At 36.2% G+C, this 72,089-nt stretch overlaps 1 protein-coding gene and 1 pseudogene across 2 annotated transcripts; both read right to left on the bottom strand.

Moving 5' to 3' along the window:
• Window positions 1-157: 157 nt before the first annotated feature.
• On the bottom strand, window positions 158-1,015 carry LOC137959483 (AUGMIN subunit 8-like; annotated as a pseudogene).
• A 38,219-nt stretch (window positions 1,016-39,234) lies between these two features.
• LOC137958924 (oligouridylate-binding protein 1-like) lies at window positions 39,235-45,070 on the bottom strand. 2 transcript variants are annotated; one of them, XM_068806136.1, is made up of 12 exons: window positions 44,812-45,070; window positions 43,628-43,689; window positions 43,250-43,352; window positions 42,704-42,780; window positions 42,542-42,603; window positions 42,346-42,433; window positions 42,109-42,184; window positions 41,983-42,013; window positions 41,041-41,160; window positions 40,821-40,906; window positions 40,092-40,265; window positions 39,235-39,777 (listed from the first exon to the last, which is right to left on the bottom strand). In XM_068806136.1, exons 1-12 carry the CDS (start codon window positions 44,911-44,913, stop codon window positions 39,493-39,495), a joined length of 1,266 nt encoding a protein of 421 aa, XP_068662237.1. In that variant the 5' UTR covers window positions 44,914-45,070; the 3' UTR covers window positions 39,235-39,492. The 2 variants fall into 2 exon arrangements, with proteins under 2 accessions (XP_068662237.1, XP_068662239.1); XM_068806138.1 differs by having other exon boundaries at window positions 40,821-40,903.
• Window positions 45,071-72,089: the final 27,019 nt, after the last annotated feature.

Below are 72,089 nucleotides of genomic sequence, written 5' to 3'. Positions count from 1 at the left end.
ATGAGCTTGTCCTCGAGCTTGAAGGTAGAGTATGCCTGCCGAAATGTATCCTCCCCTTGTCCACTCCGTGAATCATAGGTTCCACCTGAAAAAAAAAACAATATTTTTTTTTTTGCCCACTTACATTCCAGTCAGGTCAAGAGAAACAAAATAATTCTCATGTACATGCTTGATTTCTCTGGCCGGTAAACAAGCATCTGGTGGCTGTGATAGATAGATCCCATGAAGCATAGCTTGTTTTGAGTTGAATAAGGTGAGTTCTTAGGCTACTTTCCTCTACCTACATTGCTGTTGTTGAAGCTAATAGGTCTCCACATTGGTCGAGCATGACTCTCTCAAGAGCTGCTACGGTAGCAAGGTCCGACACCAGAGAATTCATCTCTTCTACCCTTGACAGTAAATGATACATGGCTTGCATAACATCAACAGCTGAACTAATTGAATCCTTCACCATCTGTACATCTGCCCTCGCCCCATCAGTGACACGAAGGTGGAGAGTCCATGGTTCCCATACGGCACTAGCCCCAGCCAAAGGCATTGAATGCTCTCTATCCATTACAGCCCAATCAACAAGGTAGGTTATTTTTTCTACAAGTAGGGAATCCAACTTCATATCCCACCTGAGTTGCTGGAGGGTGATCCTCTACATGGTGACAAAATCTCATACTTCTGAAGTAGCATGCCACACGTTATAGAGACGATCCTCTGCCATTAGTCGCTGGATAGTCAATGTTGTTTCTGCATGTTCATGAACAAATCGCCTTGAAAATGACAAAGCACTCTTGGAACCTCTATCAGAGAGAACCATGCTTCGGGTTAAGGCACCTGCACCAACTTTACCATTCAATCTACTTGGCCACCTATGCTGAACTACTAGCTTCTGTGAAATCTCAATGGGTTTTGAATTTTTGGATGGATCAGAGGCTTTCTTCCCTCTCAATGGTGTACTCTTCCTCTCAGGGGTAGACTTCCTAGTTGGCCGTTCAGCTTGTCTATGAACCACATTTGCAGAAGAGTTCAATATATGATCACATCATGGTCTTTCTTTCTTTGCAATAGGCACTGGTGGAAGAATTTTGAAAAACAGTGGACGAGCATCATACAATTTATCCAAAAAAATTAACACAACTGGATTCCAGGGATTGTTACTGCCGGAGCAATGACCAGAAACAACCACACTGATGCAGTGTTCATCCACAACTACACAATTTGGCCCAGCAAAATGGATATAAATCCTCTACAAACAAAATGTCAGCACCCCATTGTCAAATTGACTACCCAAAAGAATTTTATCTCCCTTCAGCAAAGAATATGAAACATGTCTTTCAACCCTGTGGGCAGCAGAAATTGAAAGAGGCGCAAGGCGGCTGGTCTCAGCCGTATAGAAAGAAAACAACATCCAAAAAAATTTTTGTGGCCGAACAACATACATGGGATCCAGAAAATTAAACCCCACAATGTCAATTGGAATGCCTCCAAATTCTCCAACCACATTGTCCAATATCTCAATTACATCATCCAATCTTCCCATTGCATTGTAAGTACCAGCGAGATTGCGATAAATTCCTAGTGTCTCTGGTGATACGGTCCATATTCAAGTTCCAAAACGCTCCTAGCTTCTTCGAAAAGATCTATAGCGTCATTTATTGAATATCTTTGTACACATACTGTTGGAATTATGGTTTAAAATATATTATTTATAAAATAAAAATACCATGATATTAGAGGCGTGGGGCCCACTTCTAGATATTTTGTCATTGAATGTTCAGTACAGGGAATAATGGCCAGCACATCCTCCTGTAGAGGTAGATTCATTCGGTGCATTGACTGGACACATCCCTAAGGGGATGTATCCTTATGAATAGTCATAAGTGCCACACACTTTGGAAATCTATAAATTCCTCCATGGTCTTACAAGTGAGGCTAAGGCTATTTGCACACCCAGTCTGGCTGAACGGGAGCAAGCTTATCACTTGTAAACGAATTATCAAAGGTTATCTTGTGCACTTCATGTTCTATTTATATTCTTCAAGATGAAAGGTACGCTCTCTTTATTCTTATTATTTTAATTCTATGATATATGCATGGCTCTCATAATAACAAAAATTACGGAGGATTTAATATTTATTTCTATGATATTTATTTTATTATTATTAGACATCAAGTCTAACAAATACAAGTGAATAATGCCTCTGCTGGTATCATAAAGATAGATTCTAATTTTCTATATTTTTTCCATATTTATTTTCGATTTTTTGGCTATTTATTTGTGAATGGAAAGAAGCCTAGTTTAGGCTTATTGGGTTCTGGCGCCGCAGGCGGGCCTACCAATGCGCGGGCCTGCTGTGCACGGGCCTACTGTACGGGCCTACTGCGTGCGGGCAGTTGTGCGGGCCTACTGGTGCAGGCTTGCCAATGTTTAGGCCGCTGCGGTCCGGGTCAGTAATGACCCAAAACCATGAACCAAACCGTGTTTTTGCTAAAATAATGAGCCAGACTGTGTCTCAAAGGGTTTATTTTTACCCAGAATTGTATTTTGAATAGAATTTCCATGTTATTTGGCTATTTGAAGTATTTATAATTAGTGTTATTGCATGCCTTGTTATATATTTATGTATTTGTATGTGAAAATTAACTTAATTATATAATTTGTGAAATCCCCAAAGGGTAATGTATTTTGCATAGATTAAATTAATTTTATGTGTGTTTATTTTGAGTATAATTTATTTTATGAGTTGTTGGAAGATGGGCTCAAGCCCACAAGCTCAAGACAAGAAGCCCACACGTCAAAGGAGTGGCATATGTGTAAAATATGGTACTTTCCATAAAGATGGCATAGAAGTGTAAATATGTATTCCTTTTATGTCTTTTGTTTTATCAAGTTGTAGCCCTAAGGGTATTGTAAAACTATAAATAAAGGCATTGGCTAAGAGGTAGGGCATTGAAGCGCTCTCCTCTCTTTCCACAAATTCGTCCAGACCTCATTTTTCTTGTTGACGCAACCCTCTTCTCCCTTAATCCAAACTCTCTTCTTCCACGTTCTTCTTCTTCTCTTCTCCTTCTCTCTTCTTCTTCTTCTTCTTTCTTGTTGATCTAAAGTTCATTTCATGAGATCCTAAATTCTACAAGGTATCAGAGCAAGGAGTTTAGGATTTCTTCATCGAGTTATTATGAAATCTGTTCAAGAAGTTGTAAAAGGAGTTCAGTCATAAAGAGATAAGTTCATCATCTTCTTATTTACGTTTTTTTTTTGTTTCCTTTTCTTATTTACATACTCCTTTTTACTTTTTTTCTTTACTTCTTGAATTTTGAGTCACATCAAGTCAAGATAAATCTTTATATGTTGTAAAGATTTATTTCTATGACTAAATTGATGTTATAATCTTGACTCCTTGTAAATCAATTACAAGAGTGATCAAGATCATTTGTTGTTTGCATCTTATTAAGATTGATGGGTGAAATTCAATTACCTTTATGTAATTTGGATCCATCTCATTTGAGGTAGAATTCTAGCACATGTTGCTGTATCTTCTCCTACTTAAGGTTGCTCATGGGTTTGTGTTATGTTGTTGGATGCCAATTATATGTTTGATGAAATGCCAACAGCCATTTACCCTTTGTAGTTCCGTTTTTTTTTAACTTCAACAATTGAATTTTTTCTTACGTTGAAGTCTCCCATGAGCTGAAGATAAATCTCTTCCAAGTGTCTTGGTTTGTCGTTAAATCTTCTCTAAATTTTTTTCTATTGCTCGTTTGTGTTGGAGTTTGGATTAAGGCCTAATCGGTTGCATCTACTTTCTTCTCTTTGTTCTTATGAATACAAGAGAAGTTGAGTGATGGTTGGATGTTATTATCACTTTCTAAAGGCACAAATTTGTTGATAATTTGGTGTTTGCCCGTGTGAAATAAATTGGTTCTTGTTCTCTTTTGTTGGTGATTGATTTGGTCTACGGGTTCTTCAAATTACATAGAGTAATTGTTCTTTGAAGAAGGCCTTTTTCCCTTGACCTCCATATTTTACTTGCCTCATTATGGAGATTGGATACAATAGTAATAAGAGAGATATACTCCGTATTACTACAATTCCACTTAGAGGTCTCTCCAATTACATGAGCTGGTCACAATCGGTTCGGAGGGTTCTTATTACTCGTGACCTCTTGAGCCACGTTGTTAACTTTCCTCCGATTGATGAAGAAGATGTGTCCTACCTCGAGTGGGTTAAGGATGATAACATGGTGATAAGTTGGCTCATTAATAGCATGGAAGAGCAGGTGGCCAACAATGTGGTCCATTTGGAAACCGCCAAGAACATATGGGACACTTGTGCCAAGCTTTACTCAAGCACTGCTTCATTACAAAAAATATATGATGTCTTACAAAACATGTTGCATATGAAACATGGAGATAATATTCATGAATTTTTGGCACGGTTTCGCGGTCTTCTTCAAGAATGGAAACTAGCTCAGCCATTTTCCACTGATATTGCCGTTCAAGAACGACAAAGAGAAGTTTTGGCAGCAACCATTTGCTTATCAAATATTAAACCATACCTTGAGGTGGCCAAAACTCAACTTCTAAGTTCTTCTGGTCTTCCATCATTTGATGATATTAGTGCTACATTACTTAGGATACCGGATCCATCCCCTCCTTCTCCTATTGATGCTCCATCGGTGATGTTCTCTGGCAATCGGGGAACATCTTCCTCATTCCGAGGACGGGGCAGAAATATGAGAAGGGTCCGAACTATTAGAGGGGCTGAAAATAGAGGTGGTAGAATGGGTCAGAATTCTTTCTGTACTAAGCCTCAACTTTGCACTTATTGTGGCCATCAGAACCACCTTGTGGCCTCATGCTGGAAACTTCATGGCAAGCTTGATAGGACCACAGCTAACCCAGTCTCAGTTAATGTTGAGAAAAATGAAGATAAGGCTGAATCATCATCCAAAAATGTGACTCTTACGGCTGAGGACTATGCTGCATTTCAGAAAATGAAGTCCTTCATGGAATCATCTACTGCTGCCACTACTATTGCCTCAGGTATGCTTTCTTCCTCGTCTTCTGTTATGGACTCAATAAGACTGAGTCATCTACTTTACTTTTATTATTTATGTTGCTTTTAATTTCGAATTTTATTGATTTGTAATAAGACTTAAAGGTAGGGGTGGAATTGGGTTTTATAACCCTAACCTATGTTGATGTTAATTACCCTATTTAAGGGGTAAGGATGGAGAAATAAAGCAAGTTCGGAATTAGCATAAACTAGGGTAATTTAGGTTGTTGCTAGGCTCCCTATTCTAGTGTTCTTGGTGTGAACTCTCTTGGTGGTTTGCTGCATCCATTGGGGAGTCTTTGAGGAGATCTTGGAAGGAAAAGGAAGAGGAATTACCTTTCTCTTCCGAGCTGCAAGAGAAGACCTTCTCTTTCACGAAAATTCCAGAAAGGGAGAAGGGTTGGAGTAAGCTAACTAGGAAGGAGGACGAATTCTGGTTGCTGGATTGGTGTTGACGTCAAGAGGTAATTCTTAATCTTGTTCCAAGTATTGAAGATTAGAATTTATGTTTCTCTTTTACGTAAGGAACCAGTGCTGCATGAAATTGGAAACCCTACCTTGACTTGAGCCATAAGAAAGGGGGTTCCACGTTGGGGCCTCAAGGAGCTTCCTTGACTAGCTGGGTTCATTCATAATTAAGAAAAGGAAACTCCTTTTCAAGGGGAATGAATTCAATAAAGGGAAAGGGGTTGTTCTTGAGTAATTACAGTAAGTAAAACCCTCTTCACATGAATCATAAAAGAGGGGTTTCATATCTGAGTGCTTAAACAGTCCTTTAACTTGCTGGTTGCATCTATAATTGAGAAAAGCAAAATCCTTTTCAATCTTAATGTGAAAAGAGAAGTATAAGAGAGTTCTTTTCACGAAAACGTGATAAGAAACCCTCAAACAGTGCTGGATTCATATTCAACTCGCCGAGTTACTGGATCCATGGCTAGGGAACATAACAACTTGGTATCAGAGCAGGGTAACCCGGCGGAGAGAAGAACCAATGAATACTTTGAATTGCTTGAAAGAAAATTTGATACTGTCCTAGAGAGGTTCTCAAAAATTGATATCGATATGGAGACCTTGAAGGGAAGGATGGATAGCATGGAGAATGGTCTAACTACTGGCAAGAAATTTTCTGCATTGGAGGAGAAGTTCACTCTTAGTTTGGAAACCTTGAAAGGAAGGATGGATAGCATGGAGACTGGTCTGAGCACTGGCAAGAACCCAATTCCGGGAGACCATTCGCAGATCAGAGGGGGAGATGAGTTTACTAGACACACGAGTTTCTCGAGTCAGCAAGGACCCTTCATTCTGGGGGGACACCTCAACCAGGGGGGAGGCACTGTACCTCTCATTCCATATTGGAGAGGAGGGGACCATTCATATAACAAAGGGGGAGATGAATTTCTGAGGCGCACGAGTTTCTCGGGATAACAAGGACCCCTCATTCCGGGGGGACACTTCTACCAGGGGGGAGGCACTGTCCCGAGATATACTAAAATGGAATTCTCTACCTATAATGGGTCAGAAGACCCTTTGATATGGTTGTATCGATGCGAAAAAAAATTTAAGCATCAGCGAGTCCCAACCTATGACCGAGTCAACGTAGCTGTTTTCCACGTACTAGGGGAAGCACAACTTTGGTACCAGCTAGTTGAGGTTGATAGTGAGGTGGTAGATTGGGATGAATTTAAGCGACTCTGTTCTCTCCGTTTTGGTCCTTCGGCTTACAGTAACCCTTTGGGAGATTTGGTTTTACTACGCCAAACTGGGGCCGTGGAGCAATATCAAAAATTGTTCCAGGAAAGATAGCACGAGCTAGCAATATGGTACAAGTGGATCAGCAACTTGCATTGTTTACAGTAGGACTGATTGAGGCCTTAAAGCTTGAGGTGGAGCTCTATGCACCTGTTGACTTATCCAGTGCTATGAATATAGCTTGTGCTTTAGAACTGCGATAGCAAGCACAAAACAAACAACCTCCATGGTCGGGGGAGCGCATTCCTCCGAGAAACAACCCGGGTATTACATTGACAGGGGATCCGAGATCTAGTCATCCTACACCTCCTTATATAAAAAAATTGACAAGTGCTGAGATGGCTGAACGGCGGGCTAAGAATTTGTGTTACAACTATGATGAACCATATCGGGTTGGGCATCAATGCAAAAGATTGTTTTTGATCAATAAGGTTGAAGATGAAGATATTGAGGTGACAGAGGATATGATTGAGGAAGAACCACCGGACATCTCCCTGCGTGCCATTACTGGGCAGCAATCAGCCACAACTACGCAGAATGGGAGTGGCTCGACAACTTCCACCAGGTCTACCCAGCTTCCGAGCTTGAGGACAAGCTCGATCTCCAAGGGGGGGGCAGATGTTATGGACTCAATAAGACTGAGTCATCTACTTTACTTTTATTATTTATGTTGCTTTTAATTTCGAATTTTATTGATTTGTAATAAGACTTAAAGGTAGGGGTAGAATTGGGTTTTATAACCCTAACCTATGTTGATGTTAATTACCCTATTTAAGGGGTAAGGATGGAGAAATAAAGCAAGTTCGGAATTAACATAAACTAGGGTATTTAGGTTGTTGCTAGGCTCCCTATTCTTGTGTTCTTGGTGTGAACTCTCTTGGTGGTTTGCTGCATCCATTGGGGAATCTTCGAGGAGATCTTGGAAGGAAAAGGAAGAGGAATTACCTTTCTCTTCCGAGCTGCAAGAGAAGACCTTCTCTTTCACGAAAAATCCAGAAAGGGAGAAGGGTTGGAGTGAGCTAACTAGGAAGGAGGACGAATTCTGGTTGCCGGATTGGTGTTGACGTCAAGAGGTAATTCTTAATCTTGTTCCAAGTATTGAAGATTAGAATTTATGTTTCTCTTTTACATAAGGAACCAGTGCTGCATGAAATTGGAAACCCTACCTTGACTTGAGCCATAAGAAAGGGGGTTCCACGTTGGGGCCTCAAGGAGCTTCCTTGACTAGCTGGGTTCATTCATAATTAAGAAAAGGAAACTCCTTTTCAAGGGGAATGAATTCAGTAAAGGGAAAGGAGATGTTCTTGAGTAATTACAGCAAGTAAAACCCTCTACACATGAATCGTAAAAGAATGGTTTCATATCTGAGTGCTTAAACAGTCCTTTAACTTTCTGGTTCCATCTATAATTGAGAAAAGCAAAATCCTTTTCAATCCTAACGTGAAAGGAGAAGTATAAGAGAGTTCTTTTCACAAAAACGTGATAGGAAACCCTCAAATAGTGCTGGATTTATATTCAACTCGCCGAGTTACTAGATCCATGGCTAGGGACCATAACATCTTCCTCTTCCTCTTGGATCATCGACTCCGGGGCCTCCAAACATCTATCGGGTAACAAACACTTGTTACAGTCTTTATCTCCTTGTTATCCTCATAAATTCGTTACTATTGCTGATGGTACCCAAACCAAGGTCCTTGGCAAAGGTTCCTTCTCTCTTACTTCATCTATTCCCCTTCAAGATGTTTTGTTTGTTCCTCAATTTCCTTTAAATTTGCTCTCGGTTAGCCAATTGACCAAACAATTAAATTGTTCTATCACCTTCTCATCGTCTTCTTGTGTCTTTCAGGATCTCACTACGAAGCGGGTGATTGGTGGCGGCCATGAAAAGGGGGGTTTCTATGTTAGGCTCTCTAGCCATGGATCGAGTCACCCGGCGATCTCCTCTAGCTTCCAGATTGAATGACGAAGAAGGGAAGGATTTGGGGTTCTTGGAATGCCCAATGATGAAGGGACGTGAGCCTTTGAAGGAGCTCCAACCTTAGGCCTCTTTAGAGAGAGAACCTGTTCTCATTTAGACTAATGATCAATGCTTGTTTCCATTCAATCACTTGACGCCCTAAATAGGTCAAGGAAAACATCAAAGGTTCTATAATTACAATTAGACCCTTATGGCACTTCAAATTACAATTAGACCCTTATGGCACTTCAAATTACAATTAAACCCCTAAGGTACTGAAATACAAGTTTACTCCATCTCTTCTCTTCTCCGGTTAGCCACTCTTGATGCTATGGAGTCCATAACATCACCCCCCTCCTGAAGAAACAGCTTGTCCTCAAGCTCGAAAGTGGGGAATAGAGTCTGGAAGGACTAGATTGTCTCCCAAGAGGCTTCTATCAATTCCTTGTCAGTCCACCGAACAAGCACTTCCAAAGCGTTGTTAACTCACCTGGCTTGAAGGATCTGAGCGGACGTGGGCATGGACCTGCCATCTTTGAGAGGAGGCAGAGGGGTATGCAGCAGTGGTGAGTCTCCCTTGAACGGCTTGAGAAGGGAGACGTGGAAGACGTCATGGAGCATGGCGTCTGGTGGTAGTTTCAAACGATACGCCACAGTGCCAATACGGTGCATGACCTGGAATGGCCCATAAAATTTTGGAGAAAGCTTATGGGGTTTGATGGCGGAAAGAGATAGTTGGTGGTATGGCTGAAGTTTGAGCCAAACAAATTCTCCAGGTGCAAAGGAAATGGACGATGTCCTTTGTCATAAGTATGCTTCATAGTTGGTTGTGAACGTTGTAACTGAAAGCGGACTTGAGCAAGCATTGCATCTCTGTCGGCTAGTGCTTGGTCCAATGCCGCTACCCGAGAAGACCCCGGTTCATAAGAAAGTAGGCGCGGTTCGTGTCCATAAACAACTCGAAAAGGGGTAGTACCCAGTGCGGTGTGGTATGAGGTATTATAACAATACTCCGCCCATGCTAACCAACGAACCCACTGTCGGGGCGTGTCCCTCACAAAGCACCGCAAATACATCGCCAATGTGCGGTTAACCACCTCTGTCTGGCCGTCTGTTTGAGGGTGGTATGCTAAAGAAAAAGCTAACTTAGAGCCATGAAGCTTAAATAGTTCTCCCCAGAATTTACTGGTGAAGATAGCATCACGGTCGTTGGTGATGGTCTCCGGAAAGCCATGGAGACGGACAATATTATCCATGAAGAGTTGAGCGACTTGTGTTGCTGTATATGGATGGTTGAGGGCCATAAAGTGGGCATATTTCGAGAACCGGTCTACCACAACAAGAATAACAGATTTCCCTGCAGAAGGAGGAAGACCATCGATAAAATCCATTGAGAGATCTGCCCATACCTGTGAAGGAAGTTGAAGTGGCTGGAGCAAGCCGGCGGGTTGTAAGGATTCAGACTTATTCCTCTAATAGACCTGGCACGCTGCAACATATTCTCCAATAAAACTCCCCACTCAGGCGGAAGAATGTCTTCTACTGGCCCTCATGTGTACTATCATGAAAGGAGGCAATAATGGCAGGAAGGAGTACCGACGAAGGATGAAGATATATGCGTCCTTTATACAGAATGAGATCGTCCTGTAGTGTCTAGTTCTTGTCCTTGGAATGGTTTTCGATTTGAACTTGTAATGCAAGGAGATCTGGATGATGGCTAGTATCCTGACGGATTGTGTCCAGCAAAGGGGACTTGGGGTGGCTCAGTGCATGCAAGTGTGAATCCCCTAGTTCTCTGCGGGACAAAGCGTCCGCTGCCCGATTGAGATAACCCAGTTTGTATTCCACCTAAAAATTGAATCCCATTAATTTGCTGAGCCAATGTTGTTGTGGGGATGTAGTAAGGCGCTGCTCCAATAAGTATTTGAGGCTACAGTGGTCTGTCCGGATCACAAAAGGTCTACCCCACATATACGGCCTCCAATGCTGTACGGCTTTGGCCAAACCGATGAGTTCCCTTTCATAAGTGGCTAACTTGTGATGGTGAGGAGCGAGATGGCGGCTGAAATAGGCAATGGGGTGACCCTGTTGCTGCAAGACGGCACCTATCCCTCCCCTGGATGCATCGCATTCAATGATGAAATTTTTGGCAAAGTTGGGCAATTGGAGAACTGGTGCTGACGCTAATGCCTGTTTTAAGTTGTTAAATGAGGAGTCTGCCAACTGCGACCACTGAAAGGCATGCTTCTTCAGTAAATTGTGCAATGGCGCTGCCAGGTGACCATATTCTTTGATAAATCTTCTATAATACCCTGCGAGACCAAGGAACCCTTTCAAAGCTGTAACGGAGTGAGGTGTGGGCCAATCCATAATCGATTGTATCTTGCTGAAGTCTGGTTTCACCCCAGATGCCGAGATCACATGCCCCAAATAAGCTACTTCGGATGTGGCAAAGTCACATTTGGCACGATTGAGAAATAAATGGTGTGCTCGGAGAATTGTGAAAACCTGTCTCAATTGGTGCAAATGTGCTTCCCAAGTTTTGCTATAGACCAGTATATCGTCAAAAAAAACTAAGACATGCTTCCGTAAGAAAGGGCGAAATACCTGGTTCATAAGCGCTTGAAAGGTGGACGGGGCATTGGATAGCCCAAATGGCATCACCAAAAACTCGTACTGACCATGGTGGGTGCGGAAGGCAGTTTTTTTTATATCCTCCAAATAAACCCGAATCTGATGGTAGCCAGATTTCAAATCCAACTTTGTAAATAATTGAGAGCCGTGTAGCTCATTCAATAATTCATCGACCACTGGAATTGGAAATTTATCTTTGATGGTGCAAGCATTGAGTTCACGGTAATCCACACAAAAGCGCCAAGATTTATCTGATTTCTTTACCAGCAATACCGGGGATGAAAAAGGAAAATGACTAGGCTGAATAATACTTTGTTGGAGTATTTGTTGACATTGTCTTTCTATCTCATATTTTTGCACATGGGGATAGCGGTAGGGACGCACTACCACTGGTTCGGTGCCCATTTTGAAACGAATTCTGTGATCACACTCTCATATAGGAGGAAGGTCGGCAGGTTCCTAAAATAAATCAGCATATTCTGCCAACAATGAAGCTAAGTTATCCCCTTTTGAAGGATCCACCGAAAGTGTTTGGAGGCTGCATGGCCGCTGGGCGCTATTGCCCTAGAGGGTGATCGGATGGGTGTCCTACCTATTTAAAACTCATGGTAAGGGATTGGAAATCCCATAAGATCGGACCCAATCGATGTAGCTATTTAATGCCCAATACGAGGTCAAACCCAGCCAGCGGTATGACCAAAAAATCAGCTACAAAGGAGTGACCTTCAATAGTAAAGGGCACTGCTGAACCGAAACCCACAGTGGTGACCTTGTCACCGTTAGCCACTGAGACTGATATTCCTGATTTCTGCTGTAGTGATAACCCCAACTGTTGTGCTGCCTGGCTGCTTATAAAATTATGTGTGCTGCCTGAGTCCACGAGTGCTAGCAGAATATGATGGTTCATGGTGGCATGGACCTGCATGGTATTTGTGCTCTACAGGCCTGTCATGGCATGGAGGGAGATTTTTGGTGTTTCCTCCTCGGTTTGGTCCATATCCTCCTGAAAGTCATCCTCTGAGGGTCTTCTATTTCTACCCAAAATAGTCTTTTACATTGATGGCCCTTGACGAATTTTTCATCACAATTGAAACATAGGCCCTGAGCCCTTCTCTGATCAATTTTTGCTTTTGTCAGACGTTTGATAAATCCCGGTGGGGGTGTAAAGGCTGGTGGTGGTGGTGGAGAGGGGTGGTTGGGTTGAGGCCTGGGGTTAGTGGAATAAGGACCATGGGGTTGTGGGCGAGGTGGCCAAGGGGGACGTTTGTTTCATGACTCTCGGAAGAGGCACTGTTTCGTGTCCAATGCTCTTGCCAAATTCATGGCGTGGGCTAGGGAGGTGGGGCCTTCCAATTCCACTTCTAGGCGAAAGGGTTCTACCAGGCCAGCCGTGAACAAATTGACATAAAGTTCAGGCCGGACCAAATGACTTGCACGAGCAAGTTTTTCTTGGAACAATTTCTGATATTGTTCTATAGTGCGAAGCTGTTTTAGATTGACCAAATCCCCAACTGGGTTGCTGCGAAGCTGAGGACCAAACCGTAGCATACAATTTTCTTTGAAAAATTCCCAATCATATACCACAAACTCGTTTTTGAATTGATGAAACCACATAAGCGCTTCATCGAGCATGTGGAAGGCAGCTAATTGAACCTTGCCTTCGGGCAGAGTTCCTTGATTGGAAAAGAAATGATCATACCTGTGCAACCACATTAAAGGGTCGGAGGACCCATCATACATTGGAAAATCAAGCTTTGTGTACCTTGGCACGGTAGGGGGTGCTGGATTGAGGCCCCCACGAGGTGGAGGTGTTTTGCGCAGGGGAGGAGCTGGAGGCATTGGATGAGGGTTGAGATGATCTGCTGGGCGTGAGGAGGATGCCATCTGGACTGAAAGCTGGGTAAAGCCCTCCCCCATGCGTGACAGCAACATCTGGAATTTGCCCTCCAGGCCATTGATTTGAGATTGTAGATCAGCATGGTTCTCTTCTACAAAATTTTGATTTTTTGCAGGGGAAGAGGAATCACCAAGGGTGGTCCTGTCTGATACCACGATGTTAGGCTCTCTAGCCATGGATCGAGTCACCCGGCGATCTCCTCTAGCTTCCAGATTGAATGACGAAGAAGGGAAGGATTTGGGGTTCTTGGAACGCCCAATGATGAAGGGACGTGAGCTTTTGAAGGAGCTCCAACCTTAGGCCTCTTTAGAGAGAGAACCTGATCTCATTTAGACTAATGATCAATGCTTGTTTCCATTCAATCACTTGACGCCCTAAATAGGTCAAGGAAAACATCAAAGGTTCTATAATTACAATTAGACCCTTACGGAACTTCAAATTACAATTAAACCCCTAAGGTACTAAAATAAAAGTTTACTCCATCTCTTCTCTTCTTTGGTTAGCCACTCTTGATGCTATGGAGTCCATAACATTGTACTACTTCACTCTTCCACCATTAGCTGCATTATCTTCCACTACATCTGAGGCCCAACTTTGGCACAACCGACTTGGTCATCCGTCTACCTCTTCACTTCGTTCTTTGGTTCCATCTTTAAAAGGACTTTCTAATATCAGTTGTGAGGTTTGTCAATTAAGTAAACATGTCAGGAGTATATATTCTCCTCTTCTTAAAACTACAAGTACTGCTCCATTTGAGCTAATACATTCTGATGTATGGGGCCCTTTATGTGTCTCAAATATTTCCCAAGTTAAATATTTTGCCATTTTTGTTGATGATTTTACTCGACTGACTTGGTTATATCTATTTAAAGAGCATTCTGAAATTCTTCCTTTGTTTAAAAATTTTCATGCTATGGACTTGCACAATTTTGGAAGAAAATTCAAACCCTTAGATCTGATAATGCTAAGAAATACTTGTCTCATGACTTCAAATCATTTTGTGAGAGTAATGATCTTATACTCCTCAACAAAATGGTGTTGCTGAAAGGAAGAATCGTCATCTTCTTGAAGTTGCTCGGGGCCTCCTCTACTCCATGAAGGTACCCTATTTCTATTGGCCTCATCCTATACTTACAGCATGCTTTCTCATTAATAGGTTACCTTCATCAACCCTTCATCATAAAACTCCTTACTCTGTGTTATTTAATGGTGAAGATTCTTTTTCTCTTCCTTTGAAAGTGTTTGGATGTACATGTTTTGTTCATGTTACATCTCCACATAAAAATAAACTTGATCCTCGGTCTATGAAGTGCATTTTTTTGGGATACTCTCGCACCCGAAAAGGTTATATCTGTTACAATCCTACCCTTTGGAGGATCTATATCTCTAGGGATGTGACTTTCTTTGAGGACACTCCCTTCTACTCCTCCCATGATGCTCCTCCTGGATGGACTTGTCCTTCTTCTACTCCTTGTCCGCTTGTGCCATTCAATCTTGAAGTGGATCCATCCCCTAATACACTGGCCATACCTTCACCTGTGGAGTTGTCGAATCCACCCGAGGTAAGTCCTTCTCCTCCTATGTATGGGCGTGAATTTGATACTCGGCCTATTGCTTTAAGAAAAGAACGTCGCTCCTGTACTACTTCGCATCCTATCTCAAATTTTATGTCTCACCATCGTTTGTCTTCTGAGTGTTTTCAGTTTCTTGCGTCCCTTTTTTCTACTTCCGTTCCATAGTCGTATCAGGAGGCCTTCAGACATCCAGGATGGAAGTCGGCTAAGGATGAAGAAATGCACGCCTTATACAAAAACCAAACCTGGTACTTAACATCACTCCCGAAAGGTAAAAGACATGTTGGTTGTCGATGGGTTTTTTTGGTGAAACATAATCCGGATGGATCGGTTGCTCGTCTTAAAGCTCGACTGGTTGCTAAGGGCTATATGCAGTGTTATGGGATAGATTATGAGGAGACCTTCTCCCCTGTTGCAAAATTGAATTCGGTACGCATCATCTTATCTATTGCTGCTAACTCCTCATGGCCCGTCTATCAGTTGGATGTTAAAAATGCTTTTTTAAATGGTGATATCAGTGAGGAAATTTATATGGTTCAACCACCTGGTTATGTGGTTGAGGGGGAGTCAGTATGCCTGTTAAAAAAGTCTTTATATGGGCTTAAGCAGTCCCCTCGGGCATGGTTTGATAAATTTAGTCTAACACTCCTACAGTTTGGTTTTCATCGGTGCTCAGTTGATCATTTCGTATATTATAAAGATACGGTCAAAGGGAAAATATTATTGGCCGTATATGTGGATGATATTATCTTAACCAGTGATGATGCTTTGAGCATACAAGAGGTGAAACAGATGATATGTCAGGAATTCAAGACTAAAGACCTTGGTATGCTTAAATATTTTTTGGGTATAGAAGTTCTTCAATCCAAACATGGGATAATATTGTCTCAAAGGAAATATGTCTTGGATCTCCTTGAAGAAACAGGAATGAAGGGTTGTAGACCAGTTGACAGACCTATGGATACAAATGTAAAATTATGTGCCACAAATGAAGAAGATATTGATATTGGCAAATACCAAAGACTCGTGGAAAAACTGATTTATCTCACGGTAACTAGGCCAGACATATCATATGTTGTAAGTGTGGTGAGTCAATTCATGCACAAACCACACATTACCCACTGGCAGGCGTTAGAGAGAATATTACGTTATCTAAAAGGAGCTCTAGGAAGAGGATTGCTATATAAAAAACATGGGCACTTCAATATAGAAGGCTTCTCAGATGCAGATTGGGTTGGATCTCCTGATGATAGAAAATCTACATCAGGATATTGTACTTTGGTTGGGGGAAACTTGGTTACATGGAAAAGTAAGAAGCAAAATGTGGTTGCAAGATCTAGCGCCGAAGCAGAATACAGAGCTATGGCTCATACCGTTAGTGAACTTTTATGGATTAGGACCCTTCTTACCGAACTAGGTTTTTATACAAAGGGGTCCATGAATCTGCATTGTGATAATCAAGCAGCCATTCATATCACTTCAAATCCAGTTTTTCATGAAAGAACTAAACACATTGAGGTGGATTGTCATTTTATACGGGAGAAGTTTCAAGTAGGAATAATCTCTCTCAAACATGTGTCATCTCAAGAGCAAGTGGCTGAGATTCTCACTAAACCCATTACATCTAAAATCCTATCGTTTATAAGTGGCAAGCTGGGTATTTATGATGTCTTTTCTCCTCCATCTTGAGGGGGAGTGTTGGAAGATGGGCGCAAGACAAGAAGCCCACATGTCAAAGGAGTGGCATATGTGTAAAATATGGTACTTTCCATAAAGATGGCATAGAAGTGTAAACATGTGTTCCTTTTATGTCTTTTGTTTTATCAAGTTGTAGCCCTAAGGGTATTGTAAAACTATAAATAAAGGCATTGGCTAAGAGGTAGGGCATTGAAGCACTCTCCTCTCTTTCCACAAATTCGTCCAGCCCTCATTTTTCTTTTTGACGCAACCCTCTTCTCCCTTAATCCAAACTCTCTTCTTCCATTTTCTTCTTCTTCTTCTTCTTTCTTGTTGATCTAAAGTTTCTTTCATGAGATCCTAAATTCTACATGAGTTATACTAATTTTATTATATGATTAGCAAAATCCCCAAAGGGTAATGCGAATAGTATAATTAGATTAGTATGTTGTAAATTAATTCATATGAAGTATTTTTTTATTTTCCATAAATTCAACATGGCATCAGAGCGGTTCCTTGAGTTGACTTGGTCAAGCCACAGAGATAATGAGATCCATTTCTATAAACCCTAAACCCTAAATCTAGGTTCGTAGTTATTTTTTTCAGTCCCTGTACCCATAGTTTTCTTAGAGTTTTTCACATCTATACTGAGATTTTTATATTTTAAATTATATATTGACGAAAAGATATTTGAGTCTAATTTCAAAAGAAAAACTATTTTTTTCCAATCGGAGTTATCTACAGAGAGATGTCGACATTGTAATGAGTGAAGGTCAGATTGCAAAAGAGGCTCGAACAAAAGCGGAAAGCTTTAGTTTCCAAGGTATTTTATGCTATCAAGAAATAGACTTTATATGGACATATATATATATATCAAAATAAATATATTTAAGTCTATTCTCTTACATATTCAACCAAGTTTAAATCAGATTTATCTACCAACACAAATTGACATTTGAAGCAGCAAAGGTCAGATTGAAAAAAAGGTTCGAGCAACAGCAGAAAGCTTCAACTTCCAAGGTATTTTATGCTATCAAGAATGAGACTTTATATGGAAAATTATATTTCAAAATAAATATATGTAAGTCTATTTTCTTAACTATTCAACAAATTCTCGATCTGAGTTTTTTATAAGGAGATATTGATCTTGGAATATTCAATGGTCATGCTAGCAAAAAAAAGGATAAACAGTGCATAGTTCTGCCAGATGAGAGAGACTGAAATCTATCAGATTATTTATCTTCTGATAATTATATTTTATGAAGTGAATTTATACTTGGATAAAATGTATTTAAGTCTAATTTTATAAGGAGAAATTTTCACATCAATATGATCGATATTTAAAGATATATTTCAATTGGAAGAATCAAAGCTCATGCTGGTATTCAGTTTTATTGAAAAATCCGAATTTATGCCAATTGTTTTGCGTCACATTTTGAGTTGATATATCAGGAAAATATCACTTCTCCCTGGTTTGAGGGATTATTTATATTTCTCTGTTATTTGGGCTTATTGCTACATCTATGGTATTTGGTTCAAGCTGGGATCACTACCATTACCTCCTAGCTTGAGGGGGAGAAGTAGAAGAAGTACAAGAAAGAGGTATTTCATTCCATATGTTGTGGATAAGTTTATGTGACCAAAATATTCAAGAAAGAGGAGCACAAAAGATGAAGTTTTTGCATCTAAGATAAAATATTTATATCGGATTATGATTATTTCATGGGTCCTTCTAAAAATTTTATTATTTTGGTTCGTGCTATATGTGTTGGAAGATGGCCATGTTACTTTACAGTTGTTGCTATTATGTCTCTTTGGACGAGACATTATTATTGAAGAAGAAGCGGCCACAATACCTTTTCTCATACCATAATTTATTTGACTCTAAAAAATATCACGGTTTTGACACCATGAGAGTCGGTGCCCGGATTGGGACACCATTATAAATTTAACTCTAAAAAATATCACGGTTGGGATACCATGAGAGTCGGTGTCCAGATTGGGACACCATTATAAATAAACCCACTACCCCCCTATAATGGCTTTTATTACTCCTACCACTTGAGAGTCATTTTCCTATGGAGGGCCACGGTGGTGGACACTTCAGAGCAATGCCAATAGACACACTACCTACAAAAGACGGAGTGTGCCCTACATCCAACATTAGAACTGGATTATGGAGCAATGTCTTACCAGCTAGGAGTGATTTTTACTCTCACTTATATTATGCCAACATGGCCTCATGGAAGGACACAACAACATGAGGGGGAGTATTGGAAGATGTGCCATTTTATACAAAAAGATTCTATACATCATTCAGCAAGCTAGGAGTTCATGTTGTTCTCTCACCCCCAGCTTGAGGGGGAGTGTTGGAAGATGGGCCGAAGCCCACACGACAAAGGAAGGCCCACAAGATGGGCCCAAGCACATAAAAAGTAGGACCCTCAATGATTACCACAAGTTGGTATCCTTATCACACGAGTTGGAAGATCAAGAAGGACTCACAAAGGCATCTTTATCTTATGGTCACATCCTAGAAGAGTTCTAGTTTGAGTTATGTTTGTCTTTTATCTATGTTGAGTTATTTAATTATGTTAGGACTTATCTTTAAGTGTTAGAGTTTGGGTGTAATTTGGACAAAGGTAGTTTTATTGTAATTGGATTCTACTACCTTCAACTATTATAAATAGAGGTTCATGTACTCTGATTATAATAAGTTAATGAAGTCAATGAAGTAATTTTTTTTCCATAAATTCAAAAAATTTGAAGTAATGTGGCGCATACATCATCACAAGTGGGAATAACTTAAGTGTTAAGGAGTTGACTTTTAGCAACTTCAAGATATGGTTTAATGTTTGCAAGGCATATGGTAGTGATTAAGGCTTCTTTTTGTTTTCTTGGACAAAGACATCCGTGGAGATAGGCTAAGCTATTTTCCGTTCTTGAAGAAGGCCTCTAAAGCTAGCCAAATATTCATGAATATTTTCTCCTTGTTTAGTGTTAAACGATCTTTGGACAATATCATATGGCTTGTGTATGCTCTCAGAACTAGAATACAACTTAGCACATGTCTCCCAAATTTGTTTAGCAGTATCAGGATGAATAACATTGTTGGAGACATGTTCTTCCATGTTGTTTATAAGCCAACTAATAACCAAAGTATCATTCCTTAACCACTTGTTATAAAAAATATCCTCTACATCAAGAGGTGGTCCACGGTTGGTGAAGTGACCAAGAAGATCTTTTGTTATAAGAAACATGTGAACCGATTTGGACCAGCTCATGAAATTTGATACCCCTCGCAAGGTTATAGTAGTAATTCTAAGTAGATAATTCTTGTGACTCATGTTGTCTTCAGCCATAATAAGCAATTCAAAAAAATCTCCAATTAATAAAAAAAATTAGTGTTCTTTAACTATCTCGGTTAATGGAAAGGTTTTAGCATAAAAGATAATCAATCATATTTTTTAAATTCAATGAATAACGATTCATAATAGGCTCAATACCAATCTTATTTTTCAGGAAATTTAGTTCCCACAGAATTATAACTATTTTCAAAAAATCTCAACAAAACTGGTCTCGGTTAAAAAAAACCCCAAAGCAATAAAACTTTCTTGGTAACATCTTCTAATCCGAGATGCATACATCTCCATAATCTATAGGATGAAGACAACTATAAAAACATCTCTTAAACCATCTTCTAATATCCGTGAACCAAGACCATGATTCAATAATTTAAAAAAATGAAGACGCTTATCTCATGAGCTTCAATCTTGCTTCATAAAGAGCCTTCTATGAGCAGCTTTGATAATACCTTCTTTGAACATTCCTTTTGATGTAGGGATCCAAAATTTGATGCTCTCATACCATTTTGAATTTAGGATTCCTTTACTTTAATCTCAAGAAAGGACAGAGAGATAAAAAAGAAAGAGGAGAGAATGCGCTCGGGTAAGGAGAAGAAGAGAGAAAACAGAAAAGGGAAGAACTCTTCACGTGTAGGAGAAAAGTGGAGAACTACTTCCTTGATAATTAATTAAGAGTACAAGGTCCTCTATTTATAGTAGAGGAGGGTAGTAGAGTCTAAGTACATTTAAACTACCTTCTCCTAATTTCATTCAATCTATAACTCTTAAAAAATAAGTCTAATATAATAAAATAACTCTATATAATTAGAAGACTAACATAATTCAAACTAAACTTCTTCTCTGAGGACATGACCTTTAGGATAAGATGCAAGCTTGTGGCTATTCTTGAGGGTCCCACTAGATCTTCTAACCAGCTCGTGCTTCTCTTTTAGGAGTCCTTCTTGATCTTCCAACCAGCTTGTGGTTATCTTTGTTAGTCCCACTTAATCTTCTAGCTTATGAGATAGGAAAGCCCTAGAGTCTATTATCCAAGATGAAGAGAAGGAAGTGGAAGAAATCATACCTGAAGCAATAGTGTGTTAAACACCTAACCAATGCTTCCCAAAAGACCGGCCTAGTAGGTAGCAGAAAGCCAAGTACTTCATCCAGGACCATGTTCCCGCTGGTCGGCTAAGAGGTAGAATGAGTGTGATAGATTTTGGCCGGAAGCCAAATCCCCCGAAATTTTGTCCGATGACCCTGCCGGAGCCTCCTCTTTCTCCTGTGGCTAATAGGAGGACGTCGTGGCTTCACCGCTGAGGAATTTTCCATCACATGGTCTGAGAGGCGTTCTGGTTCCCCTTGCTCCCATCACCCTTTCTTCCTTTCTCTCCTCGCCATGCCGGCTACCGGAACGACGAACCCCGATGGAAATGCGTTGCACTAGGCTTTCTCCACCTGCGACCAGCACCCCTTTGGGGCTTCTCCGCTTGTCAATTTTTTGAGAGGGAGGTGTCTCAGAGTGGTGTGTGTTGCCTGTGGAAGATGTATGTCATCCCTTGAGAAAGGGTTTGATGCCAAACCCCATTCCGGATTTTTCGACGAAGAAATTTTAAGTCCCTAATTTTGGATTTCGCTTCCGCTGGAGAGACAGAGGGCTCTTTGAGTTCTTGCTTTTCCTGCCCATCCAAGACAGCGTCTCTAACCACTGTGGCAGTGATTTTATCTAACGCTGCAACGAGTTGAGGATTCCCGTCCGAGAGAGCATCTGTTTCCTCTCATTCTCTAAATTTTTCATGCTCAGAGAATTTAGGTCGTACAACCTTCTTTTTTTCAGCAGCGATTTTCTCTCTTGCAGAACATTCAATGGAAGATTCACACCATGTGGAAGATTCATACCATGCGCATATTTCTCCCAATTGTTTACGTACTTTTTGCAATGAATCGAGTATGGCAATCCATTCTTCCTCGTGCATAGCAATCCATTCTTCGTAGGATATACAATAGCCCATTGTGTTCTCACTCTGATACCAAATGTTAAGCACCTAACCAATACTACCCAAAAGACCGGTCTGGTAGGTAGCGAAAAGCCAAGTACTTAACCCAGGACCATAACATCACACACCCCTTGGAGAAAGAGCTTGCCCTCAAGCTCTTACAAGCTGACGCTAAACAAACTCCTCCGTTATGAGCTGACGTCCATGGCGGCCCACTCTATCGACACCGATAAGTCGCCCCCTCCGGGATTCGAACTCGCAATGTAAGTAGTGGCTCTGATACCAAATGTTAAGCACTTAACCAATACTACCTAAAAGACCGGCCTGGTAGGTAGCGAAAAGCCAAGTACTTAACCCAGGGCCATAACATAGTGGCAGCAGCCATAGGAGAAAATATAAGGGGAGACACTAGTAATGACTTCATTTTTTGAAACATTTCATAATCTTTATGAGTGAGAGTCACCTTCTTGGTTTGTGATTCAGCCATTTCCTCCCTTTTATCATTAGTCATGGAGGCTAGAGTAGCCATGGCCCATTCTGGTTTGCCATGGAGCTTCCAAAATATTTCCACAAGGTGGTTTTGACCACCACAATAAGTGCATACTCAAGGCTCATGGCAAGAGGAACTTGTTAAGCACCTAGCCAATACTACCCAAAAGATCGGCTTGTTAGGAGCGGAAGACATAGGTACTTAACCCAGGACCATAACATACACCCCACCTTTGCAAGCAAACGACCACAGTGGCCCACTCTAGCGATGGCCTACAATAGAGACAGCCCACTCTAGCGACGGCCCACTCTAGCAAGAATGGCAGGACCCAGGTTAAGTTCCTACGGCCTACCAGTAATTTTAATATGGCCTCTAGGTCGCCCCCTCCGCTTAGGTCTCCTCCTCCGCTAGGTCACCCTCTCCGGGATTCGAACTCATGACGTGGGAGCCTGCTCTGATACCAAATGTTAAGCACCTAGCCAATACTACCCAAAAAACCGGCCTGTTAGGAGCAGAAGACATAGGTACTTAACCCAGGACCATAACAGAACTAGAACCGCCGGTTCTACCATCTCTTGTTCTACCTCCTCTATAATTTCTTTTGTGACCTCAATAGCAGATGAAGCATCATTATTTGAGGTAGGAGAAGTATCAAGAATTCGTAGCAATGTGGCACTTATATCATCAAAAGATGGAAATGTGGAAGTGTGGAAGAGTTGAGAAGCTGAGTCTTAACAAATTCAAGGTATGGTTTGATATTTGTCAAACAAATACCTGTCGATAAAGCTTCCCTTTTATTTTCTTGAACCAAAATATCGGTGGAGTATGGTTGAGTTATCTTCCACTCTTAAATTAAACCTCAAAACCGAGCCAAACATTCTTGAAGATTGTCTCCTTATTTAGTATTGAGCTTGTATTGCAGCACATCAAATAACTTTTGTAAAGTCTTCGTACTTGAATATAACTAGTACAAGTGTCTCAAATAAGTTTGGCTGCTTTTAGGTGGACAATATTTTTGGCAACATGTTCTTCCATACTATTGATAATAACTAATTACCAAATTGTCATCCTTTACCCACTTTAAATAGGATTGACTTTCTTCATCAATCGGACAAGAAGGCTTCATTAAGTGACCGATAAGATCTCTAGTAATAAGAAACATTTTAACCGATTGAAACCAACTAAGATAATTGAACAGTCCTCTTAAGGGAATAGTAGTAATTTTGAGTATGTCACTCTTACTACTTGTATTTCCTTCAGCCATCTTAAATCAAGCAAATGCTTAGCAAATCACAAACAAGGAGAGGATATCATGAGGGATCAAACTGAAATTTCAATTAAGCTTGGCGCAATTGCTATAATCCAATATTAAAGAACTTATTTGGACTGATGTAAGGTCCCTTTTTCAAACTTGAGAAGAAATTAACTCAAAAAAGGGTAACTCGAGTGAGGTTAATTTCCGCACAATCCAAACTTTAGATAATGAAAGAACTTTATGAATTCAAAAACAATCCGAGCTTGAATTCAAACTGAAAGTATGAATCTTGGAAGGCTCATGCTTGTCAAAAACAGCCATAATTCAAAATTGAAAGAAAATAATCCACTTAATCAAATTTGAACAACTTTCTTATCCAACCAGCAACTTTCAAATAAAGGTAAATCCTTATCCACCAAATCAGCCACTAAATGAGCTCTAAAAACCTTTTGTAAATTCTAAAGAAAAAAAAAAACAAAAAACTCAAGAACTCGTGGCTGAATCTTAACCAAAATTATGGCTTAATTATCCTTTACAATAGGTGTCATCTTATCACTTAAAAAGACACCTTTTCCTTACTCATTTCTAGAAATCCTTTAGGCAATGGAATTGATAATAAGTCTTAAAGGACTGGAGAAGGGATTAGCAACTTCCAGATGTTCATAAATCACCAAAACAAACTGCTCTTTGAACTCGAACAAATCCCACAAACAATTTCTTCATGTTTGGAGAATCCAAGTACCCTAAACCATAAAACAACTTGATTTATTCCAAAAAATAAATTAAAATACTGGTCTTGAATAATGAGAGATCAACCTAAGTCTCATGCAAGTCTCATATTATTTTTCCATCATATAAACACCAACTTTATAATCAATAGATCTTCATAGAACTTGTAGGCAACCTATCTTTATCAAACTTGTAATATTTAAGTACAAGAACATCAATGTCATAATATCCTCTAAACATCAAGAATTAGCTCTCACAACTTCTGATATGAAATTCATTTGTTACATGATATAATGTAGATTAAAGGCTCAGTACATAGTATGGGAAAAAAACCAAAAATCACTTATCTTTCATGGTTGAATCTCTTCCTTCAAGAGAAACATGAGACGTTCAAAAGCACTTAAGCATTGCTTCAACATGGGAATCCTAAATCTTATGCTCTGATACCATGTAGAATTCAGGAATCTATCAAATTTATCTCGAGCAAAGGAGTGAGAGAAGAAGAAGAGGAAGAAGAAGAAGAAGGAAATAAGAGAGAAAGGAGTGAGGTTTTAGAGGTTGACTACCAAGAGAAGGGAGAGGAGAGCTTGGACGAATTTGAGAAGAGAGGAGAGAACTTAATGCTCTACCACTTAGCCAAGGGCCTCTATTTATAGTTTTAGAGAGTATGTTCCAATGACTACAATACCCTTATGACTACAATCTTTACAAGACAAGAGACATAAATAGACATGTAATTACATCTTCATGCCATCTTTGTGTTAAGTCTCATTACTTACCAAGATGCCACCTCTTGGATGTGTGGCTCGACCCATCTTCTAACATGTTGTTTTGCAAGTTGGAAAGAATCACTAGGTCTTTCTCTTACAAATTTTTTATTTGGTAGTCTTTTCACTAAGTTTTTCCTCACTAATTTGTTCAAGAAATATATTCCTATATGTCCTAGTCTCTTATACCATAACAAAGATTCATTGATTTTTGCACCAAAATAGAAGGCGCTAGCTGAGGGTAAATTAACTATGTTAGCTATATAGAGGTTCCTATTTCTATGTTCCTCAACTAGTTCATCGTTTTTGTTCTCTCACAAGCATTTGTTCTTTTAAAATGATACTTTAGTTCCTTTATGACAAAATTGACTAATGCTCAGTAAATCATGCATCAACCCTTCTACATAGTATACATCAGATATGAAAGAGGTTAAGGTACCGATTTTACCAATTCCTTTAATTGTACTTTTTCTATTGTATCCAAATGTTACATGACAACCATCTTTAGATTCGAATTCAATGACCTTCTTCTTATCACTGGTCATGTGCCTCGAGCAACCGTTATCATAAATCCAAACAATTTTCAGTGTCTTAGCTTGGAGAAAAACTACATCACGAAAAATTTAACCCTTAGATATCCATGTTAAGTTGGGTCCATTTGGGATAACATTTCATCCACTAGTTAATTTTGGCATCCAAAATTGTATTCCCAAGTTTTTTTGGTTACGACAATTTTTTTCGGTTATTTTGGGCACCCATCTATGTTTGATGTCATTTGCATTCTTAACTTGGCAAATGTGGGCACAGAGACGCATCTCATTGCAATAGTAGCATCGAATGTGAGGAAAGAGAGAGAACTTCTTGATTTATTTCTTCTTGTTCTTCCAAAATTTAATCTTGGATGTGGATTTTTGAGATAGAAGTTTGACTTGTTGTTCGGTTGATTTCTATGGCCAACATTAACACAAAAGATCTCAAGGGAAGGAGAGAAGAGAGGAACTCTAGTTCTTGGGAGAGAGGAGAGAAGAAACCAAGAAAAGAGAGGAGAAAAAGATAGAGAGGTGTAAGGGATAATTTGAGCCAAGAGGAAGAGGCTTGAATGCTCTACCCCTTGTCTTGAGGTTGTATTTATAGTCGTATGAAGGTGTTTACAATGATTACAATGCCCTTAGGGCTACATGCTTCAAAAGAAAAAAGGACACAAGAGGTCATATACCAGCTTGCCTATTTCACTTCTATGTCATCTCTATGGAAGTTCTATTTATTTACTATCCATGCCACCCCTACATGTGGGTGTTTTTTAACACTCCCCCTCAAGTTGGTGTTTATAACTTCACTCTACAAATAATCTTGGTAAAAAATATTTGTGCTTGAAAAGAAATTCTAATGGTGTGTAGCTTGAAAAAGATATTTTGATTTCTTTGTTTTGATTCATCTTGTTATTGTTCACATGTTGTTTGTAATCTTATTCTCCCCATTACTTCTTCCTCTTCATAAAAGTGAAATTTAGAAGGAGGCGCAACCAATGACTCAATGAACAGCCTGTTCCTTCATTACAGATTTTGTCACCTACCCCATCCATCCTTCATACTTCTCCTTCTATTCTCCCCCACAAGATGAGAGGTAATAGCAATGATCACAACTTGAAACAAAAAAAAAAATTAATAATTATCTCCTCCATCAAGGTGTCCCAAGGATAAGTACTCTATGAATCAGAGACTCTCAAAAAGTTAAAACACATGGGGGACAAAGAAGGAGTCAAAACCAACATCTAAGGATTTAGAAAAAAAATAGTGATAACAATCACTAAAGAGGGTAATGCCTTTCATTCAAAATAAAACGATAAAAAGCCAAAGGGTACCAATAAAAAAGTCTCAATGGATTTAAAAACAGCCACATATAAAAAAGGACCAACCAAAGCAACACACCAAGGGGTTGGCCTAAGAGAGTAAATGAGAGTAAAAAAAAGGATGGTAGAATAAAGACAACTATGTAAAAGGGTAATGGAGGATTAAAGGAAGAGAAAATAACCACCACCATAACTTAAATTTTTTTACCAAGTATGACTTTTGGGGGGTAACCAAGTTTGACTCAAGAGGGACATAACAAATAATTCCTCTATGAACATGATGATTGAGGAAACTTAAAAAATATCTTCAATAAGAAATTTTGGAGATGGAACATAGTAATGGAAACTTTCTAAACATATACCTCTCATTTATGGCAATTACTTTTTAACCCAAAGTGACCAATTTGCAATGAAACTATTAAACATATAATTTTTGGAATAAGAGATATTGAGGACACTAATATTTTTACATTAGAATGAGCAAACAAAATTTTATAATTCAAAACTTTTAGACTTTGTGAAAAAGGGAAACTAAACTCATAATGGGAAAGGCTTCTATTAAGAAAACTAATGTGATAACAAAAGAAACCTTTAACGAAGGAAAGATACTAGTGTTGTTAAAATCTTAACTAGAGTTAAAAAATAAATAAGAAATATAACGAACATTAGCAACTAAAAAAATGAAGCAAACAATTTTGCTTAAATTCAGATTTACGCATCCAATAGGATACTATCATGACCTTCAATTATTTTGATGTTGATATCTCTCTCTATAAAGATTAGATTGAACCCTAAGTTCAGGAGTATTATTGTAACACAGTAGTTTCATTAATCTAGAAATGGAGCTTCAGGGGGAAGGTTAGGATAATCAAGTCCATAACCTCTTCTTCCTCTGGTTTTCTCCCAATGAGTCCCTTTCTCTTTTTCTCCATGAGCTAAATTCATGAAATCTTGAAAATCAACAACGAGTTTACAATCCCTAAAAATTTACAGAGACTTTTTGGAATTATCACTTTCTGCATTTGTGCCTTTCCATTTCATATGTTCAATTTTTGTTTTTAAATCCAAACTTTAGTTTTCACTCACGTTTTTTTGTCGTAAACAAAGAGATAAGGAAAATAGATCACAACAAAATAAAAATTATAGAGTTTATGTATGCAAAAAATAAAAAACAATAATAAATGTAAGTAAAGAAAATTTACTCACACACCAAAAATGAACACCAAAGTTTTGTTATTCATGTCTAGGAAATTCCACTAGTTCCACCCCTAGTAGCTTGGAGTTTTATAAGAAAGAGATTTTCAATTGATCCTAACATGTTTGAAATATGGATATGCATGCATGAAACATGTTGAAGATGCAAATGACCTAAGGATCCAAAACTTTCAATGACCACAACAAATGCTCATTAAATTCTTGAGTGAACATGCGGTGGGATATTTACTCAATCCAATCAAGCCATTTTTTGCCCAATATAAAAAAATGACCATACAATCATAGATTATTGTAAAGTGATTGACTGATCAATCTTGTGCAGTGGGCTATATTTTTGTGAGAAATGACTTATGGATTGGGAGTCAACACTCAGTGAAAAAATCCCCTGCCCCCCCCCCCCCCCCCCCCCCCCCCCCCCCCCCCCCCCCAATGATTGCAAAACCTAATATATTATTGAATTTATGGAAAAGAGAAATACTTCATTGACTTATTATAATCAGAGTACATGAACCTTTATTTATAATAGAGGAAGGTAGTAGAGACCAATTACAATAAAACTAACCTTGTCCCAATTACACCCAACTCTAACATTTAAAGATAAGTCCTAGCATAATTAAATAACTCAATATAAATAGAAGACAAACATAACTCAAACTAGAACTCTTGTTTGAAGACGTGACCATAAGATAAAGATGCCAACTCGTGCCTATCTTTCTGGGTCCCACTTGATCTTCTAACCAGCTCATAGTTATCTTTGTGAGTCCTTGATCTTCCAACTTATGTGATAAGGATGCCAACTCATGGTAATCGTGGTGGGTCCTACTTCTTATGTGCTTGAGCCCATCTTCCAACATACTTGGATATGTGGGTCTTCCTTGGTTTTGTGGGTTTGGCCCCTATATACCACGAACCAAAAATCCTTGTAAAATTGACTCATGAAATATTCTAATGCAAGTATCTATACCAAATAATATGTTAACCAAGGAATAATTTGTCAATACTTTAAAATAATAATTCGGCCATAGAAAAAATACCGAGTCGCACCAAAATATGTATAAACTTGGACACATATACCGAGGTAAAAAATAAGTGGGCAGTGTCTGAGTTGACCCGGACCGGGTTGACTCGGTCCGAGTTAACTCAAAATACTGGTGCAAAAATAGTAAGTACGGATTGTTGGGTTAACTCGGGCAGTTCCGGTCTGAGATTCGACAGACGTTGAACCGGTGCTCAATGAAATTTTCCCTAACTTTGGAGAATTAAATCATCAATAGTGTTTGAAGATGGCCCAAGCCCACACGACCAAGGAAGGCTCACATATCCAAGTGTATTAGAAGATGGGCCCAAGCCCATAAGACCAAGGAAGACCTATGCATCCAAGAGAAATAGAAGATAGGCTCAAGGCCCATAGGCCCACATACAAGATGGCTTGATGGTAAATAAAGGGTCATCTCATAGAGATGGTATTGATGTAATTAAGATAAAGTTCCAGGGTTAAAACCCTAAACCCTAAGTTCAGGGGTATTATTGTAATATAATAGTTTCATAAATCTATAAATAGAACTTCAAGGGGAGGGTAAGAATAATCAAGTCCATAACCCTTCTTCCTCCAGTTTTATCTCAATGGGTTTCTCTCCCTTTTTCTCCATGAGCTAAATTCATGGAATCCTGAAAATCAACATGGTATGAGAACTTTGATTTTTAGGACTTGTAGTATAGTTTCAAAATTTCTGAAACCCGTTTTTTCTTTTTCCGAATCTATGTTTTTTTTTAAGTAGTTTCTAGAATTCAGGTTTTAGATTTTGTTCTTTGCTGCTGGTATTTTTAAATTATTGCTATCCTGTTAGTTTGGTTTCTCGTACATGGTAGAGATTATTTCCCTTTTCAATCTCTTTCTCTATGAAGTCAAAAAAAAGAAGTTGGCGAAAGGCAGAAAGAGAAGATATCACTTTATGCTAGTTTTGTGTAGCCTGTGCTACTTCACCAACCTCTATTCAGAACAACTTAGCCAGAAACCTGTTGGCGGGATTAATTTGTGAATACATATCATCTTCCTTGGCCTCATCAAAGCGTCGCTTCCGTTGAGTTCCATAGCCGATGGTGCGGCATCCTCGTCTGAGACAATTTTTTTCTGTTTATTTCTTGGCAAGCCGAGAATAGAGACAAGCTATAGAAGAGAGAAAGAGAACCTCTATCAACCAACATCCAGAATTTTTTTTTTTTACATATGGATATAGATGCATTAAACATGTTGAAGATGCAAATGATCTAAGGATCCAAACCTTTGAAGGAATACAAGAAATGATCATTAAATTCTCAAGTGAATGTGTGGTACGATATTTACCCGAGCCAAACAAACCATTTTTGCCCATTTACAAAAACGTTGACCTAACAATCATAGATCATTGTAAAGTGATTGATCAATCAATCATATGTAACGAGCTATATTTTTTAAAAAATAACTTATGGATTGGGAGTCAACACTCAGTTAAAAATGCCTTGTCCCCACCATTTTCGATGATTGCAAAACCTAATATATAAAAACTAAAAGTGTTTCAATCCTTAAAAGTTACAGAGACTTTTTGGAATTATCTCTCTCTGCATTTGTGCATTTCCTTTTCAAATGTTCAATTTTTGTTTTTAAATCCAAACTTGAGTTTTCACTCACCCTTTTTTGTTATAAACAAAAGGATAAGGAAAATAGATCACAAAAAATGAAAATTTTAGAGTTTATGTACGCAAAAGTTTAAAAATATTAATAAATGTAAGTAAATAAAATTTTCTCACGCACCAAAAATCAACACCAAAGTTTTGTTATTCCTGTCTGGAAAATTCCACTAGTTCAACCCCTAATAGCTTGGAGTTTTATAAGAAAGAGATTTCTAATTGATCCTAACATGTTTTAAATATGGATATGCATGCATGAAAACGTTGAAAATGCAATTGACCTAAGGATCCAAAACTTTCAATGAGCACAACAAATGCTCATTAAATTATCAAGTGAACGTGTTGTGGGATATTTACCCAAGCCAAACAAGCCATTTTTTGCCCAATATAAAAAAGATGACCATATAATCATAGATCGTTGTAAAGTGATTGATCGCTCAATCATGCGTAATGGGCAATATTTGTGTGAGAAATGACTTATGGATTGGGAGTCAACACTCAATTAAAATCTCCCACCTCCCCTTTTTAAGTGATTGCAAAACCTAATATAGAAACTTAAAGACTTTACATTCCCTAAAAATTACAAAGACTTTTTGGAAATATCTCTTTCTGCATTTGTACATTTCCATTTTTTATGTTCACTTTTCGATTTTAAATCCAAACTTGAGTTTCCACTCTCCCTTCTTTTTGTTGTAAACAAAAAGATAAGGTAAATATAAATAGTTGTGTATGTCGATGATATTGTCATTACATTGAATTTGAGAGAAGAAGGATAACTTAATGCTCTACCCCATGCCTTGAACCTCTATTTATAGTTGTGGATGGATATTCACATTCACTACAATGCCCTTAGGGCTACAAGCTTTGTAAAAGAAAAGACATAAGTAGACATACATCATCTTCCAAAATTATACCTTTGTACCATCATTATGTAAAGGACACTTAATTACCTCCTTTGCCATCTCTTGACGTGGGAAAGGTATTTACATTTGTGCCACTTTGGTTCCAACATGGTTGATGAAGAAAATGGACAATTAATTGCATTACTTTAGAAATTTAGTACTTTAAACAATTTTGAGCGATGGGGCTCAGACAATTTTGAGTACTTTAGAAATTAACTTTATGATGAAATGCTGTACCAAACAATTGATGTTTAATATATGTTTTATTGAATAGATTTCTTCTTATTGTTACAATGTGGGACTCACCATGGTTGCACGAGCTGGTGGGACCCACCATGAGAACGTGAGATGACATGATGAGTCATCACATGAGCTGGCATGAGTTGGAAGATGTGAAGCACGAACTGGAATGAGTTGGAAGATGTGAAGATCAAGTGGGACCCACAAAGATAACCACGAGCTAGAATCCTTATCACATGAGCTGGAAGATCAAGTGGGACCCACAATGATAACCATGAGTTGGCATCTTCATCATATGATCACGTCCTCATAGAAGAGTTTTAATTTGAGTTATGTTAGTCTTCTAATTATGTTGAGTTATTTTATTATGATAGACTTATCTTTAAGAGTTATAGTTTGGATGTAATTAGGAGAATGGTAGCTTAATTGTACTTGGACTCTACTACTTTCCTCTACTATAAATGGAGGTGCTTGTACTCAAATTAATAATAAGAAAGTGAAATGGTTCTCCACTTCTCTCTCGTGAAGATTTCCTCTCTAGCCTAAACTCTTTTTCTTTTTTAATCTCTTCGCACCTCTCTACCTGAGAGCTCCCTCTCTCTTTCTTTTTCTTTCTCCGTCTCTCACCTTGCTCGAGATTTCAGTAAAGGGTTCCTAAATTCAACACTTATTATAGACAAGAACATGGGGGACTGGGTTGCAGGGTTGGTGATTGGGTTTGACATTTTGGGTTTTTTGGGTTTAGGTTTTGCATGGATCAAGGCCGTGTTCAAGTTTTGAGAAACCTAACCCCTGCTAAATAGACTCGAGCTTTCAACTAGCAATACTTTTTATGTTCAGTACCAAACACAACCTTAAGGAATTTCCATTTCTTTTTCTTGAATCTTTTATTTGAAAACTTCTCATATTCTTATGAGACAGTTTTTTTCCTATATTTTCCTTTTCACCTATTAGACCGAGTAAAATCATGTTGGCCTCCATTATTTTCATGATAAAAATGGGTAGTTTGAAAGAATGATATTAATGGAGGTATTGGTTTAGTTTAGACTTGCCTTATAGAATAAGTATGTGGTCTATGGCAAAAGCTCAAGATAAGATGTTGAAGAATTAAGTTTCTAAATCAAGACCAAAGCAAGAAGACATTGAAGAAATGATGTTATGAAGAAGAACTTACAAGAAGTGCAACTTAAGAATTGAAGACTAAAGTCTAAGATAAAACTCTAAAACTCAAGATCTCTAGCGATGGATGGTCGAGTAACATTCCATCTTCCAAAGCTTGAATTAGCATGAAGGGAGCATTAAATCATTTATATTTTTAAAACCATACCAAAAATCATAATATATATTTTAGAAAGGCTTTGAAATTATACCTCAAATTTTTTCATAAAATATAAACTTCATTTGAAATTCAAAATAGTTTCTTTTGAACCATACAGATCTTTGATTTTAAGAAAAAATTACTAGGGCATTAGATTTTAATAATTTTTCAAATTCATCATAGAAAATTCATTTGAAATTCAAAATAGTTTCTTTTGACCCATCCAACAAAATTTTCACCAAGTTTGGAATCAATTTGAATCTTGAAAGGGGTTAAACTTGAACTATTATGTATAACCTCGTAAGAATGATTGATCATCCTTTATATTACATGATCAATCATCTAGAATGCTACAAGCATGATTGCTCATCTACAATGCATCATAAATCATCCAGAATGTTACAAGTCAGGTTTATAAAGCATGATCATTGTCTATAAAAGTATGACCTATCATCGAGATTTTCCAAAAAAAAACACATGCTTAATGATTTGTCAATCTATGAAAATTCAAAAAATAGAGCCATTGGAGGCCAATGATTGATCATGGCCATGGAATAGTTTTTTAAAAAATTTCTCCAATATTCTAAAATGGCTAGTTTTTCTTTCCAACTTACAAATAGGGGTTTTATGGACATCCCTAAACATGAAGTCACTTGCAAATCCTTTGGATTCATGAAAGCAAAGCTCCTTAAGTTGAAATCTTGAAAGAGAAAAGATTTGGACTCATTTTCTCAAATCCATTTGACCTCTCCTTTTGTTCTTCATCATTCCCATTATATTTGAAGCTCCAATTCATATGCTAGTTTGTGCTAAAGATCCAGGAGTATTGGATTCACTACATGGTATAATTTGGCTATCTCCAAAGTTGTAAGTTGTAATCTTCCTTTTCTTTGTGATTTCATTGTTGTTGATCATAGGTTCACTCTCATGTTGCTTTTGAAGATAAAAAAAAAACTTAATTGAACTAACAACTTGAAAATCTAAGTATTTCAAATAGTTTCCTTCAAGAGTAAATGCATCTAAAGGTCTAAAGCTTTAAGACAAACTCAAGATCTCAAGCATAATTGAAAAACGTCTCTTGAAGAAGAAGCACCCACAAGGAAGAAAACAAATAGAAGACTAGAGTTCAAGTATAATAGACAAATGTCTAAACTCGGTCACTTTTGTAAGAAAGTATTCTAAACTCCATTTCTTTAAGTACATATGTGAGATCGGAACTTTAAATTATAATTTACACTTAGACATGTTTAAGAGCATCATAAACATCATTTAGTAAATGTTAGAGCTATGGATCACTTGCAAATTTTGGAGACCTATAAAGCCCGAAACAAAGTTCAAAACTCAGCTATATGCTTGTTGAAAAAATCTTGTTCAAACATTATAATTTGTCGAAAAAACTTTGCTTCTAGGAAGTTTCTACTACGCAACTAGTTTGTCTAAACAAATTTACTATAATAGCATTTTGCTTAGTGAATTTTGTTTGAAAATTTAGGTTCTTTCTTACTTTTGGGACATAAAATTGATTCTAAAAGGTGTTCAAATTTCACTCAAAACACAGAGTTAGTTCCAAATGATTGTTATTATCCAAACATGGTGGAATGGGATCTTGAGACCAATATTGTTCTAATATTTAAAAATCCTTGTGTCTTATTGTGATACTTTGTTTATTTGGCTACAGCTGTAATTTCACATATATTTGAAATAAATTATCTAAAAAATTATACAAGAATTGGTAAAAAGAAGTTAAAGAGTCTAAAAGCAACTCTATTCATGCCCACTAGATTTTTGCCGTGCAGGTCTTAACACCTGGAAGCAACACTGCCCAATTCCCTTCTACAACGGGGCAAAGGAGGCAAAACCTTGCCCCTTCTCCCTTCTTCGGCCAATGGATGAAAGGTCTCTAGCTTCTCCTCCACCATGCAGAAGTTCCACTCAGTAGAGAGGAGTCGGGGGAGTCCTCTCCTTGCCAACAGAAGAAGGGGGGAGTGGTGAGGCTCCGCCCGCTTTCCTATTTATTTTCTTACTTAGATGGAGAAAATATCCACTACCGAAAGCCAGGGTAGGGACTCCGTCCTCACTGGACAAACATGGAGAGGGGAAGGGGTGACATCGTTGCATTCTCTCTTTCGTACAAAAAGAGACTCCCTGTGTGCTAGACTTGGCCGACTGATCAGTGTCAACTAGTTCAACGGTTGAACCGGCCTCAGTCAAATCAAGTTAATTATTTTTTTCCTTTTTTTTATTTTTGCAATTACCTGAACCAAACATGATCCAATCCAAGTTTTTTGTGACTGGTATTTGTCTATTTCAGTAATTATTTGGGTAATTAGTAATAGTCAGACTACGTGTTATCAGAGTACAACATGACAGGAAACCGTGGATGAATTCCTACTTCCGTATATTATGGAATCCAGTCCATCACTGGTTACTCCCTCTGATGATAAAAACTTGCCCTAGCTTATGAATGCAACTGAAGACACTATTTTCTAAAGTTTTTTTACAAATTTAATGCAATTCCTTAAAAAAGAATTAAGTACACTAATTAGGAAATTTACTTTCCCAACTCATAATCAAAATAACACTGAATCGAGATGGAATGTAGATCATAAAAGAATATTAGCACTCCAGCAGTTAGAGTAGTGTAATCATGGTATTAGAAGTATTCCTTCCATTTGGCTTTATGAGATTTCTAGAAGAGTTGTTTACTTGTTGTTGAAAGATAAGCTCAAGCCCATATGACCTAAGAAGGCCCACATATCTAAGATTATTATAAGATGGGCCACACGACCAAGGAAAACCCACAAGATGGGCCCAAGCCCATAAGTAGGACCCACAATGATTTACCATGAGTTGGCATCCCTATCACATCAGTTGGAAGATCAAGAAGGACTCATAAAGTATCTTTATCTTAAGGTCACGACCAAGAAGAGTTATAGTTTGAGTTATGTTTGTCTTTTATCAATATTGAGTTATTTAATTATGTTAGGACTTATCTTTAAGAGTTAGGGTTTGGGTGTAATTGGGACAATGGTAGTTTTATTGTAATTGGACTTTACTACCTTCCTCTATTATAAATAGAGGTTCATGTACTCTGATTACAACAAGTTATTGAAGTCAATGAAGTATTTCGCTTTTTCATAAATTCAACATGGTATCAGAACAAGTTCTGTGAGTTGACTTGGTCAACTCACAGAGGTAATGTGAACCTATTCTCTAAACCCTAAACCCTAAGTATAGGTTCGTAGTTATTTTTTTTCAGTCCCTGTACCAATAGTTTGTTTTTCATTTTTTACCTCTCTACGTAGTTTTTAATATTAAAAATTATATATTGCAGGAAAGATATTTGGGTCTACTTTCCAAAGAAAATTGATTTGTTCCAATCGAAGTTATCTACAGAGAGATATCGATTTTTGTATGAGTGAAAGTCAGATTGCAAAAAAGTTTCGAGCAGCAGTAGCAATCTTCAGATTGAGAGTTATTTTTTTCTATCAAGAAATAGAATTTTTATGGAGAAATATATATATCAAAAGAAAGATCGATAAGTCTACTCTTTTACCTATCCAACCAATTTTTTATCTGAGTTATCTCCAAAGAGAAATCGATATTTGAAACAGCAAAGGTCAAATTGAAAAAGAGGTTCAAGCGGCAACAGAAAGCTTCAAATTCCGAGGTATTTTATACTATCAAGAAAGAGACTTTATATGGAGTATTATATATCAAAAGAAAGATACGTAAGTCTATTTTCTTACCTATTCAACCAATTCTCGGTATAGTTTTTTTATAAGTAGATATTGATCTTGGAAGAATCAATGGTCGTTATAGAAAAACAGGAGAAACAGGACTTAGTTCAGCCAGATGACTGAGACCAAAATCTATCAGATTATTTATCTTCTGATGATTATATTTAATGAAGAGAACTTATACTTTGATGAAAGATATTTAAGTCTAGTTTCATAAGGAAAAAATTTCATGTCAATCTGATCTATATTGAAAGATATATTCGAATTGGAAGAATCAAAGGTCATGTTGGTATCCTGTTGTATTGAAAAATCCGAATTTATGCCAATTGTTTTACGTCACTTTTTGGGTTAATATATCTGGAAAATATCTCACTTCTCCCTGGTTTGAGAGTTTATTTATACATCTCTGTTATTTGGCCCTATTGTTATATCTATGATATTTAGTTCAAGCTAGGATCACTGCCATTACCTCCCAGCTTGAGGGGGAAAAGGAGAAGAAGTACAAGAAAGAGATATTTTATTATTTATGTTGTGGATAAGTTTATGTGACCAAAATATTCAAGAAAGGTGGAGCACAAAAGATGAAGTTTGTGCATCAATGAAGAAAATTTTATATTGAATTATTTCATGGGTTCTTTGACAAAGTTTATTATTTGGTTCGTGTTATATGTGTTGGAAGATGGTCATGTTATATTCATTCAGCTGCAGCTATTATGTCTCTTTGGGAACATTATTATTGAAGAAAATGTGGCCTTATGTCATCATTTATTTTACCCATCAAAAAAATCAAAATTATTTGTGGTTGAGAGTCCATGACGAAGGAACTTCATCCCCGTCAAAAAGATCAAAATTATTTAAGGTTGGAAGTCCATGACAGAGAAATTTCATCCCCATAAAAAATATCAAAATTATTTGTGGTTGGAAGTCCATGACGGAGGAACTTATTATTATATCTATGTTATCCCCACCCCCCCCCCCCCCCCCCCCCCCCCTATAATGGCTTTTATGTCTCCTACCACTTGAGTGTCGTTGTCCTGTGGAGGGACACGTTGGTGGACACTTCAGAGTAATGCTGATAGACATACTACCGATAGAAGTGGAGTGCCCTACATCCACCATTAGGACTGGAGTATAAAGCAATGGCTTACCGGCTAAGAGTGATTTTTACTCTCATTTATATAGTGCTGCAGGGCCTCAATGAAGGACGCAATAGCGTGAGGTAGAGTATCGGAAGATGAAGGCATATTAGAAGATGTACTATTTTATATAAAAATATTCTATACATCATTTGCAGCAAGTTGGTTCATATTGTTCTATCACCCCCAGCTTGAGGGGGAGTGTTGAAAGATAAGCTCAAACCCAAACGACCAAGGAAAACCCACATAACTAAGATTATTATAAGATGAGTCACACGACCAAGGCCCACAAGATGGGCCCAAACCCATTAAAAATAGGACCCACAATGATTACCATGAACTAGTATCCTTATCACATCAATTGGAATATCCAGAAATACTCACAAAAGTATCTTTATCTTAAGGTCACGATCAAGAAAAGTTTTAGTTTGAGTTATATTTGTTTTTTATCAATATTAAATTATTTAATTATATTAAGACTCATCTTTAAGAATTAGAGTTTTGATGTAGTTAAGATAAAGGATAATTTTATTGTAATTAAATTCTACTACCTTCCTCTATTATAAATAAAAGTTTATGTACTCTTACTACAACAAGTTATTAAAGTCAATAAAGTATTTCACTTTTACATAAATTCAACACTTGTTAGATACTTACACTCAGAGAGCAAGGCTCGTACAAAACCAAAATTTAGGCTGACCTGTGTCAATCGTTTTTAGACGTGTCCCTTTCGTTTATCTTTTCATCATTTGAAATTCGAACATTATAAGTACACTTATTTTCCTTCTCCGCAAGTCCTACCCAACCAAAAATAAATAACCAACGGTTGGAGAACCTGCAGAAATTTGGAGACGTTCTCATTTCATGACCAATGTAATGCTCCCCTCGGTCGCAAATTAGATCGGTAAGTCACTCATTATGGCAGGTCTCATGACCCTAGGCCAGACGAGCCGATCAAAAAATGGTTAACTCAGAGAAAATTCCTCTACTTACAACTAATCAAAAATACTAAAGTTCAGAATCAACCAAAATTACTGAAAAACTGAATGTGCCAGCCAACAACCCATCCTACAAACACACTACACAGTAAGCACGTATAGCCAGTCAATTCAGATACATCAAATACAGAAAAAGGTGAAGACAAAACGGTACACTGGAAATAAAAAAAAAAAAAAAGGCAAAGAAAGTAGTAAAGAAAGAAGAAAAAAAAGAGGGCCCAACTGTTTTGAACATAAAAACAGTAGCAGTAGTTTGTAAAGTGGGATTTGGGTAATAAAATCATAATATATGACATAATTCGACTTGTTACTGGTAATACATAAGCTGTTGAGCTGCGGCAACATTCTGGAACCCACCATCATAGATAGCCTGACTAGCCCCAGCGGTACCCATTCCCATAGCAGCTGCCTGCTTAAGGCCTTGAGCATGCAAGAGAGCTGCAGCCTGGCCTGAGCTCATCTTGTTTAATGCTAACTGTCGCTCATAGGCTAGCAAATCAGTTGCAGATAGTGAAGGAAAAGGAGCTGCTGTCGGAGGAGGAAGTGGCGTGGAGCTCGTTCCTGGAGGAGTAGGCTTACTACCCCAAGAGCACTAAAAGCAAAAAACTTCAGTAAACTTGAGCTCTTTAAGTTTTTATTAATGTCACAACATCTCAGTAAAACTATACATCTGATGAAAAACAATCATATACTAGAGGCAGAGAATGCAGGACCGTCCAAAATCAAATTAGTGTAAACAAACCTGTATTACAATAACAGGCCTACAAGTACAACTAACAAAGATCCTTTAATTCTTTTAGACTGGGAGTTCAATTTTACTAAAAACAAGCCTATGATTACAAGGAACTCAGAGACTTTATAGGAATTAACCTCAAAATAAATGCTAAATTTATCAAATAATCCTACCTTGATAGGCTTTCCGCAAACGTATCTACCTGTGCCCATCTGGATAGCCAGGGCTGCTTCCGTATGAGTGCTATACCTAACAAAACCAAAGCCCTTGTCCCGTTGTATGCGAACCTCTTCTATTACTCCAGCTCCCAGTGCATGGAAATGCCTGTGGAGCTCAAGCTGAGATACCTGAAGACAGGTAAGGGATTTTAGACAAACTATTGGTAGGTAGTTTGATTATCAGACAACCAATAAAACACAAGTAAATAATGGCAAATTTTCTTTAAAATATATGCCTGAAGATAATATTAAAGTACCAAAAGAAAGACACCTCTCCATCTATGAAGCCACTGCATGCGAAATTATAATCCATATTAAAATAAATGTAGGATATCGTATGTCTTCCAAATTTCCTAGGCTATTCTAGATACAGGAAAGGAAAAAATAAAAACAACAAGGCAAGTTATCCCAAAACTGGGTTAGTTTCCAAGCTTTTGGAAGTTATCCTGTAAATTAAAAGACTAGCATTTACAGCATCCAAGACCACATTTTACCATTGCATCACCTAACTATTTTATTCTTGAATGCATAAATGGTATCAATAAGCAAGTAAGGGTGAAAAAAAATCTTCCTCTTATACCTCCATTCAGGTACTTTGAGGTGGCAAACTTCCAGGTAGGGCAAGTAGTCACTGAGAACAATAGCAAGAAGAAAGATAATGAAAGAGCAGCAAGGTTGTTTTACCTCAGGGGCGAGGTTGCCCACATAAACAGTAGTAAATTGAGGATTGTTTTCGGGTGCATCTTCCATCGAATTCTCTTGACCATCTTCTGGAGAAATGATGAGATTGTATAAAGTTACAACAGTACTATAAATTAAAGCACATCATTTACCATCTGAACATAGAATTTCAGAATCATTCAGATATTCATTATCATAGTGTCAAATCAACAAGAATACCCACCTGATGTTCCATTTGTTAATTCCACAACACTTTTGGCATCAGAGTTTTGTTTTTCTTCAATGGAGCCAGCACCTTTCGTTGCCCAGTTACAACGGATCTGTCTGCTTCCCAGCCATTTACCTTTACAACAAAGATTACCAGCAAAACAGTAATAAGATTACACGATCAGAAAATCAACATGCTTTGTTCTACAATCCCACAGTTGAGAAACTGATACACGAGAAATCCATAGTTAAGGCATTAAAAACAGTAACGTTTTTGTGAACGCAGAGATGCGAGTTTATACCAATGTTTACCCATGGGCAATCAAAGACAGGCACTAGTAGGAATAAGTTTTATCAGGTAACACAATTAGGAGATAAACAGTTTATATTGTACTAGATGACAAACCATATTCTGTGGTAATGAAAAACTTGCATCATACTAGTCTGCAGAGAGAGCAAACTTCTAGCATGATTCCTGGCCACCAAGATAGAAATCTCTCACAACACTCAACTTCAAAAAGGGGGGTAAGCCAGTTTCAGGCAGTTGCAGCTTTTAAAGATCAAAATATGCTACCTCAGAAACGGATGCTGAACTTTTACCGTTCGAGTACCTTATTCTTGATTTCTCCTACCAGCACCTCAAAACTTATAGGTACGTGATTGTTATGAAGGGCACACGACATTCAAGTACAGCCTCGGAGAACTCAACATAGGCAATTTCGTCTACAAGTAGTTCACCAGGAATTTGTTCATTGAGCCATAGAGAGACCAAAAGGACATTCACAAATAACATAGTCTAAACTCAAAATGTAATAGAAATCATGCATGTAGCTTGAAGTTCATCACAAAAACAGCTATACATATCAGTTCAATGGTATAATGATGTCAAACATACTGAAACAAACTGGTATAAAAGAAAGCACATATGCAACAAAAAGTAAACGACAAGGCTTCATACCAGTCAAGTCATTTATAGCACTTTGTGCATCCTGACAAAAAGAAATAATAATAACTTTAGTATGCCACAGAGATAAAACTCAAAAATAGAAAACCAAGTAAAATTTGAAGATTTTCATGGTTTAACCTGCTGATTTCGGAAAGAGACAAATCCAAACCCTCTTGAACGCCCAGTTTTTTGGTCCCACATCACCCTAGCATCTCTGCATAATAAGAATCCTTAATAATTAAATACTACTAAATTGCATGTTTATAAAGAAAATAGGGATATATTCTCGGTTAAATATGATGTAGTGAATGAAATGCAAGTAGTTGGAACTGCTAAAATAGTAGAAAAGAAAACAAAAGCTTGATATTGACTTACGAGCAACTGGGATAAACAGAGAAACATGCAAACAGGGTAGCATCAGTAACCTCTGGACTTAGATCACCAACAAAAATATTGTAGTGACCTGGACAAATACATGTTAAACAATAGAATTGAATCGTTAATGCCAATTTATTGTTCATACTGTTCAAGAAAGTAGGAAGTAGAAAAGATTTCAGGCAATTCAATAAACCTGATGTATCCTCCCTCTGGCCACTGGCATATGCCCAATTAACTTTAATAGGCTGACCAAACCTGAATGATCGATAGTTCAAACAAAGAAGATAAACAAAACAAACAAAATTTATCAAACATTTACACAATAACTGCAGCTTTTCTTCTCAGCTCCACTTACAAGTGCCTTCCATTGAGTGTCATAATAGCAAGAGCAGCTGATCGCCGATCAAAATAGTCCACAAAGCCATAGGATGACTGCATATATGAGAATAACACAGAAGAGAACATAGGTTATCAAAATGCTGCAATACCCCGTAAAGTTCTTAAAAAAAAAAAATTCGAACAACTGCAAATTTGTACATTGTATTAAGTGGTTTAAAAGGGGTGAAACACAAGGACGTCTCAGGAGGTCACCCATCATAGTACTAAAATGCACCATCCAAGAACCAAACACTGGCTCTATACCGTGGCAGGGTACCACTCTACCACTAAACAACTGGTGTTTGATGTCATTTGTATATTAGATTTGACAAAATGTAATGGTGACCACATAAAGTCAATAGAACTTCTAGCTTGCTTTAAATAGGCTCTTCTAAGCTCTTATTAAAATCCCATAAAAAAAGAAGCCTCCACATTTCATTATTTTAGCACCGTAAAACACGAGTTACTTCTTCACAAAACCAGCAATGCACAAAAAATAAATGCTTTGAAATAAAACACTAACCTTCTCTTTCCTGATAAGCTTGCATCCTTCAAGTGGACCTGTACTCTGAAAGACCTCCTGTAATAGTGCCTCAGTTACTTGTGTATGGATGTTACCAACATACCTGAATTTCGAATAAAATTTAGGACAAAACAGCATTAGTCTGCAATGTAAAAGAATGGAAACAATAAAAACTTAAAAAACCTCCTGAATAGTACAAAAATGAAAAACAAAAAAAAAATTTATGACAAATTCCTAACTTCAGAGCCAAGTCATAGAAAAATATGGCCAGGAAAACAAAGACATTCCTACTCTTGGATCACCATATCTGAGGAAAAAGTTACAGAAAACCAGAAGAGAAAGGAAATTAGAGAAACTCAAAGTTGTGATGATACTCACACACTGCGGCAGGAACTTGAATCAAACCCAGGAGGCAGATTCCCACTTGGGATTGGTTCTATCTGCAAAATAAAAAATAAAAAACGAGAAATTTAAAATAAAAAGACATGCCAAATGAGGAAAACTATCCCCATAAAAGGAAAGTAAGCCTATCAAGCAGAAGCAATCTATAGCACAAGCAATTAACTCTCATAAAAAACATTAAAACCTACTATCTGCATAATGAAAAAGAAATGCACTTCCTAAGTAACAACATAATTATTTGTTCGGGTAATGTGTTTAAATATTATAAGGTGTAGCCATGGCTACAGAAACAATCCTCTTTCTGAGCTGTACATCTGGACAATGAGATATAAATTGATATCTAGGTAGAGGACTTCGAGATGACCTCTAGGTACGTCTGGGAAAATGAAAGTCTAATGAGATGAAGGCAGTTGAGATAGGTAATGATACCAACAAAGTGCTTTTAAACATGTACAAGATATTTTCAGAGACTAAACTCCTCCCTGAAAAAAACACGTATACAAGAGCTAAATGCAAAATACATTGATATGAACAATTCCCCTTCTATAACCAACCCCCCCCCCCCCCCCAACCCAAAATAAATAAATAAAATAAAGTAAATAAACAAGACTTGGCAAATAACAAAAAACAAAAAATTGAACAACGGCTATAATTACGCCAACAGTATAATAAAGTGGAAAAAGAATATTTTCGCAATTCCGAGAGGAGAGTTACAAACAAAACTAAATTAAATGACCGGAACTTAAATATAGAAGTAACATATCGACTAAAGATTGTTAATACAAGTTTCAAAATTTCACATCAGCTTATAACATGCAGAGATTTTGTATTGACCAGGAGTTCCACCAAAGGCCTCCAGCTTTACTCACAGATTAGGGGAAAAAAGATAGCAATAGTAAAAAGGAAAAAAGTAGAAGGAATGCAGAACCTTGGAATAAAATTAAAATGAACAGGTATAATGAGTTCATGTAACTTCAACCTTTCCGTAGATCTAGCCTGTCAACCCAATTCGGAAAGATGATTAACAAACTAAGCGACATCGGACCGCCACGACCCTAACCTCCAGTATCGTACAACAAGTCGGACACAAAACCCTAGTTCCATCAACTGCCAGCAATCAACCACGAAAAGAAAAGAAAGTAAAACGAAAAAGAAAATACCTGAGGAGCAGCCAAGAGGCCAGGATGATAAAGCGACTGTTGCTGCTGCTGAAGAAGAGCTTGCTGCATCAACGCCTGCTGTTTCAGCCTCTGCTGCTGCATTTTCTCGAAAATTTCTTCGGTTTAAAGAAGAATATTGCGATCGAAGGGCTGAGACTCTAAGATTCAGTAGAGAAAAAAGAAAAGAAAAAAGAAACAAAATAAAAACCCTCGAAGACGAGGGGGTTAAAAAAAAGACACGAGAGAAACCGAAAGACTCGCCTCGCGAAGGGAGATGATTCGCTCCAGGCCAGGGATTTTATAGATGAGATGTCACGATTCCAGAACCTCGCCCTTGCATTTTTCCCAGCGGATGGTCGCACCCTAAACGATAGGCCCACTGCCACAACTCATAGGTCATGGGCAAGGCCCGCATACACTCCACTCGCAGTCGTTAAACTAGATCGAGCGATCAAACTAGAATGGCCGCTTGGTCTAACAGGGTTAGATTCGGTTCAGTTGATCAATAGACCAATCCGGGATCATTATGAGTGGAATATAATTTCATTTAGTTTTATGAATGCTCCTTTGAATTTCAAAAAAAAAAATGAATGAAATATGTAATTTATATAACTTATTTCTCATAGTTTATATTGATGATATTTAATATTTTCAAAGATATTAATTAACACTGGTGTTTTACAATGTCATAAAAACGACTGGTCTGGTTGTTTCTACGAGAAAAAGTTAAGCTCTTCATTCCTAGCATCGAATTCCTTAGTTACAAAATCATCTAGGAATGATTACTCTTATACAAAGAGTAATCAAATTTGCTGATAATTTTTCTAATGAAATTCAGAATAAAAGCAAGGTTCTTAGGATGCCTAAATTATGGTTGAGACTTTTATAGGAACCTAACTCTAGATAGGAAACTTCTTATGAAAAGGTTGAAAAGGTTAAAGAACTCAAGAAAATGGCCACCGACTCACTCCAAGTGGTGAGAAGAATAAAAAGCATTGTTAAAAAATCTATCTTGCTAAAGCAAAGTAGATCCTAAAGCCTACAAGATTATGGAAAGGAATGCTTCATATGTAAATCAACTACATTTTATGAAAAACAACTTTTGAGGAAACCTCTAGTGCTCAAATAGCGGATTATTATACAAGCTAAAAGCTCTTCAGTATGCTTATTTCAACCTTTCAATACAGCAAATGTTAATTGTCAAAGAATTTAATCAAAGTAAGGCTGATTCTAACTCCATAAGGAAACTATTTTCCAACATAGAGACTCCCTGAGCTTATAACTATTGGGACTATCAAAAGTCCTTTGAACATGTCTTCATGATGGAAAGCCAATACCATAAATGTTCATAGTTTATTCGAGTTATGAATATAGAGAAAACCAATGGAAGACTTATGGAGCCAACCAATCAATTTCTTGAAAAACTTAAAACAATCATTCCCAAAGATAACCTTCAGGATGAAGTTAATGAACTTCACATCTTCCTTAAAAACACACTCTCATATATAATTAGTTGGGAATTGTTAGAATATGGGACCAAACCCACCATGCCCACATGAAGTGGCATGATGAGTCACCACACGAGGTGGCATGATGAGTCATCACAAGAGGTGGAAGATTTGGCAATATTCCTTGATTAATTTAATTGATTGATCTTTCTTTGATTGAAGTAATTTAGCTAATCATGATTGATATAATTAGGGGTCCTAATTGATTGAGGATTTTCCCTAAATATGTAATAAAAATAGTATAAATAAAGGTCTCGGTTGAAGCCTTCAATCAATCTCTTTTCTTCTCAAATTTGTGGAAGAATATCTCTCCTAGCCTAAAGTCTCTCTTCTCCCTTTTCTCTTCTCTCCTCTCTACCCGAGCTCTCTCTCTCTCTCTCTCTCTTTGCTCTTTTCTTCTTCTCTCTCCCCTCTTTTCTCTCTCTCTCATCTTGCTCAAGGTTTCAAGCATGGGGTCCTAAATTTAACATGGTATCAGAGCATTGAATTTAGGATCCCCACATCAAAAGGATGTTCTAAGAAGTAATGATCAGAGGTACTTATAGAAGGCTCTTTGTGAAGCAAGATTGAAGCTTGTTGAGTGAAGTTTGTTTTTTATTCTTGTTATTATGACTTCATGCTCTTGGTTTTCTTACCTCTAGAAGATGGTTCAGAGATGATTTTTATACTCTTCATTATATGAAAGTATTGAGATTTATGCATCTCGGATTGGAAGAAGTTTGCCAAGGCTGCTTTTGTCGATTTGTAAGTTCTTGGTTGAAAATCGGTTTATGTTGAGATTTTTTGCATGAAGAGTTATTATTTCATGAGACCAACATTTTATGATGAAGAATAATTTTCTTGAGCCTATTATGAGAAGTTTTTTATCCATTGGGTTTTGGAAATCTTATTACTTAGCTACTATGCTATGCTTCACCATTAACCAAGTTGTTTGAAGAGTTGGAAATCTACTCGGTTTTGTGACTTTTTTTTGGGGATTTTGTTTTTGAGGTCTCGGCCCTCATATGAGAATTACAGAGATATCGGCCCTCATATGAGAATTACAGAGATATTCTCATATCTCATGCCAAGGATCATCAATTTTAAATAAAAAAAATAAAAAGCTGAAAGAAGAAGGCTATTTTTTTTGCAGAGTGTTGTGCAGAGTTTTTTAAAAAAATGAGGACGCCAGACCTAGTTTAAGTCAAAGCCACGAGTTGGCTGCTTGTTCTTGCCTCAATCTTCACAAAAAATCAAGAATTGAAGATTGTCATTTACATGAAATGAAGCAAGTACAAAAGAATTAAGGAAGTGGTCCTTTGTAAAGACTAGTTAATGTTGAAGAAAGATTGTTGTTTTTTTGAGATCTAATATTCAATCAATATCTTCTTGATTAGGCATGATTTGTTTAATTTTCAATCAATCATATCTTGCCTAACTCACGAGGGGTTGAATCCAGGCTGGTTTTTTCCAAGCTGGAGTCAAATATATTTTTGGAATGGTCTTAGAAAGATCTTACTCGGAATGTCACCTTACCTTACTTGATTTTATGCTTATTTATTGATTTTTGCTATTCTCTAAAAGGAAGACTAGAAAATTGATTGTAGGTAATTTTGGCCAGCAAGTTTACTTGCCTAAGAGGGTTCCCTCTTTACCTAAAATGCTTGATAAGCTCAGGTTCTCCTCCCATATACCCGAGCTAGTCTTGGCTTTACTTGATTCTACAAGCCGCTTACTTAGGCTACTTCACATTTGAGTACACTATTACCCTTGAATTGCCTCTTATGGCTAAAGAATACATGGGTAACAATAATGATATTCTCAAGATTACTACCATACCCTTGCAAGAGATATCAAATTACTTAAGTTGGTCCAAATCGGTTCGACGGTTTCTTATTAAAAGACACCTACTTGGTGACCTAACCAAACTTGGGCCACCCATTGATGAAGAAGATGTTGCTTATGCTAAGTGGTTAAAAAATGACTCTTTGGTAATTAGTTGGCTCATCAACAAGATGGAAGAACTTGTCTCCACCAATGTTGTTCATCTCGACACCGCTAAGCAAATTTGGGAGACATGTTCAAAGTTATACTTTAGCTCTGACAACTTACAAAGGTCATATGATATTCTCCAAAATATGTTCAATACTAAAGAAGGAGAAAATATCCATGAATATTTGGCTTGATTTAGAGGTCTTCTTAAAAAATAGAAGCTAGCTCAGCCTAACTCCATTGATGTCTTTGTCCAAGACAAGCAAAAGGAAGTCTTAGCCATTGCCATTTGTCTATCAAATATTAAGCCATATCTCGAGGTTGTTAAAACTCAATTCCTTAGCGCCTCTATTATTTCCACCTTTGACAATGTATGTGCCACATTACTTTACATTGCAGACTCCTCTTCCCCTTCTCCCACTAAAGTATCGTCCATTATGTACTCTGAGAATAGGGGAACATCAATCGACCGCGATCGAGTCTGTGGAAGAAATTATAGAGGTGAAAGGAATGGTTCATCTAGAACAAAAGGCAAGGAATACACCCACAAGAGGGGAAAAATGCTCATATTTGAGTTCTCTTTTAAAATAACGCTTCAATTTAAATAAATAATGATGATATTGCAATGAAAAAATGTAACTCAAAAACACAGGACCCATCAGTGAAACCAAACTATATACCATTTCTCAATCGATTTTAATGAAACAAGAGGCAAAATGCTCATAGTAAGGCAATCTATCTAAGTCATAAATAAATTTGAATGAAAAATAATAGAATAAATAATGCACAAAATTATGCAAAAATTAACTGCGAAAAAAAAATAGCCAAAATCAAACCTTTGGCTCTGATACCAAGAAAAATTTCTATGAAAAATGAAATTGGAGATGAAAGGAAAAAAATGCACAAACTAATTTTACGTGGTTGATCCCTAGGAACCTAATCCATGGACGAAAGGAGAGAGAAAGAGAGAGAAAGAGAAATTTTATTAAATCAAAATGAATTTTTACAATCAATACAAGCCTATTTATAGGCTAAATTATTTAATTCCAAAATTAAGGATTCAAAATTCCTTAATTTAAGAAATAAAAAATAATCAAGATTTTCTTTGAAATTAACTTAATTTTTCTCTTAAAAGTCTTTTCTTGTTCTTCCCATCTGTTGAAATTTTGGAAAAGAAAAAAACTTCATTGACTTGATATAATTTGATTACATAAGCCCCTTTTTAATTTACCGAAAATAAGTAGAATCCAATTACAATTAAACTACCCTTGATCCAGCTACACCCAAAGTTAAACATTAAAAGATAAGTCCTAGAACAATTAAACAACTAAACATAAATAGAAAACTAACAAAACTAAAACACCCCTAGCAAAGACTCTTCTATGAGACATCTTCCCGTGCAACTCCTGTAAGACTCCATCAAAATAAATATGGCTCTATGAGATTTGTTGTAATCTAGTTCTATGAAACTTCTTGTTGTAAGAGTCATGTAAGACTTCCTCACACATGCACTTCAAATCTCCCCCTCAAACTAGTTACAAAGAAAGACAAACTATAGAAAGAAATATGAAATATAAAAGAAAGACAAAATATAAAAAGAAAGGCGAAATACAGAAAAAGATGAAATACAGAAAGAAAGACTAAACACAGAAAAAAGATAAAATAGAGAAAGAAATTTGAAATATATAAAGAAAGATGAAGTATAAAAAGAAATATGAAATACGATTTAAGAGTATACACGACCTTCAACACCTTCTTGGCAACATGGCTAAACACAATGCAACTTGGGTGACGTCCCATGCTTTCTCAGGAAGATGATGAACAGAAGAAACGAGGTATAAAAAATAAGCTTGGATAAACACTTTGCTAATAATGATATAAAAAACCTAAAACATTCTCTATTTAGCCAACCGATCAGGGAAAGCGAAGGAAATACAACTTTAAAACAAATAAGAAAAAACTTAGTTCGGTCTAGGATTAAACAATATTCACCAATTGAAGAAATTCTTCAACACATGATGAATGAACCCATTGTTCAAAGAAAGAAAAAAATAAAGAAAGAAAGATGAAATATAGAAAGAAAGATGAAATATAAAAAGAAATACGAAATATAGAAATAATGGTGAAATATAGAAAGAAAGGCGAAATATAGAAGGAAAGACAAAATATAAAAAGAAATATGAAATACAAAAAGAAAGAAGAAATATAGAAAGAAAGACGAAATATAGAAATAAATACGAATATAGAATGAAAGATGAAATTCAAAAATAAAGATGAAATATAGAAAGAAAGATGAAATACAATAAGAAAGATGAAATATACAAAGAAAGACGTAATACAGAAAGAAAGACAATCTAACGAAAGAGAGACAAAATAAAGAAAGGAGACGAAATAGAGAAAAAAAGATGAAATATATAAAGAAAGACGATATAGAAAGAAAAATGAAAAATACAAAGAATGGAGAAATATAAAAAGAAAGACGAAATGTAGAAAGAAAGTCGAAATGAAGGAAGAAAATGAAATATAGAAAGAAAAACGAAAAATAGAAAGAAAGACGAAATAGAGAAAGAAAGACGAAATATAAAATGAAAGACGAAATATAGAAAGAAAGTCGAAATGAAGGAAGAAAATGAAATATAGAAAGAAAAACGAAAAATAGAAAGAAAGACGAAATAGATAAAGAAAGACGAAATATAAAATGAAAGACGAAATACATAAAGAAAGGCGAAATACAGAAACAAAGATGAAATAAAGATAGAAAGAAAAAATATAGAGAGAAAGACGAAATATAGAAAGAAAAAAAAAATATAGAAAGAAAGACAAAATATAAAAAGAAAGATGAAATAGTGAAATAAAGATGAAATATTGAAAGAAAGACGAAATAGTAAAATAAAGATGAAATATTGAAAGAAAGACAAAATATAGAAAGAAAGATAAAATATAGAAAGAAAAAAACTATAGAAAGAAAGGCGAAATATACAAATAGAAGAAAGACAAAATATAGAAAGAAAGGTGAAATATAGAAAGAAACACAAAATATAGTAAGAAAGCCAAAATACAAAAAGAAAGACGAAATACAAAAAAAATAAATATAGAAAGAAAGATGAAATACAAAAAGAAAGATGAAATATAGAAAGAAAGACAAAATACAGAAAGAAAGGCGAAATACAAAAAAAATAAAAAATACAAAACAAAATATGAAATATAAAAAGAAAGATGAAATACTGAAAGAAATATGAAATATAGATAGAAAGACAAAAATAGAAAAAATGACAAAATATAGAACGAAAGACAAAATATATGAATAAAAACGAATTATAGAAAGAAACTCGAATTACAAAAAGGAACATGAAATATAGTAAAAAAACAAAATACAGAAAGAAAGACAAAATACAAAAAGAAAGAAGAAATATAGAAAGAAAGATGAAATACAGAAAGAAAGACGAAATATAGCAAGAAAGGCAAAATACAGAAAGAAAGGCGAAATAGAGAAAAAAAATGAAATACAAAAAGAAAGACGAAATAGAGAAAGAAAGATGAAATATAGAAAGAAAGATGAAATATAGAAAGAAAGACGAAATATAAAAAGAAAGTTGAAATACAGAAAGAAAGACGAAATATGATTTAAGAGTATGCACGACCTTCAATGCTTTCATGGCAAAATGGCCTAACTCAAAGCGACTTGGGTGACATCCCATACTTTTGCAGGAAGATGATGAATAGAAGTAACAAGGTTTAAAAAATAAGCTTTGATAAACACATTGCTAATTATGTTATAAAAAGCCTAAATACTCATATAGTCATATAACAACATTCTCTATTTAGTCAATCATGACTCTGATACCAATCACGGAAAGCGAAGGAAATACAACTTTAATACAAACAAGAAAAAACATATATCAGTCTAGGATTAACCAATATTCATCAAACCGAAGAAATTCTTCAACACATGATGAATAATTTCAAAAAAAGAATGATGAAATATATAAAGAGAGACGAAATATAGAAATAAAGACGAAATATAGAAAGAAAAATGAAATATATAAAGAAAGGCATAATATAGAATGAAAGGTGAAATATAAAAAAAAAAAAGATGAAATCTAGAAAGAATGAAGAAATATAGAAAGACAAAATAAAAAAAAACTAAATAGAAAGAGGAAATATAGAAAGAAAGACTAAATAGAGAAAGAAAAAAAAATATATAAAGAAACACGAAATAAATAAAGAAAGAGGAAATACTAAAAGAAAGACGAAATATAGAAAGAAAGACAAAATAGAGAAAGAAAGATGAAATATATAAGGGGGGTTAGTCCATAATGAACTTGAAATGAAGTGAAGAATTCAATTCAACTTAAGTGAATTGATTCAGCTTCAACTCATCCTTGGGTGTAAGTATAGATGAGTTCAAGTGCACTGGAAAATAGATTTCAGTGTTAGTGCCCCCAAATGAGAAGTATGATATAAATAAGAGAATGAGTAACCTTTAATAATATACTTAAATAGAACATATACCTAAACAAACAATTAACCAAAATAAACATGGTTACTACACTTATAAGTGATTTAACGTGTAACATTAAAATATATTAATATCCTAATTAATAAAAACTATATTATATTACTTAATGATTATATTTTATTATAAATTAATAAAATAATTACGTGTGACTAGAATAAATTATTAAAAATAAATAAATAAAAATAAAAAATAACATAAGCGAATATAATAAATAAATAAATTATTTTTTAATAACATAAGATATGTTTTAACAGTAAAAACCACTAATTTAATACAATAATAGAAAACTTAATATAATAAATAAATAAATAAATAAATATATATATATATATATATATTTATCAATAAAATAATATATATTTTTATGTATTATTAATTAATAATATATTGTCACAAAATTTAAAACCATTGGTTTAATTAATTATAGCAATGGGAAAAATTAAACCATTGTCTTCCTCAGTGGCGGGAGACTATGGTGGGCCAACGGGCATTGATGACGGAGGCGACGCTTTGATGGTACGCCGAGAGGGAGAAGAGAGGGAGGCTGAGAGAGAAGAGAAGTCGAGAGGCTGAGAGGCTCTGCGACGGAGGTCGACAGGGAGAGGAGAGGGAGGAAGGTCGACAGAAGGGGGGGGGGGGGGGGGGGGGGGGGGGGAGAGAGCAATGCGCATCCCACGCTTCAAGTGATCGATTCGAAAAACAGGTCTGAATCTAAATTCCCCATTTTTTTCCTGAGTGAATGAATTGACGTGATTCACTTGAAGTGGAATTCATTATACACTAACCCTTAATCTAATGAACTAAGTAATGCAGGAGTACTTCATTTCACTTCATTTTGGACTACCCCCCTAAAGAAAGATGAGATACAGAAAGAAAGACAAAATACAAAAAATAGATGAAATGTAGAAAAAAAGATGAAATGTAGAAAGAAAGATGAAATGTAGAAAGAAAGATGAAATACAGAAAGAACGATGAAGTATAGAAAGAAAGATGAAATATAGAAAGAAAGACGAAATATAGAAAGAAAAACCAAATATAGAAAGAAAAACAAAATATAGAAAGAAAAGGATGAAATAGAGAAAGAAAGATGAAATATAAAAAAATACAAAATATAGAAAGAAAGGTGAAATATTGAAAGAAAAGACGAAATAAAAAAATAAAAATCGACATATAGAAAGAAAAGGTGAAATTTAGAAAGAATAGGTGAAATCTAAAAAGAAAAGCAAATTTCTATAGAAAAGGAGAAATTTAGAAAGAAAGACGAAATACAGAAAGAAAGATGAAATGAAGAAAGAAAGGTGAAATGAAGAAAGAAAGGTGAAATGCAGAAAGAAAGGCGAAATAGAGAATGAAAGGTGCAATAGAGAAAACAAGTTGAAATATAGAATGAAAAATAAAATATATAAAGACAGACAAAATATAGAAAGAAAGATAAAATATAAAAGAAAGGCAAAATATAAAAACAAATGCGACATATAGAAAGAAAGGTGAAATATAGAAATAAAAGAAAAATATAGAAAGAAACGAGAAATATAGAAAGAAAAGGTGAAATATAGAAAGAAAAGTCAAAATATAAAAAGAATGGATGAAATATGGAAATAAAATGTGAAAGATAGAAATAAAGACGAAATACAAAAAGAAAGATGTAATTGAGAAACAAAGACGAAATATAGAAAGAAAAAAAAAATAGAAAGAAAGACGAAATATAAAAAGAAAGGCGAAATGTAGGAAGAAAAAGCGAAATATAGAAAGAAAGATGAAATACATAAAGAAAGGCAAAATACAGAAAGAAAGCCGAATTAGAGAAGGAAAGGCGAAATAATAGAAATAAAGATGAAATACAGAAAGAAATATGAAATAGAGAAAGAAAGACAAAATACAGAAAGAAAGAAGAAATATAGAAAGAAAGACAAAATATAGAAAGAAAGAAGAAATTAGAAAGAAAGAAGAAATATAGAAAGAAAGAAGAAATATAGAAAGAAAGAGGAAATATAGAAAGAAAGAGGAAATAGAGAAAGAAAGAAGAAATATAGAAAGAAAGAGGAAATATAGAAAGAAAGAGGAAATAGAAAAAGAAAGACGAACTAGCAAAAGAAAGACGAAATAGAGAAAGAAAGAAAGACCAAATATAACAACGAAATAGAGAAAGAAAAGAAAGACCAATTGAGAAAGAACGACGAAATAGAGAAGGAAAGTTGGAATACAGAAAAAAGACAAAACATAGAAAGAAAGTTAAAATATAGAAAGAAAGATGAAATACTAAAAGAAAAACGAAATATAGAATGAAAGACGAAATTTAAAAAGAAAGACAAAAAATAGAAAGAAAGATGAAATATTAAAAGAAAGACAAATTACAAAAAGAAAGACGCATTATAGAAAGAAAGACAAAATACAGAAATGAAGTAACATCGAAAGAAAGGAAAAATACAAAAAGAAAGATGAAATAAAGACAAAATGCAGAAAAAGATGAAATATGGAAAGAAAGATAAAATACATAAATAAAGATGAAATACAACAAAAGAGAAAATATAGATAGTAAGACAAAATACAAAAAGAAAGGCGAAAGATAGAAAGACAATGAAATACTGAAAGAGATACAAAATACAAAAAAAAGATAAAATATAGAAAGAATGATGAAATACTGAAAGAAAGATGAAATACATAAAGAAATATGAAATATAGAAAGAAATATGAATTACCATTTAAGAGTATGCACGTCTCTCAACTCCTTCCTGGCAACACGACCTAACTCAGCAAGACTTGGGTGGTGAAATATAGAAAGAAAATGTGAAATATAGAAACAAATGACGAATATATAGAAGGAAAAGACGAAATATAGAAGGAAAAGGAAAAATATAGAAAGAAAAGGAGAAATATAGAAAGAAATGGCAAAATATAGAAAGAAAGATGAAAATAGTAAGAAAGATGAAATATAGAAAGAAAGACAAAATACAAGAAGAAAGTCAAAATAGAGAAAGAAAGGTGAAATGAAGAAATAAAGAAGAAATATAGAAACAAAGACGAAATATAGAAATAGAGACAGAATACAAAAAGAAAGAGGAAATAGAGAAGGAAAGACGAAATATAGAAACAAAGACGAAAATAGAAAGAAAGACGAAATATAGAAAGAAAGACAAAAACTAGAAAGAAAGAAGAAATACATAAAGGAAGACCAAATATAGAAAGAAAGGCCAAATATAGAAAGAAATGCCAAATATAGAAAGAAAGACGAAATATAGAAAGGAAGATAAAATATAAAAACAAAGACAAAATATAAAAAGAAAGACAAAATATTGAAAGAAAGATGACATAGAGAAAGAAAGATGAAATAGAGAAAGAAAGACGAAATACAGAAAGAAAGATGAAATATATAAAGAAAGATAAAGTACAGAAAGTAAGGTGAAATACAAAAAGAAAGATGTAATACATAAATAAATATGAAATATAGAAAGAAAGATGAAATACTGAAAGAATGGTAAAATACAATTTAAAAGTGCACAACCTTCAATGCCTTCTTGGCAATACGGCCTAACTTAAGGCGACTTGGTGACGTCCCATATTTTCTCAGGAAGATGTTGAATAGAAGAAACGAGGTTTAAAAAATAAGCTTGGATAAAGACATTGCTCGTTATGATAAAAAAAAGCCTAAAACATAATAGAGTCATATTGAAACGTTCTCTATTTAGCCAATTATGGCTCCAATACCAATCACAGAAAGTGAAGAAAATACAACTTAATACAAATAAGAGAAAACATATATCAGTCTAGGATAAACCAATATTCATAAAAAAGAAGAGATTCTTCAGCACATGATGGTTGAACCCAGTGTTAAAAAAATGATGAAATATAGAAAGAAAGATGAAACATAGAATGAAACATGGAATATAGAAAGAAAGGTGAAATATAGAAAGGAAGGAAAATATAGAAAAAGATGAAATATAGAAAAAAGAAGAAATACAAAAAGAAAGACAAAAAATAGAAAGAAAAAAAATATAAAAAACTACAAAAAGAATAAAAAAATATAGAAAGAAAGCCAAAATTTAGAAAGAAAAGCAAAATATAGGAAGGAAGGCAAAATTTAGAAAGAAAGGAGAAATATAGAAAGAAAGGAGATACATAGAAATAAAAGGCGAAATATATAAAGAAAAGGTTAAATATAGAAAGAAAAGGCAAAATATAGAAATAAAGACAAAATATAGAAAGAAATGTGAAATACATAAAGAACAACGAAATAAAGAACGAAAGGCGAAATAGAAAAAGAAAGGTGAAATAGAGAAAGAAAGTCGAAATAGAGAAAGAAAGATGATATATAGAAAGAAGGATGAAATATAGAAAGAAAGACGAAAAAAAGAAAGAAATAGTTGGTGCATTTTTATGGCCGAATGGCATGACTATCCATTCAAAATGCCCTTCAGGATAGGTAAAAGTTGTCCATTCGATACTATTTGGATGCATCTTTACTTGCCAAAACCCTAATTTACAATAAAACTTGCTAAAAGTCCTTTTTTTTAATTCTATTAATTAGTTGATTTTTATCATGATAATATAGCTATCTGTGGTAGTGTAATCTTTTAATGGTTTGTAATTTATTACCATTCTTGATTTACCTCTAATTTCTTCACTATGTTTCCTAACTATAAAAGCTGCTAATCTATGAGGACTGATGAATTTTCTTATGATTCCTAAGTTAGGAGTTTTGATATATGGATTTTAAAATCTTCTTTGTCCAGTTTGTAATTTCTATATTTGCAGTTTTAACTATATAGTTTGGGTTTAGGAGTTCTAGTCTACATTGGATGTGATTATTTTCCCAGTATTTTAAGGGATTGTCGCCAAAATATTCTAGTTGGTCCATTTTGTCCATAATATGTTGTAGATTGTGTTTATCTTTGTGATTAATATTAATAATTTCAAAATAAATTTTTTTAGTATCTAGGTAAGCATATTCTATATGATCTATTGGATCTTCTATTATTATGTCTTATAACCATTCTGAAATATCTCTGGGGTCTACTTTTTAGGCAAAGTAGTTAAACTTATTTTTCTCTTTAGTAAGGCGGCGTTGTGACAACCAACACCAAGGTTTTGTCCAACGTTCCCTAGTTGAGAAGGACCTTCCAAGGATACTTTTTGTTCGCCCCGATAGAGCTGCAACTAGTAGTTTCCAGCCTTTTATACTGTAAAAGATATATATATATATATATATATATATATATATATATATATATATATATATATATCTTGTAACTTAAATATTTCTAGAAATAGACAGTAAGACACAAACTGTAGAGAATTATTAATAAAACAAACCAGTTTAAGGTAATGTACAACACAAGGAACTTATAAAACAGGTTTAACAAACTATGAAAGCAGTGAGTATAAGACAAGTGACTATGAAGACAAGTAACTGTTGCTTGAACCTTTTTATCAATCTGACCTTTGCTGCTTCAAATATTAATTTCTCTTTGTAGATAAATCTGATTGAAAATTGGTTGAATATGTAAGATAAAAATCTTATAGATATTTTTTTTGATATATATATATCTCCATATGAAGTATCATTCTTTATAGCATAAAATACCTCGGAAGTTGAAGCTTTATGCTGTTGTTCGAACCTCTTTTGCAATTTGAGCTTTGAATATTCAAATATCGATTTCGCTTCGTAGATAACTCCGATTGGAAAAAAAATTTCCTTGGAAATTAGACTCAAATATGCTTTCGTAAATATATAATTTGTAATATGAAAATCTCAGTATTGAGGTGAAAAACACAAAGCAAACTACAGGTGTAGGGATAAAAAAAAAATAACAACGAACCTAGACTTAGGGTTTAAGGTTTAGAGAAAAGGATCTCATTATCTGTGTGGGTTGACCAAGTCAACTCACAAAACCCGCTCTGATACTATGTTGAATTAATGAAAAGGGAAATACTTCATTGACTTCATTAACTTATTATAATCAGAGTACATGAACCTCTATTTATAATAAAGGGAGGTAGTACAATCCAATTACAATAAAACTACCTTTGTTCCAATTACACCCAAACTCTAACACTTAAAGATAAGTCCTAACATTATTAAATAAATCAATAAAGATAAAAGATAAACATAAATCAAACAAGAACTCTTCTAGGACGTGACCATAAGATAAAGATGCCTTAGTGAGTCCTTCTTGATCTTCCAACTTATGTGATAAGGATGTCAACTCTTGGTAATCATGGCGGGTCCTACATCTTATGAGCTTGAGCCCATCTTGTTGGCCTTCCTTGGTCATGTGGCCCATCTTATAATACTCTTAGATATGTGGGCCTTCCTTGGTCTTGTGGGCTTGGGCTCTATCTTCCAACAAATATATACTGCCAGAATTACCTTGCCTTTAGGTGTGTTTCATTAAATACTGAGAAATCTCCAGAGCATCTATAAAATCCGGCTCGTATGAGGGTTTTATTAAATTTCTCAAATCACGCAAGAGGGGGACTGTTTTAGACCATATAGATATTTTTTTAGTCGACATACTGACTCCCCCTCAACCACATACCCAGGTGGTTGTTGCATATAAATTTCTTCTTTTATATCCCCATTCAGAAAAGATTTTTTCACATCAAGTTGATATATCTGCCATGAAGAATTGGCCGCCAGAGATAATAATACACGTACTGAGTTGATTTTGCCACTAGAGAGAAGGTTTTTTCATAATCAATACCATAACACTGAGTATAACCTTTAGTAACAAGTCACACCTTCAGTAGTGCTATTGACCCATCCGGATTATGTTTGACATTATAAACCCATTTGCAACCAACACGTTTCTTATCTGACAAAAGAGGAACCAGTGACCATGTCTGATTTTCATTAAGTGCCTTCATTTCTTCATCCATTGTTGCCTTCCACCCTGGATGTTTTAGACCCTCCTGATAGGACAATGAAATATATATGGAGGAAATAGAAGAAAGAAATTGACAACATAGAGGTGATAGGCAATGATGAGACACAAAGTTTGAAATGGGATGAGAAGTAGAAGGCCTGGTGCATGATCTAGGTTCTTTTCTTACAGCAATAGGATGAGTATCATATTGAGGGCTAAAAACAACTGGAGAGGATGGACTTACCTCGATGGGATCTGTCAATTTGGCAGGTGTGGTGTCGGCCACTTGCTCTTGGTGTTGAATAGTTTCTGTATCACGGGGCACAACCAGTCTAGGGGAACTTGGTACTGAAGACAGATCAGGAGGAGCACTGTCAAAATAAAATGACGATTCTTCAAAAATGTTACATCCCTTGACACAAGTAAACATTGAAGAGTGGGACTATAACAAACATAACTCTTTTATCTGTGAGAGAATCCCAAGAAGATACACTTGATAGATTTAGGATCAAGTTTGGTGTGTCTGGGAAATGGATTATGAACAAAGCATTGACCCTTGTGTGTCTCTAATATTTCTCATGTTAAATACTTTGTTACTTTTGTTGATGATTTTACCCGGGTTACTTGGTTATATCTTCTTAAAGAAAGATCTAGAATAATTACTTTCTTTAAAGCCTTTCATGCTATGGTGTTAACTCAGTTTGACAAGAAAATTCAAATACTTAGGTCTGATAATGCTAAAGAATATTTGTCTAGTGAGTTTCAATCTTTCTTTGAAGGTCATGGTCTTATTCATCAAACATCTTGTGCCTACACCTCTCTATAGAATGGTATTGCTAAATGAAAGAATGGTCATCTCCTTCAGGTTGCTTGGGGCCTCCTCTACTCCAAGAAGGTACCTTACTTTTATTGGCCTCATGCTCTACATACAACTTGTTTTCTTATCAATAGGTTACCTTCATAAGTACTGGGTCATAAGACTCCATATTCTATATTATTTCCTAGTGAAGACCCATTTTCTCTTCCCGTAAAGGTTTTTGGATGTGCATGCTTTGTCCATATCACATCTCCTCAGAAAAGTAAACTTGGTCCTTGTTCTATTAAGTGCATTTTCTTGGGTTACTCTCGCACCCAAAAAGGTTATGTTTGTTACAATCTTACCCTTCAAAGGTTACTTGTGTCTTGGGATGTAACTTTTTTTAGGACACCTCATTCCTCCAGGTTTTTCCTTCCCTCCTACCACTCCTTGTCCATTTGTGCCCTTTAATGCCGATGTCATGCCGCCCCCCGAAGCACCGGCCAACACCTCACTATGGAGTTTTTGGATCTTGCCGAGGTAAGTCCTTCTCCTATTCCTTTTGGTCCACAATTTGATATTCGACCCATTTCTCTAAAGAAAGAACGTCATTCCTGTACTACTCATCTTATATCGAACTTTATGTCTCACCATCATTTGTCTTTCACTTGCTCTCAGTTCCATTCATCACTTTCTTCCACTTCTATTCTGCAGTCCTATCAGGAAGCCCTGCAACATCTAGGATGGAAGCCGACTATGGATGTAGAAATACAAGCCTTATATGAGAATCAAACATGGCACTTAACACCTCTTCCAAAAGGTAAGGAACCAGTGGGTTGTAAATGGGTGTTTTCCATCAAACACAATCCAGATGGGTCCATTGCTCATCTTAAGGCTCGACTTGTCGCTAAAGGGTACACTAAAATGTTATGGAGTGGATTATGAGGAGACCTTCTCTCCTGTTTCCAAGTTAAAATTTGGTATGTATCTTATTATCACACACCGCTAACTGGCCCTTATATCAACTCAATGTCAGAAATACTTTCTTAAATGGCAATATACGCAAGAAAATTTATATGGTTCAACCACCTGGTTACGTGGTTGAGGGGGAGTCCGTATGCTGCTTACTGAAGTTCTTATATGGGTTTAAACAGTCCCCTCAGACTTAGTTTGATAAATTTAGTCAAGTACTACTATGGTTTGGATTTTGTTGGTGCTCAGTAGATCATTCAGTATATTTTAGAGATACCTCAAAAGGTAAGATATTATTGGCTGTGTATGTTGATGATATTATCTTAACTGGCAATGATGTGCATAGCATATAAGAAGTAAAAAACATGACATGTCATGAATTCAAAACCAAAGATTTTGGAATTCTAAATTATTTTCTGGGCGTAGAAGTTCTTCAGTCGAAACATGGGATAATATTGTCTCAGAGGAAGTGTGTCTTGGACCTTCTCAAAGAAATGGGAATGATAGGGTGTCACCCAGCTGACACACCTATGGATGCGAATGTAAAATTATGTGCAAGTTTGGGAGAAGATATTGATACTAGAAAATATCAAAGACTTGTGGGCAAACTTATCTACCTCATAGTAACTAGACCAAACATATCATATGATATAATTTTGGTGAGTTAGTACATGCATAAACCACAACTTACCCATTGGCAGACCTTGGAGAGAATATTACGATACTTAAAAGGATTCCAAGGAAGATGATTGCTTTATAAGTAAAATGGCCACTTCAACATAGAAGGTTTCTAGATTGCGGATTGGGTTGGATCATCTGATGATAGGAAGTCCACTTGTTGATGTTACACTCTTGTTGGAGGGAACCTGGTTACATGGAGAAGTAAGAAGAAAAATGTGGTTACAAGATCTAATGCAGAAGCAGAATACAGGGCTATGGCTCACACAATTAGTGAACTCCTATGGATCAAATCCCTTCTTATCGAATTAGGATTTTATAAAGGAGGTTCTATGGGTCTACATTGTAATAACCAAGCAAGAAGATTATTGGGATGGAGATTCGTAGGGATAGGGCTTCCAGGAGATTATGGCTATTTCAACATAGCTATGTTGAGAAGGTGTTAGACAGGTTCAGCTGGATATTACGAAACCAGTAAGTACTCCTTTGGCGAATCATTTCAGATTGTCTACCACTTAGTGCCCGAAGACAGATGATGAAGTTCATGACATGTCAAAGGTCCCATATACTAGTGCAGTGGGGTGTTTGATATATGCTATGGTTTGTACAAGACCAGATTTGGCACAAGTTGTCAGCGTGGTTGGCAAGTTTCTTTCAAATCCGGGTCGACAACATTGGGATGCAGCCAAGTGGATTTTCAAATACTTGAGGGGTACTATAGACTATGACATCATGTTTAGTGAACAATAGAGTGACCCTTTAGTTGTGGATATGTGGATGCAGATTATACAGAGGACTTGGATGACTGGAGGTCTACCACAGGTTATGTATTTACTCTTGTGGGAGGACCTATTTTTTGGAAGTCCATGGTACAGTCTATAGTTGCACTATCTACTATCGAGTCAAAATATATGGCAGTAGCTGAGCTGAGGCTACCAAGGAGGCTTTGTGGCTTACAGCGGGTTGGTCAAGGAGCTGAGTGTCTAGCAAGGTGGAGTTCAGTTGCATTGTGACAGTCAGAGTGTCATTTATTTGGCAAAGAACCAAGTGTATCATGCGAGGACCAAGCACATAGATGTGAGGTTTCACAGGATCAAAGAATTGGTTTCATCAGGTGAACTACTACTTGAAAAAGTTCACACTTCTGAGAATACAGCAGACATGTTGACAAAACTTGTTACTACAAATAAGTTCTAGCATTGTTTGGACTTGATTAATGTCTCCAGTTGCTAGTTGGGAGACTGTCCCAACCTATTCTTCCAAGTGGAGTCCTAAGTTATGATTTATTTTTCTTAAGGGGTGGATATTCGCCAAGGTGGAGATTGTTGGAGCATATGGCGTATAAATACTTAGGTTGGGGGTATTTTTATACAGGGATATTTTTATATTTTATACACAAATACATCTAAGGTTTAGTATAAAATATATATGTAACCCTAATTGAAAAATATACTGAAAGTTTTTTCTGGCCATCGGTCCTGTGGATGTAGGCATACTACCGAACCACTGTTAAATCCCTTTGTTCTTCATTCTTGTTTTTATCTTTATTAATTATGCCGTTATAGTTCATAATTACAGCCTCAATTTAAAAACAACTTCAAACATAATCACCAATGCAGCACAAAGGTGGTTCATTTTGAAATTACAGCATATTACCAGACCCTATTTTTTAGCCGGGATGTGCTGCAGAAGCAGGCGGCCCTGGTGGAGGTGTTTAAGTAGGGGTGGCATCGAGCTGTGTCGAGCCCGAACCTGCCTATGTTCGAGTCGAGCTTGATTTAAATATTTCGAACTCGAACTCGAGCCTAAAATTGTTATCGAGCTCGAGCCCAATAATTTTAACCGAGTTTGAGCCAAGCTCAAGCTTCAACATTCAGTTAAAACTTTTCAAAAAATACATGTCTCGAGTTCGAACACCAACATACATTTAAAAATTTTCAAAAAATACATGCCAAATAAATTTTATATAAAATTATGCATACATACATTTTACATAAAATTGGACATACATTTTACATAAAATTAGGCATGACCTCTACAAAAAAAGGGCATGACCTCTACTTAAAATTGGGCATAAGGGTGGCATCGAATCCAGTTGAGTCTGAACCTCCCTATGTTCGAGCCGAGCTTGATTTAAATATTTCGAGCTCGAGCTCAAGCCGATTCTAACCTCAAGCCTAAAATTATAATCGAGCCCGAACCTAAAAATTTTAATCGAGTTCGAGCTTAACCTACATTTAATACTCTAGATAAAATATATATCAAATAAATTATATATAAAATTATGTATACATTTTAAAAAAAGAATGATAGGGAGGTTCAAGATTGAATCTCGATAATGGATTATAACGCACCAATATTAATCTTTTTTACCCCAAATTTTGTTTAGCTTATTTTTTAATTTTTTAATTTGACCATAAATTTACTATGACCTCTGGTGTGTTGTCGCAGGCAACCAAAAATAAAACCTATACTCCTAAAAATATATGTAGTAATGCGAGTAAGGATCATTCCCACGAAGAGTGATTAGTCTACTTTTATGCTCCATGAACAAGGATGGGGGGCTTTTGAGTATAACTAAAACACTTTTAAAAAATACTTAGAAACAATTCAAATTAAAAGAATCGAAACCAATCAAGAGAACAAACCTTGGTCTAAGTCAACATCCACCATCGGAATTCCACAATTGATCATCGATGCAAGCATATATCAATTCACACTTGAATATTAACCAATGGAACTATCTTCCTATCTCTCCTTTCGTAGTTAATTAGAAAACAAGTTATCCAATTAACCCTAACTACTAAACACCCCAAGACAAGCGCTAAAGGTTTAATCTAGCAGCAGCCTTAAGAATTAGAAAGATCGATGAAGCTAAAAAACACAAGCACAAGCGGCTGCATTTCGTTTAGTCCAACATTCTTCTCAAGATCTAATAATTTCTGACACAGCAAATCATCAAATCTCAATTGCTTCACAGGTTAGAGAGATCAAACAATTACGGATTTGACATCTAACCTAGCAGTAGATTGCAACGAGTAATAAACTAGTAGGCCTCCTAGGAATTAAACGAGACAATCATGAAATAAAATTTCAGAAGAACATCAGATACTCAAAACATAAAGTGAATGATGAAAATAAATCAGATCTCACAGTTGTATTGATACCGAGGCTTCAGTTTCCCTTGACCAATTCTGAAAGTTTCGCCACGCAAAGCCATAGAGAAATCTGAAGAAAAAAAACTAGAGAAAAGAAAGGAAAAGTTGGAGCAAAGAAATTAAGGTCTGGGGCGCCGAACTCCATTTTTTTCTTTTAATCCCCTCCTTTCTCCCTGTTTAGGGTTTTTCTTTTCATGCATGCGGTTTAGGTCACATTGCACGTGCCGCAACTTCAAGCCTGATTTTGACCTAGATATAGCCCGTATTGCTCAAAATACAAAACATAAAAGTTATAGAACGGTTTCTTTTAATTCTATATCATCTTGAATCATCTCCATCCGAGCTCGGATGAGAGAGTTATGCCCAGATTATGAATCAATGTCGAAACTGTCCAAAATCACCCAATTAACTTCGTTTTGCACTTGACGCTTCCATTCGCATCCTAAAAAAAAATATAAAAATAATGAGTATATTTAGGCACCAAATAACTATAAAAGCCTAAATATTAAGAGATAAAAATATAACATTTTGAATTCTCATCAACCTCCTTAGTGCCCCTAGTTGAAAATTTATATTCTAGGAAAAACTAGAAATGTTTTCCTATGATACATATTTCCAAAAAGTCCTTTGAATAAAATCATATTACTATTAGTGACTTACTAGAAAATTACAAGAAATATTTTAAAATTTTCTTAGGAAAGTTAAATGGACCTCTTATTGCCTCTTCTAGGAAAATAAATAAAAATTAATAATCAATCTAATATATTACTATACTTATTGATAAATTTTTAATCAAATAAAATATCAAACACAAAATTGGTATGAAAATTACCTCATGTTAAAAATATTATAGCATCAACTATCAAATACTTATTCGAAAATTTTCTATATGGTTTTCTAGCCCATCTTGGCAGGAAAATCTTAATTAAAAAATTATATATTTTTTTTAAGAAGGAGTCGCTCGTGAACCAGCTCGGTTCGATGTCACCCCTATGTTTGAGGTCCCACAAGAGACAGACTGCCGCAGGGACTTGGGGGGGGGGGGTAGGAGGATGTGGTTGCACATCCGGGCCTAGAGGAGAAGGTGGATGCATCTTTTTCTTCTTCTTTTAGAGAATATCAGGCATTCCTAGGATCAGTTGGATAGGAAGAAGCCAACAGTACCGACGAGAAGCTGCAAAGACGACTCGCAGTCCACTAGTATTCATGGCGTGATCTCTCGCCACCTAATTCCTGTTCACGAAAATCAGTTCTGTAAGCCTCCGACATTCGGGTACTAGATGTGAACGAACAAGACGAGGAGAAATAGCAGAGAAACAACTAAGTAGGGGTGGCTTCGAACCGAGCTGGTTCGCGAGCCGGCTCGGTTCGACTCGGTATCGGCTTGGTTCGATTCGTCATTTAACGAGCTCGAGCCGAGCTCGAACACCGAAATCGGCTCGTTTACCTTAACGAGCCGAGCTCGACCGAAGCTAGGTTCGGTTCGTCGGCTCAAGCGCCTGCTCGAAATGAGTCGGATCGGTATGACTCGGTAACGGGTCGCGAGCGAGCGGGGGAGCGGGAGCGGGAGTGGGAGCGAAAGCGAGGGGGGGAAAAATTTTCCTCCCCCCTCGTCACCGCCGATCCCTCCCATCGGTTGTTGTCGCCGCCTCTACCGCCGTCGTAGCTATTCGCCGGCGTCTATACCGCTGTCGCAGCTGCTCGCCGGCCGCCTCTGTGGCCCTCCGTTCGATTTTTTCCTCTCCTCGCCGTCGCCTCTGTTTCCGTCGCCGCCGACTCCGTCGTGGCCGTCATCCACGACGATAGGTCCTCTTCGGCGCCGTAACCCCCTTCCCTCCGCGTCTCGGCAGAAAATCAGAACGGGGGAGAAATAATCTCCCCCTTCCCTCGCAAGAAGATGATCTCGCACGTGCGAGATCATAAAATAAAAAAATTAAAAAAAAAAACTTTTTCCTCTGGAAAAAATTAAAAATAAATTTTATAGAAATAATTTTCTATAAACTATTAGTGTCTCATGTTTGTTTTTCTAATTGAAATTTTTTATTAAAAATCATATAATTTTCTAAGTAAGATTTTTCGTACCAAGATGGAGTAAAAAACTGTATAGAAAATTTTTGAATAAGTATTTAACAGTTGATGTTGTAATACTTTTAGCATGAAGCAATTTTCATTGCAATTTTGTGTTTGATATTTTATTTAATTAAAATTTTATCGATAAGTATAATAATATATTAGATTGATTATTAATTTTTATTTATTTCCCTAGAAGAGACAATAAAAGGTCCATTTAACTTTCCTAAGAAAATTTTAAAATATTTCTTTTAATTTTCTAATAAGTCACTAATAGTAATAAGATTTTATTTAAAGGTTTTTTTGGGAATATGTATCATAGGAAAAATATTTTTAGTTTTTCCTAGAATATAAATTTTTATCTAAGGGCACTAAGGACGCCATAATAAATTATGGCCAAATTCAAAAATTACAAAACAAGCTAGACAACAATTGGAATAAAAAATATTAATATTGGTGCATTTTAATCCATTATTGAAATTCAATCCTGGACCGCCCCTATCATTATATTTTTTTAAAATGTATGCATAATTTTATATATAATTTATTCAAAGCCACCCTCACGTGCGAGATCATAAACAAGGAAAAAAAAAACTCTTTGTCCTTTCCTCATGGCTCTTAAATAAATTGAAAAAATATTTTAGTAGAAATACGTTTCTAGAGACTATTAGTGGTTTTTTCAATAAATGTTGAAAAGACATTTTTAATAGAAATATAGGGACCATTAGTGCCTCATATTTTTTTAAAATATTTTTCTAATTATAAATTCTTTTTAAAAAATCATATAATTTTCCAAGTAAGATTTTCTTGCCAAGATGGGTTAGAAAACCATATAAAAAAATTTTGAATAAGTATTTGACAGTTGATGATATAATACTTTGAGCATGAGGTAATTTTTATAGCAATTTTGTGTTTGACATTTTATGTAATTAAAAATTTATCGATAAGTATAATAATATATTAGATTAATTATTAATTTTTATTTATTTCCTTAGAAAAGGTAATAAGAGGTCCATTTAACTTTCCTAAGAAAAATTTAAAATATTTCTTGTAATTTTCTAGTAAGTCTGTAATAGTAATAGGATTTTATTTCAATGATTTATAGTTTTTATTTGGGTGATTGTAAATTGATAGTGATATTTTATTTAATTTTGTTGTGTTTGATTATTGTATGGAGTTTATTTATAATGTTATGTAGTGTATGGAGTGTTTAGATTTATTTTATGGAGTGTATAAACAATTTCATGAAGTGTTTATGGAATGTATAGACAATTTTATGGAGTGTTTATGGAGCGTTTATGCAGGTATTATGTATATTGATTATGCCCAATTTTAAGTAGAAGTTATGCCAGATTTTATACAAGTATTATATATATTATGCTCAGTTTTAAGTAGAGGTTATGCCCAATTTTATGTAAAGGTCATGCCCAATTTTATGTAAAATGTATGTATAATTTTATATACATTTTATTCGATATATATTTTTTGAAAAGTTTTAAATGTATGTTGAGGCTTGAGCTCGGCTCGAAGCTCAGCTTGAACTCGTTAGGCTCGAGCTCGATAACAATTTTAGGCTCGAGACGAGGCTCGGCTCGGCTCGAAATATTTAAATCAAGCTCGACTCGAAATATTTAAATCAAGCTCGATTCGAACATAAGCAGGTTCGGGTTCGGCTTGGCTCGATGCCACCCCTAACTAAGAGATAATGGGGTTCAGAAAAAAGTAACCAAGACCGGACTGGCTCAGGCCTTTTCTGCCTTGTAATTTAATGGATTTAATCAGAAAGCCTGGGATCCTGATTTGTTTTTCTATCCGGTCTTCTTCCTCATCATAAATACTGCGTCTGCCATTGGAATTACTTTCGAAAAGGCGTACAGGGCAAATAGCAGAGAAACAACCAAGAGATACGGGAATCAGAAAAAAGTAACCAAGACCGGACTGGCTGAGGTCTTTTCTATCCGGTCTTCTTTCTCATCCTATTTGCTTGACCAAGTGCATTCAAATGATATAGCCATGCAGTACTGCGTCTGCCATTAGCATTACATTCAAAAAGGGACGCGCAAGGGGAATTGAGAAAATCTCAAGAGGGTAAAGAAGGAGAGAGAAGGACAGAGAATCAACGCCAATAATTCGAAGATAATTAAGACAACAAATTCGAAGGAAAGAAAAAGGAATGCCAATTGAAGAAGAACAGAGGACAGAGAAATATAGAAAAGAACAAGGCAATTAGCTCTCGGTATCTTTTACAAGAAAATCTTCACCGAAATTATCGGCCGTTCAGACTTACTGGGCGTTGGATGTCTTCGTCTTCTTGAATAAGAAAACTACAAAGATTCCTCTGTAATATTAATTTCAAGATTCCTCTGAAACCAAAGATTCATGGGGGCCTCTCGAGCACATGAAGGCGCATTTGGAGAATCAAGAAAGTCTCAGAGGATAAAGAAGGAGAGATACGTACCAAACAACAACGATGATAATTGCGAAAGCTCTCCCCGCCGCGGAAACATAAATAGAAAGAAGATAATGAAACTCTCCATAACAAATACAGAGCAAAGAAAAGGGATGGTAACTGAAGAAGGAGAAACAATTACAATTTGTTCTAGAACAACATCTGCAACGAAATTATCGGCCTTTTAGACTCTGCGCTGTCTCCGGTGGACTGCAGTTTTCCCGCCGCAGCATTCGTCTTCTTGATCTTCGTCATCCCCACCATCCAATTCTTTGACGACGCTCGTTCTCAGCACCCATCACCGTCTTCCTGAGTGGATTCCAAATGAACGCAAGAACGGCAGCGCAGCGGAACTGGATGATGAAGCTGACGATAACAAATAATCAGCGCCAATAATTCGAAGATAATGAAGATAACAAATTCGGAGGAAGGAAAATGGAATGCCAATTGAAGAAGAACAGACGACGGAGAAATAAAGAAAAAAACAATTACATCTCGGTGTCTTTTACAAGAAAATCTTCCCAGAAATTATAGGTCATTCAGACTCTATGGGCGGTCGGCTGCCTTCAACCCGCCTGTTCTTTGACGACGCTCGTTCTCAGCAACCAACAGTGTCGTATCTTTGTGGATTCCAACGAAAGACAACTGATGAACGCAAGAACGGCAACGCAGCGGTACTGGCCAATGACGATGATGAAGACGAAGAAGAAAGGAAGGCAAATGGCATCAGTTGTGAGTCTGCGCGTGAGCTTCGGCTTGTCTTCCTCCCGACGCTCTTCTTGAAAATTTCTGTTAACTCTTCATGACTAGTGTAAAATCCTAACCCCTGACTACAATAAAAAGCCTAAAAAAACGTGCCCGATACAAAAATAATTGATTATAAAATAGTAAAATTAATTTTTCCCTAGCTTTATGTATTATTTACAATACAATAACTAAAATCCTTTTTATATTTTTTTATTTTTAAATAAGCAAAATACTATTTTAATTCATGCCACAAAACTATCATTTTCACGTGTACAAATTGTAAGACAACTAGCCAGTGCGACCCGAAAAGGTTAACCGATTAAGTCGGACCAAGGACCCACACTTACACCACCCTACTAAATGCAAAGTCCCCGCACCAAACCAAATGCAAACAAACCAAATCAAATGCAAACGAACTCACGGGGATTCGAACGCGAGATGGTGTGCCAAATGCAGAGTACCAAACCATCCACACTCAACAGGTTAACCGATTAAGTGGGACCAATGACCCACACTTACACCCACCCCATCAAATCCAAAGTCCCCGCGCCAAACCAAACCAAATGTAAACGAACTCACGGGGATTCGAACGCGAGATGGCGTGCCAAATGCAAAGTACCAAACCATCCGCACCCAACAGGTTAACCGTTTAAGGTGCGGAAGACAAGGTCATAACACAGATCACCAACATATTCCAATACTCCCCCGCAAACCAAACCCCCGGGTTAAACCCAGGACAAATTCCAAATACAAATGCAAATGCAAAGTCCCTACGCCAAACATGCGAATGCACGGGGATTCGAAGGCGGGACGGGCAAAACCTGCTCTAATACCATGTAAGACAGTTAACCAATGCGACCCGAAAAGGTTAACCGATTAAGTGGGACCAAGGACCCACACTTACTCAAATCCCCTTTCACTGTCTAAATATTCGAGTGAGAAGAAAATTTCTACTTTTGATTATGATGGCATAATTTCAAAAATCTGAACTTTTTGCTTATAAAACTAGACCTTGGGTAGGATGGGTTTTAGGGTAGGACATGTCAATTTAACCAGCTTACCCAAATCTTGGTTTATCGTTTGTAAAATAGGATAAAAACAAAAAAAAACTTCACACTCAATTAAGCATTTAGGTAGTATTACCTGTTTGCTCATTCACTGTTTACTAATTTGAACGAATATAAATTAGGGTCAATGACATCGTTACATATTGGAGACCTCAAATTTCAATATATACTACACATATTGATTGATGCATCACCCTGATATCAACCCACCCCCATATGGTTGATATAACCTAATGTGTATCCATTATACACCCACCAATGACAAGGGTAATTCCACACCGAATTAACCAATTACCCAATTCTATATAAGAATAATTCTATAAAATGAACTAATTGCTCTAATATACAGGGCAAAGTTTCAATGTTCGATTAGTCACTTGACCAAAATGAATGAGTCTTATACATGAAGTCAGGTTCCATTGACAGTCAGGTTCAAGGATAATTAGTAAAAATAAAAAAAATATAATGCCAATTTTTTTT

The sequence above is a fragment of the Aristolochia californica genome, unplaced genomic scaffold (assembly GCF_029961685.1).
Source record: "Aristolochia californica isolate CCGP_79_NKW_82.1479 unplaced genomic scaffold, dmAriCali1.0.hap1 SCAF_3, whole genome shotgun sequence".
In the NCBI taxonomy this organism is placed as follows: domain Eukaryota; kingdom Viridiplantae; phylum Streptophyta; class Magnoliopsida; order Piperales; family Aristolochiaceae; genus Aristolochia; species Aristolochia californica.
This window is presented reverse-complemented; position numbering and strand designations above follow the sequence as displayed.

Coding starts and splice junctions, on each gene's coding strand:
- LOC137958924 (XM_068806136.1), bottom strand. CDS start 44,913: ATGCAGCAGCAGAGGCTGAAACAGCAGGCGTTGATGCAGCAAGCTCTT. Junction 40,907..41,040: donor ATTAACAAATGGAACATCAG/GTGGGTATTCTT, acceptor TCATTTCTCCAG/AAGATGGTCAAGAGAATTCG. Junction 40,266..40,820: donor TGGGCAACCTCGCCCCTGAG/GTAAAACAACCT, acceptor ACCTGTCTTCAG/GTATCTCAGCTTGAGCTCCA.